The sequence below is a fragment of the Hibiscus syriacus genome, unplaced genomic scaffold, assembly GCF_006381635.1.
Source record: "Hibiscus syriacus cultivar Baekdansim isolate YM2019G1 unplaced genomic scaffold, ASM638163v2 tig00002841_pilon, whole genome shotgun sequence".
Classification (NCBI taxonomy): Eukaryota; Viridiplantae; Streptophyta; class Magnoliopsida; order Malvales; family Malvaceae; genus Hibiscus; species Hibiscus syriacus.
The window spans coordinates 1,042,207-1,096,597 of NW_024061948.1; the positions used below are offsets into that span (position 1 = coordinate 1,042,207).

The following is a 54,391-nucleotide window of genomic DNA, read 5'->3' on the forward strand; positions in this document are numbered from 1 at the left end:
AGAGATCCTATGATTAATTGCTTTCCCGAACCTTCTCTGATCTTGAAGTGATTCCTTAACAGACTTATAGTATCTTGCATAAACCCTCTTGGTGTTAAAAACCGGTTATCCATAATTTCCAAGTAAAACTAACATTTCCTTATGCACATGAATAGTTTTAGCAGATCAATAATTCTTTTCAGATTTATTAATCTACTTCCAGAGACAATTCTTGTCATTTTCCACCATAAGGGTAATTTCGTAATTTTACCTAATCGAAATATTCTCATAATTTATCATCTAAGTACCTTTAATGAGATAAATTATAATCTACAATCCATGATTGATTCTTTTATCACTTAATTTCAGAACTTGTAATTTAATTCCAACTGTCCTCCAATTTCTTATAATAGTCATCTGAGCCATATTCAGTTATCTATTTTCTACCGTATTCATATCTAGTGTAGATCTTCATTTATTACACATATAAGACCAAACATTTCCATTCATGCATTTACCAATACCAACATGTTCTATAAAGCATAAAGAGGTAGTAAAGTATTACCTCGATTTCCGTGCAATACTGATCGACCATAAAATTTCCATTCGAACGCCTTTGATCTTCAATTCAACTTCCAATAATTCCTCATATACATATCAACATAAATTATATCAGAAACGGAGCTTAATTACGATAAACGGATCGAATCGGGTGATAAATCAGTGAAATACGGCTTACCGAGTTCGAATTTGGCGAAACGGACTTCGGATTCGGATTCAGGACGTTGAAAGCATAAAATATGACTTTTCGGAAATTTGGAATTTTTGGTCAAAATCAAAGTCAACGGGTTTGACTGACAATTTCGAGGCCTTCGGGTTTGAATTTCAAAAAACGGACAGCGGAATCAGATTTGGAACGTCGAAAAATGTCAGGATAGGTATACTCGGTCGAAGTCAAAGGTCGTTTAATGCCCGATCAAAGCCATTCAAAGTTTTGGTCAACAGTGGTCAACTCCAGTCATCGGTCAACGGGTCAACGGTCAACGGGTCGGGTCAACGGGCCGGGTCGGGTCAACGGGTTGGTAAACGGGTCGGGTCGGGTCAATGGGTCGGGTCGGGTTGTGACCGGTCAAACCGGTCAAAACAGTTCCAAAACCGGTCAAACCGGTCACTTTTCCCTTCCCCACGCGCAGTGGCGGCGCGTGGAGGCGCGTGAACAGTGATAAAATCCCGGAAAAATTTCTAAAAATTATTTTGAGCGATTTCGAGATACTTACAAAGCTCGGTTCACAATTTTGAACGGCGGAGAGCTCGATTTCAACAAATCGGGAAGTTTGACCGGTTCACCTCCCAACGCGCCGCCTCCTCCGGAGAAAAAGGAGAACACCGGTGGACTCGGAACGACACAAGGAACACGATGGTGTGAGAGGTGTCGTAAACGGATGACCCGATCGTCGTGAATCGATGAAAAACCAACTAAAACCGAGTTATTACCGACGATACTTCCGACTGAAATTCACGACGAACGGCGATGATTCACGACGAAAGGTTTGAGGGGTTTTGTTCCTCGGTTGACAACGAACACGATGGTTATTTCGGCTTGTCGTTTGGAGGTCAGACGGCGAGTAGATCGGAGTTGGAAGTAGGGAGAACGGGAGAGGAAAACTGGAAAATTTTCCAGAAACATACGGGAGTCTGGGGGTTTATAACATCTCATAATTAAAAATGGCTAAACCAAGAGTTTAGCCACTGAACTTCCTGTACTTCTTAAAACGATCTATCAACTTTGAAATCTTACAATTTAATCCCTTATTTCTTTCAAAATACCAAATTAAATCCACCAATTTATATTTTCTTAAATTTAGCCCCTAAATTGGGGTGTTACAGGTCTTCACATTTCGATTCATTTATTCTCCATTATAAATAGGTTAGTTGAGGCACAAATTTTAGACATAACATGCAAGTTATGACTTAGAACTTTATAATAGGAAAAACACTTTAAAATTTCATTCCAAATTCATTCTTTTCAGTGATAGAAAAATGTAAGATTATGTTCGACTGATCATTACGATTGTGTTTATTGTTGTGAACGTTTGTTGTTGTATCTTGAGAGTTTTACGTCCAACATTACTCCATACAAAGAGGAGAGGACGAATCTATTTTATTGATACAACAATTATTCTATTTATCCGACTCTTGTCATATAATTTCATATCTAAAAACAAAACAATTTATTCCTCTATTTTAATTTTATGTTTATTTTATTTCCATAGATTATATAATAATATTTACTTATTATTATTATTTATTTCTCGGATTAACATTTCTCATAACATCATGAACTTATATTCAGTGAAACCTTTTGATTTCTCATGCAAGTACCTTGATGATCCCATATTCCCATTTATTAAACTTGACTCTACCGTGATGTTTGAAACACTGATTTTATGAGCAATTTAATGATAAAATTAATCTTTAACGTTTGTATAAATAATTATTTTATTCTTTTTTTTAATATTCAAACCTCTAACATTTAATTTTTTTATCAAAATAACTCTCATTGGATAGAAATCATTACAAGTGTTTTAATTAATGATGTGGCATGTACATCATCAAAGTGATGACATGACTTATTTTATTCTTTTTTTAAATATTTAAACCTCTAACATTTAATTTTTTTTATCAAAATAACTCTCATTGGATAGAAATCATTACAAGTGTTTTAATTAATGATGTGGCATGTACATCATCAAAGTGATGACATGACATGTATCACATTATCAATTAAACACATGTGAAAAGCCACATCATCAAAGTGATGGTGTGGCATATGCCACGTCATCAATTAAACACATATAAAAATGTCACATCAAGAACATGTATTAATCATTAGTCAACTAACGATTTTCATCAAACATGTACTATTTTGACCAAAAAAACAAAATGTTAAGGACTAATTTTGTCATTATACCATAATTATAATCTTTTTATCAGTATGAGGTGATTACAAGGTAGTATTCGTTCAAAATCTTTCTTAACCATTGACAACGCACACACACCTTACAGACTGCAAAAGAGAACAACATTATCTTTAACCGTTGAAGCCATTTGATAGGTCTCATAATTCAAATTTTAAAAACTACAAATCGCAACAAAACATATAATAATTAAAAGTTATTCTTACATACATATTAACATTCATATAATTAAGCAAATATATCTACTTAGGTAGTCAAGTTGTTCATCTTTATTCTCGCATATTCTCTTATGTCATAGATTTTAGACTCATTAAGAGCACTTCTCTTCCTTCTCCTATAATCTCTCTTCTCTTCCTTTCTAAATACGATTATAATTAATTTAAGATTTGTTAAAAAAAACATTCCTATAATCATTATAAAATTAGCTGACCCTATTATCATATATAATGGGGTGAGGGGGAGGTAAGATAGTATGCTGCTCCCAACGCCAGATTAAAAGCAGTTTCCGTGGAAGACCTCCGGCAGTCAGAAATTATGAATTGTCCACCGTGGTCTAATGGTCCTCTAACGAGGGCGTGGGTTCAAATCTCACTTCTGACAGTTACTTCTTAAGTATGTATTTTTCAACTTATATTTCTTCTGATTAGCTATTAGCTTTTTTTATATATAAATTGAATAAAAATTGAATTAATTGTTTCGACAACAATGTAAATATAAGATAGTAGTCTATAATTAATATAATTAAAACATTCTTTTACTAATTTATATTAGTAACAACTTTACAAGTCAACTTAATAAAATTAATATTTTATTTAAGTAAAACCATATATAATAGTTATTTTTTCCCAAATATAATACTTGATATTTTATATTTAATATATAAATTATTCGTATATCTTTTAATTTTTAAATTAAAAAAATATTCTATATATAAGTACACTCAAATACGTAACACGTAGAATGTTCAATGATACAATAGAAGTAATATCAAAGACATGGTAGTTAATTTATGATTACATTTATGTAAGAATAAATTGTTGTTTATATTTTGACAATAAGATAGTGAGACCTCGACTGTCATGATTTATTTTAGTTTAAATTTTATTAGGCGTGAGTGTTATTTATAATTATATATTATAATTATTTCTTATTTATAATTATATATAGAAATGATCAAAATATTTGAATTTAATTAATTTGATTTTATTTGATTTATAGAGTATTTTTTCATAATGAATATTGCATTCATGTATGCATGCTTAGTGGAGGTGTCATTTGCTTGCCTCGCCAAGCATTTTACCTTTTAAAAGGCTCACCATTTCCAATTCAATTTACTACAATTATCTTTGGCATAAAACAAATTCTAACGGTAGGAAATAAAGAATGAAAAACAAACTAGTGGTTTGATTTTGGTTACTGGACATTTAATAGGTAATTGAAATTGTAATAATAATAAGAATAAAGTACACAAATAATATACCAACTATAAGGGATTGCGTTAAGATGGTCACCTGACTATTGTTAAGATGGTCACCTGACTATTAATATGTTTTAAATTTGTCCGTTTCCGTTAAAAAATTAGAGGTCGCTGAGCTTAATATTAACCCGTTGACTAGATATGATAAATTTTGATCTCAAAACTATTTGAGCTGTATTTTGTGAACCGAACCGACTTTATGTTTACATTATATCGTCAAGTATATGCTTAAAATATTATGTCTTTGAGTCAATGCTTGAAAGTAACGATGGTACCAATAGACATAATAAAAATATGATTATCATATCCCAATCGGTATGTTAACGTGCAGCTCATATGACATCCCATTTTTTTAACGAAAAAGGACGAGTTTGTAATATATGAATAGTCAAGTAATTATTTTATAATTTTAATATTCGAGAGACTCAACAAAGTAATCATGGGCAGAACTTCATGGGAATCAAGAGAAGCCTTTACCACCACTATTTTTTTAAGTATTAATTAATATTGAAAAATATATATATTTTTAAAAAATGAATAAAGAAAAATTTAGCCGGCCCCTCAATTAAAAAAATCATATTTATGAAAAATAAAAAAATAGTTTAATCTCGCCTTACTAAATTTCTGGTTCCACTCCTGAAAGTAATACTCTATAATCGAAGACTATTTATGTACTTTACCCTAATAATAATATGTATATACATTATAATCAAACTATATATATTAGTTTAATTAATGTCTTCTTTCACCGAACACTTTCCCCTTTTCTTTAACCAATGACTCCATGAGGACATCAATTTGAAATTTATTTCTTGGGTAAACTATGTATTTAGTCCTCCATCTATTCTCTTGGTTTCATTTTAATCATCCAATATTTTTTAAATCATACCAAACATTATATTTGGTTCTATTTTGGTCACCCACCATTAAAAGATAAATAGAATTGATGATATGTCACCATAAGGTAATGTCGTGTCATTATTGAGAAAAATAAAAATTATCACATCATCAGTTATGTTCATGTTTTAACGGCAGGTGAACAAAACAGAACCAAAACTTAATATTAAGTATGATTTTAAAGAATAAAAGTTAGATGACCAAAATAAAATCACGAGAATAAATAAATGATTAAATACATAATTTAGATTTCAGAAATATCAATCAATTCAGGATCTAATGGTTAGTTTTTCGATTTATATAGACAAAGTTACAAATAGAAAAATTGTAAAGTCGAATCATCAAAATTTTAATTAATAAATTAATTTATTTCAATTACTTATGGAAAACAAATATTCAAACTCGAAACAACACGAAATCATTAAGTTGAACTTACATAATGTTATGAAAGTAGTATTGAACTTAATTACGCTTCTTTTGTTGACAAAAGAATGACACAAAACGCACGAGTGGTGTCTCACGCTCTAATATTCTAATTAAATTGTGTGGAAAGCATTGATAGACACATTAAAGTATTAATTGATGGCTTATGTGTTGATAATTAATGTTGTAAATAAATAAATTTGGTCTGTCATCCAGCCAGCATAGTATTTGGAATTTAATGACAAAAGGTAAGATAAGTTACTATAAATACAAGATAATATATGTTCAAAGATAACTTTTAACTATTTGAAATTGAACGCTTACACACCTAATGTTTATGATGTTCGAACCCGAAACCTTAAAAAATAATAACAGGTTTTTCACCACTAAAACTATTTGATTCATACATGTTACTATTATTTTACCACGGTTCGTATATTTAATGGATAAAATAATCAAATTTTGTAGTTCATGCATTGCAGCTAATAATGGCATAATGCTGGTCTTTAACCGACCCAGTGTCTGAAATGCAAACAAAAGTATGCTTCAGTCTTTGCTTTTCGATTTCTCGACCAAGTTTATAGTGTAATGATAAATAAGTGTTATTTTAGTGAGTAAACTATATAAATGATTATTGTTGTATGAATAATTTCTTTTTTGTATTGAAATTTTAGAGTAATAATTTGATCATTAATATCAGGGTAAATTATATGTCTAGTACCTAAACTATTATTTTTGTCCTATTTTAGTACTTAAACTTTCATTTGTTTTAAAATCATATATAAGGTTTATTTTTTATTTTCGTTTTGGTACATCACCGTTAAAAAATTAACGGAATTATTGCACTTGAGTAATAAATAATATAATTTATTCATAAAAAAGTTTCATGTTGTAACAGTTTTTTCAGCCATTTCTTTCAACGAAACAAATGAAGTTTACCCTTAATATTATTATTGGTCATTCAGCTCCATTCACCCATTTTTTTCAACCAAGTACTTAAATGGGAGACAAGGAAAAATTGTTTGATTAATTTAATGATAGAACTTGGAGCCGTGTGGTAATGCAGGCGTGCGTGGAATTAAAGGGGCGAGAAGAGACATTAATAATGAATTTGTGGTGCTTGTCATTTTCTTTGCTGCTTATCTTAATTACATTAATCAATCTCGAGATGAAAGCAAAGCATGAATCTTCATCACTTGAGAATTAGTTTATGGACTTGTTTCCATTGCTTTGGTTTAAACACGTTTCTTATGTGTTTTCCCACCACCACCAAACAATAACTTGTACTTCCTGACAATTAATTTAGATTGTTTTGTCTCTTATCTATTTGTATAGTGTAGTTTTTTTAGTTTTATACAGATTTATAATCGTTGAAGGTATAAAAATAAACAGCTTATATTAACTTCATAACTTTTTTTTAGTGAATATCTTTTCATTTTATACTATTAATCTCAGTAGTTTGTTTTTACTCATTCAACAATCATAAATCTGTGAAAAAACTAAAAAAATTACATTGTGTAATTGAATCTTATCTCATATATATATATAATATTTGATCTTATTCTAATTTTACTTGTACAAAAGTAATTTTTATATTAAAAAAATCTACTATAAAGAATTTGTAAATATTAAAAATTAACAATAAAAGTTTTTTAGTAAAAAGTAAGAAATGAGAAAAACATATAATATGTGTCATATGCCATGTGATCAATCTGTTTTAATTAATACGTGACATATAAAATATATAATAATTTAAAATTTTGAAGGGAACAACTATTCCAATCCGTTTCGTAATATTTACATAGCTAAGTGAATAAAAAACATATACAACTTATGACATAATCTGATTAAATATAAATCCATTCAGTAATCAATGAATTAAAATAAAAGTAGCTGCTATTGCGGCTAATTTGCATCCCATATTCAAACCAATCCCTTTCCACTTCTATAAAACCCTACTTCTCAATCTTTCCATCCATTATGAATCCAACTCTCTCTCCTTCATTTCTCTGTATAAAAAAACATCATCAGTATCTTCCAAATACTAATCAAACACAGCTCTCCATTAAAGGAAAAATAAAATGGATGTTAAAGCAAGTAGTAGTTGTGGTGCAAAGATGGAAAGTGAAGAGGAGCAGTTGGAGTTGAAAAGAGGTCCTTGGACTGTTGAAGAAGACTTTAAGCTCATCAATTACATTTCCATTCATGGAGAAGGTCGATGGAACTCTCTTGCTCATTCTGCAGGTAAATTCTAAGCCTTTCATCGTTATATTTAGACATAATATCAAAAAATACTCCTAACATTTGATTGTATAGTCATTTTGATCTCTATTTTTTTTTGAAACACTTTAGTCTAACGTTTTATTTTGGGGTAATATACCCCATGATCAAATTGAAACCGTTAGTTAACAAATGAATGATTAATGCTTGTTGCTAACGTGAGACTGCCACGTCACCTCTTTTGACGTGTATTATGTATCATTTCATCAATTTTTGACATATAAAAATATGTCATGTCACCATTTTCGACATATAACATGTTTCATGTCATCACTTTGGACACGTGACAGTCTCACGTCACCAACATACATTAACCATTAATAAATTAACAGTTTCTTTTCAATCAGACGACATTTTACCTCAAAATAAAACGGTTGAAACAATATACTTCAAAAAAGAAAAAAAAATAAAGATCAAAGTTTATATTTTATCAAACGTTATTACGAATGTATTATATTTATTACCACCTTCCCTTTATGTCGTACTACAAATTGGTATCTAAATAGAATTGAATGAATCAGGGCTGAAACGTACGGGGAAAAGCTGCAGATTGAGATGGTTGAACTATCTCAGCCCCGATATTCGACGTGGGAACATCACACAAGAGGAGCAGCTTCTGATTCTTCAACTCCACTCTAAATGGGGAAATCGGTGCATGTTTTTAACTCTTTACATAACTATTTTATTATCTCCTTTGAGTTTTACTCAATGGAGGAGTTTTAATTTTATATCAGATGGTCCAAAATCGCTCAACACTTGCCTGGAAGAACTGACAATGAGATCAAGAACTATTGGAGAACTCGGGTCCAAAAACATGCTAAACAACTTAAGTGCGACGTCAACAGCAAACAATTCCAGGACACACTGCGGTACCAATGGATGCCTAGGTTGGTTGAAAGGATTCAGGCTGATGCAACCGGCAATGCAGGCGCTGGGGTTATAGGTAATGATCCCAGTGGAGTCGGATGTACTCCACATAGTGTATCCAACTCCATTGAGACTCGAGTTTCATCGGTTTCGGATTTGACTGATTGTTACAGTGGCGGCGTCTCGGTTAATTATAACCCTAATCCCGATTATTTTCAAGCTGGGTTTGGTTACTCTGAGTCGTCCTTGATGAATCCCTCTGGAAGTTACTACAACCATGGAGATGGCACAGATTTTTGCTTCGACGATGAAGATTTTTGTTGCTTACAGAACCAGTTCAACTTCGACATGTGAAATGCAAATATGTACACCGCCAATTAATTTTGTATGACTATGTTTATATCATCGACATAACTATTATTTTTGGAGATATGTATATATTTATATATGGCTCAATTATGAGAAAACGAGTGTCGGAAAAAGAAAACAGATTTGAAGATGGTATCAGATTAATTAGGGAAATAAGAATATTCTATATTAATTGATAAAGTACGCGATAGATGAGCATGAATTTTACAAAGTTATCGACATATGAGGATGACTTTGACAAAGTCGTCGGCACATGAAGACGATTTTGATAAAGCCAACGGCAAATGAAGACGACTCTGACAAAGTCATCGACAAGTGAGAATAAATTTAGAAAATTCATGGGTAATTACCGACGATTTTGCATCAATTGTTTTGTATTTTGGTACTAAATTATAAAAAAATAAAAGTAAAAAATTAAAATAATAATTTTTCATAACTTATAATTATGTGAAATTTGACCGCCTTCCTTAGATTTATCATTTCATTTTATTGCAGTCATTTTTGTAAAATTTCATTTTAATTGTTATACTCTTAATTTCCTTTTAATTTAGTCTCAATTGAAGTAGAATTGTTAGATGTTGCTGATAATTTTATTAAAATCGATTTTAATTGCTAACGAATTAGTTTGTACTATAAAATATTTCTATTTTTTAATTAATTTAATACCATCTCAAATCTCTATTTTTTTACTCCCGACATCTGTTTTGCCCTAATTTTATTTTTATATATTAAAGGGATGTATATGCCAAGTTTGGTGGGAATTGTTAAAGTTGGCTATAAGTTTGTGCAGTATGTGAAACTACGTAATTCCTTGACTTATATAGAAGTTCTAATGAATATATATATATATATATATAGAAACATAAGCATCTTGTTTTATTAAATATGGAAATACTTAGGATAAAGTCGTTCAAGGTCTCCCGACATCAGGGAATTACTTTGTTGAGTCCCTCAACCATTAAAAGTTACAAAACGGCCACCTGACTATTCATTATGCTACAAATTCGTCTTTTTCCATTAAAAAATTAACGGTCGTTTGAGTTGGACGTTAACATTATGACTGAGATATGATAGTAATTTGAGATTATTAAATCAAATTCTATAATATCTCAGTCAACAGGTTAATGCCCAGCTCATATTGTCGTTAATTTTTTAACAAAAAAGGACGAGTTTGGAACATAATGAATAGTCGGTGTCCATTTTGTAACTTTTAAATGTTGAAAGACTTAACAAAGCAACTCTCTAGAATCGGGGGACTCAACAAAACAATATCCTATTGTCAGGGGATCATTTGTATATCATATCCAAACATTTAAAATAAGAATAGATATTTACAATTATAATAATAAATTAAATACATATTTAATACATTCTCCTATCATCATTGACATAAGAGATAATCGTTTGAGATCATATAAAGATCATACAAGGAAAATGTGAAAGATCCATCCACAAAATTCAAACAAAAGATAGATATGAACAGATTTGACTGCACCGACTAACCAACCACAATAAGAGATCAAATTACGGAAAGATCACAAAAAATGAACAGATTTGACTGCACCGACTAACCAACCACAATAAGAGATCAAATTACTGAAAGATCATCAAAAAAATGCAAATCAGAGTCAAACATCGTGAGAAAACTATATACGAATGTAAATTGTGTGTTCAAATCTAACTCGATGATCAAAACATGAAAAGTCAACATGATAACAAATCTAACCCTGAGAAAATAAACGAAATGAATAGTCAAACGACTAATAAAGAAGACCGAAAATGTACCAAAAGACGGAGGAAAATATATCAAAATGTAGAGAAAAGAATATCAAAAGAGAGAAAAATATGCAATAAAGACAAAATTATTAGAAACAAAGAAAAATAATAGTACAAAATAAAAATAAAGAATATCAATGAGAGATAATTAACATTATAACTAATATCGTGGTTTACCAACTAAAGATGAAAGAAAGGAGTAACCAGTGCCGAGGTTTATATTAATTGCGAAAGCTAGTCATGAATGAGTTATTATTTTTCCAAATAATCTCTATCTAAAGAGGAGGAATGAGAATTTTGCTCATAATGAATATTGAACTCATAATTTAGAGGAGATGAAAAATGTACACTAAGAACTTTAACCAACTACTCTAAAGATTATTAATATGATCGAAACATGTTTATTATTCATTGTGTCAATGGAGTTACTAAAATTTACTTATTATAAAATATTGTCGGTTTAATTCATAATTATGAGTTTAATGTATTTCAGTATATATTTAAAATGTGTTGAGAAATGGGTAGGCCGAACGAAAGAAGGGTCAGTCTACTATATTTCTTATACAAATAATTTGGGTTCAATGTGATGAAGAAATTTTGATTTATTTCAAAAAATTATTTAATTTAATTTAATTTAAATTTTTATTCAAATTTCAAATGTGATTTAAATTTAAAATATATATTTCAAATAAAATTAAAATTAAAATGGTATTATTTTCGACTTTAGTTAATAGAGAGCTTTAATCGATGATTAATCGATGATTTAATGAACCGAAAGAACAAGTGAACAATGGCGGGGTTGAGCTTAGGAGATAGACTATTTGTGAGAAAGGGGTTTGATTCCCTCATCCCGTCATGTTTAGTGATTTATATAGTGACCCTTAAGTCAAATACTAGACTGTAAATCATGTAAGTATTTTAAAGGTCACATCAAGAGTTCGTAACTGTTTGTAGGACATAAAATTTCAGAAGTTTTAAAGAACTCTAGAAGATATGAAGTTTTAAACGCTCGATAGACAAAGATCCAGAGGAGGTACGATAAATTTTAATATCGTTTATTATTAGAAGTTTAATGTTCATCAGGATAAAATTTTTAATATGATATTTATTTCTTATATATAAATAGAGAATTTAGAAAAAATGTTATACATAATTTATATTAAAAAATAATATATATTGCTTTAATAAATGTTGCTCGTCCTTTTTTAGCTTCATTTGTGTATATTTAGAGTGAAGCTTTGTAAGTGCATGAGAAAATTACTTGCTTATAAAGTTGTTTGCTTTTATTTATTTATTTGGATATTTCCCTATTTGAGTGTACGGACAAAAGAAAATTAAATACCGTTGTATTAGAATTAATTTCCTATTCATTGAGAGAGGGAAAGGGGGGGGGAACCCATTTTTAACTTTATTGTATTTATGGAGTTGATATTAATTAGTTAAGTGACAAGTTGAGGCATTTAGTTTACATCTGATTGTTGATAATTTATGTGCTTAGGTGAGGAGCAATACGGGTTTCTCTTTGGATTAGCAACAGCGCCAGCACATGTGGAAGACAGGCTCAATGATGCTTGGCTACAGTTTGCAGAAGAAAATCCTTGTCATAAATCAGAAACAAGTGATGATCCAGTGGAAGCTGATGCAGTGATGGGTGTTGCTGCTGATGGTGGTTCGCATCGTGCTCCGTTAGCTAGTGAAGAGTTTGGCAAGAAGAAGAAGCCCCTTAAGGTTGCCATGGAAGCCATGATAAGAGGGCTACAAAAGTTTGTAGAGGATGAGGTTGAAGAAGAAGGAAAAGAGACTGCTTCCTCAGAGGAATGCCATCATAATGTAGCAGCACGGCACAATGTTCCTTACCCGTAAGCCTTATTATCTGATAAACGATTCCTTTGTTTACAATAAAGTTTCTTCTTACTCCTCACTGGTTTTTTACAACGTGAGAAATGATTTGCTTTAATTGTTTCAGGGAGGAGAGATTAAAATTTTGGTCTGATCCTGACACGGAACTGAAGCTGGCTAAAGATACTGGCATCAGTATTTTTCGGATGGGAATAGACTGGAGCCGAGTCATGCCACAGGAGCCAGTTAATGGGGTTAAGGATGCTGTAAGTTTGATGCTGCTTTACTGTATGCAATAATGCTTTTCGTCTATTGTGTTTCCATTTTTCATGATATAGGCAGAAAATGATACAAATGGTAGGTGATTCATTCTGTCTGACTTTGGATCTAATTTTGGTTTGGTGTGCAACTGAAACACGTTTGTTTGTCCATGGGTGCGGCAAGAGAAAAAGTTATGGTGATAACTCAAATGCTTGACCATAGCTTAAATATCCCCTATTCCTCTCTTTCTCCCTCTTATGCACATTCTTAAAACACATAGGAGTGGCCTTTTTATTTGCAATGACTGTTAAGGGATCCTTGGATTTAAGTAAGTAAAAGAGAATCGAAAGGTTACGTAGTAGGCTTTCTCACTGGTGCTGAAAGGGAAAAAGAATCGTCCTGTCTATAGAAAGTAATTGTTTTTGTTTGGATAATTATTGCTCAAATTTAAGACACCAGCATAGCATCCAAGTTTCCTTGATTTGTTATATTCAACTCAAATGAGTCCACATTTAGGTAGGCCGTATGGTGTTCCTTTTTAGGTCAATTATGCAGCACTGGAGCGATATAAATGGATAATCAACAGAGTTCGGTCTAATGGAATGAAGGTGATGCTCACACTATTTCATCACTCACTGCCCCCATGGGCTGGTGATTATGGTGGATGAAAGCCGGAGAAAACTGTTGATTACTTCATTGAGTTTTCCAAGTAAGTATTCCCTCAAGTAGTATTTTCTCTTTTACATTTTTGTATCTCCGAAGTCCGAACATACTTTTCTTCCATGCAACTAAGGTAAACTGCTGGAGTTAACTTATAGTTTGAAAGTGGTAAGAATTCAACGGGTTGCAATTCTTGCCTGAACTTTAACTCAGACCATGAGACAGATATATTGGGCTTCTAATTCACATTTTATGAGAGCCACTTTATGCTAGTTTCAATTTAGGAACTTTGGGTTTTTGTATGTCCTACCAATTTTATTACTCATTTTTTCTGTGCATATCACGCAGGCTTGTTGTCGACAGTGTATCAGATATGGTTGACTATTGGGTAACATTTAACGAACCTCATGTCTTCTTTATGCTTACTTATTGTGCGGGTGCTTGGCCCGGTGGTCATCCTTATATGCTGGAGGTCGCTACTTCTGCTCTACCAACTGGTGTTTTTATGCGAGCCTTGCATTGGATGGCCGTTTCACATTCAAAGGCCTATGACTATATACATGAACAAAGGTTTTTCTTCCTTATGAAGACTTATGAAAAGGAAATTTTTATTCAAAAAAAGTTCATTAATTTCCAACAAGTTATATCTTTTTGGTGCTTGAGAAATCATGCATGCTCTTACCCATTTGACATATTTTCCCAATTGTATGACATTCCAATTACTATTTCATTTCAGCAGCACATCATCAAAAAAAGTGGTTGGAATAGCACATAATGTATCATTTACACGGCCATATGATCTCTTCGATGTTGCTGCTGTTACGTTGGCCAATTTGCTCACACTTTTTCCATTTGTGGATAGTATATGTGACAAGCTGGATTTTATAGGCATAAACTACTATGGGCAGGTTCCTTTTTCTCATTTGACTTTTATTGGAAGACAATAAAGTTCCTGTTAACGAAGCAATGTATTATTCTTCACATATAAATCTATCGACCTTATTCTTCTGCTGGCCAGGAAGTGATATCTGGTGCTGGACTGAAGCTATTAGAGACTGATGAGAACAGTGAATCAGGGCGAGGGGTTTATCCTGATGGTCTGTTTCGTCTGCTAATAGATTTTCACGAAAGATACAAAGCCCTTAAGGTCCCATTCATCATTACGGAGAACGGTGTTAGTGTTGAGAAATATATTATCCGTAGGCCTTATCTTTTAGAACATTTACTTGCTGTTTATGCAGCAATGCTCAAGGTTTGGCTTTAAATTTTATGGAATCTAGAATTTGGTTTTCTGCAATCAGCTAGTTACAGAACTGAGAACAGACCTTCTGCTTCATTACAGGGTGTCCCTGTACTCGGTTACCTGTTTTGGACTATTTCCGACAACTGGGAATGGGCTGATGGCTATGGTCCTAAGTTTGGACTTGTAGCTGTCGATCGTGCCAATGACCTTGCTCGAATCCCACGTCCTTCATATCACCTCTTTTCAAAGGTTATTAACCTTTCCACATAGGATATTCCATCATTGGCCTTCCCCATTCTATTCATGTATTTTTACTGAAACATCATAACCAAGTTGATTTTAGGTGGTAACCACTGGCAAAATTACACGTGAAGACAGGGAAAGAGCATGGAATGAACTTCAAAAAGCTGCTAAAGAAGCAAACAAGACCTTTCTATCGGGAAGTTAATAACCAAGGTTTGATGTATGCAGGTACGATAACAGCTCCTTATTTGCATGTTTATTGTAGTCTCTTATACTTGACATTTGTTCTCGGCATATACGACGTAAGATGATTGATACTGTTGAGTTTGCACCCCGGTTAAGGGTGATCTATGAAATCTATATCCCAGTTTGAGTATAAGTCGGACCGCACAGTTGAAAGACGGTAATAATAAGAATTTGACATTTTCTAGATGAGATCAAGCATAGAATGAAGTTGGTCTCGATTTTGATATCTAAAGTTTAATGATGAAAAAGCGTAGGAGGCCATTGGCATAATCTGACCTTTTGGAGGCAGAGGCTGAAATCTGATTTGATTCGTATTTTCTGTCAATGTTTTTCATTTGTACAAGATTCAAAAAGTAATATTTGTATTCTAATTTCTTTTTTGATCGTTTCGGTTTGATAGGAGGCCTTGATGAACCTACACAACGGCCTTTTATCGAAAGAGATTGGCGGTTTGGACACTACGAGATGGAAGGTCTGCAGGATCCGTTAAGCCGATTATCCCAATACCTTCTCCAACCTTTCTCCCTCAAAAGGAAGAGGAAATATAAGAAAGTTGATACCGAATTGGTTCTTCAGCCCCTTGAACTGAATGTCTAATTGGCCTGTCCATGCTTTTGTTTTATTTCCTTCAACATTGATATTAAAGTTAGGACTAGGACTATTACATTTTTAAATTAAGGTATATAAACTCTAGTATTAGTTGTGTCTCTTTGTCTCTTTTTAGTTCCATTGTTTGGAATACTTGGCATACAGCACCAAACAGTTGCCTTAAAGAGGCTAAGACTCAGGTTCTTGTAATAAAGCGATTTAAACATGTCCGGTTTAAATCTGTTATTGTAATAAAGCATGTATTACATCTCTGAAATATGTCTTTCCATGAGCAAATAGAACAGCTGCACCCTTTATCTGCTCAAGAAATAAATAAATAAATTTGAAAACTTTTGTTTATCTCCCAATACTGGAGGATAAAAGGATTTAAGATGATGCAAACGGAGATTTGTGGCTCTCCCCTCTTGTTCTAAGTTGAAATATATTGTACGAATTAAACTATTTCAGTGATTAAAATATAATTATTATTTCTAGAGATTCCGAATTTAAACACGTGCCTGTTCAATTCGGTGGTTTTACACAAACAATAGACATTGCATTAGAAAGTCAGAGCTAATGATTTAAATTAAATTTATAACTTTTAATTATTTAGACACGAGTAATTTTACCGTGCGATAGCCTAATTTAAAATTAGTATGAGATTATTCTCAATTTAAATACGAGTAGTTATACACATATTTAGGATATCGATACTTATTATAGGATATTGGTATTAGAGAATCATTAGAGATTCAATATGAATAAGAATCACTAAACAATCGAAAGTAAGTTAAGTTGCAATTTCAGCTTCAACTACATCATTAACCCTAGCTAAAAAGGGTTTAGTTCATAACTAAATCAAGTAAAATTAATTCAGCTTCAATAGTCATTTGCTACGAATCAAAGAAAGTAAGAAAGAGATTAAAGTTTAGAGTGAAGAAATCTTAATCTCAAAACCAACACGTAATCTCCTTTCTTCCTCGATTAGCATCATAGATGGACGTATAAAATTTTAGAAAGAGATTAATTATAAATTCTAGAAATGAAAATAAATTTTTAATAAAAATATATATAGAAAATATCTAAAATAGATGTTAATTTTAAATTTTCTCGGGCGACTTTTCCACCCACCCCGCCCTTAGTCCATCGTTGATTATGTGCACAAGTCGACTCAAACGGAGAAATTTGCAAAATGGCATCCCTTCATCAACAATTACACTATAAGATAATACAATTGGTTTAACGATTCAACACCTGTCGTCTCCATCAAGAACAAACAGTTCAATGAAAAAGTAAAACTTGAAAGTGCTCTTTATCTTGTTCTCAACTGAAAACATGGTTTCCAATGGATCTTAGCCATTTCAGTTTCTTGGTTTGATTGTTTTATGCCAAGTGCAACCCACCTTGTCCTTTGCTTGTGTATAAATAGATGTTGGAAAAAACTTGTAGGTGAAATTGCTTAACTTGAATCACAGATGGGCTCCAATACATCACCCACGAGAATTTCCATTTCTCATTCATTCGTATGTTTCTTCCTTAGTTTCTTAGTTCCATCGAGTGCAGCTCAGGAATCCGATAGAGTAATCAATCTACCAAACCAACCGCAGACGTTGTCGGTTTCTCAGTTCTCGGGGTAAATCACAGTAAATCAAGAGCATGGAAGGGCACTTTTTTACTGGTTTTTTTAAGCTCAATCCGAACCATCTCAGAAACCTCTCCTGCTATGGCTTAATGGAGGTTATATACAAAACATACACTTTTGTTACATGTAATCTATGATTATGTCTTTGTGATGAGTGTATGTATTGATTCTTTATCCGGTGGATGTTAAAGGACCTGGTTGTTCTTCAATAGCTTATGGTGCAGCTTCGGAGTTGGGTCCATTAAAAGTTGGTAAAAATGGTGTTGATCTTCAGTTCAACGAGTTTGCTTGGAATCAAGGTTTCATCAACTCTTCTTGCTCCCCTTTGCAGTTTAATTATACCATTAATGAATGAATTGTGAATATGAATGATGATTTTGTTTCCATGCAGAGGCCAATTTTCTGTTTGTAGAATCTCCAGTTGGAGTCGGATTCTCTTACACCAACACATCTTCGGATCTCACGAAATTGGATGATACCTTTGTTGGTAATTCATTACTTGTATTACAAGTAATCTTTGGTTTTAGATATAACTTGAACAGCAAAGTAATTTGAAACTGGTTTATCCTCACGTAGCCGGAGATGCCTATAATTTCTTGGTGAACTGGCTTCAACGATATCCGCAGTTCAAAACTAGTGATTTCTACATCGCGGGCGAGAGTTACGCCGGTAATACATCTCTCTCTCTCTCTGTATGCACACCATTTCAGCCTTAAACTCACTTTTTATGTGTTGCAGGGCATTATGTGCCTCAGCTAGCAGAGCTTGTGTATGATAGGAACAATGACACAACCCGATACCCATTCATCGATCTCAAAGGCTTTATGGTAAAGCATTGAATCAACATGATGCCCATTCATGCTATATGGATTATGAAATACCATAAACTCACGCTCGATGGATGCGTGTTGCAGGTAGGAAATCCATTGACAGATGACAACTATGACAACACTGGCATTATGGACTATGCTTGGAGCCACTCCGTCATACCAGATTACCTCTACCGTAAAACCAAACAAGTCTGTGATTTCAAGGATTCATCCTGGTCCACTCAATGCAACGATGTCGTTAACCAAGTCTTCGGAAAATACTCCGAGATCGATATTTATAATATCTATGCACCCAAATGTCTTCTTAACACCACATCATCAGTAACACCTAGTAAAGTGACCATCTATCTATCTATCTCTAAGAAACACGATCACGAACATGTAATACAGAAGTGTTCGTGCTTTATGTATCTATCTATGTAGCATGAATGAAAGATGATGCTAAACGTATAACCACGCCATTTCGCAGATTGAAAACCATGGCTTGAAGAGAATAAGGATCTTTGCAGAAGGTTATGATCCATGTTATTCTGAATATGCAGAAATGTATGTCAACAGACCAGATGTTCAACAATCTATTCATGCAGACACCAGAGGGGGGAAATGGGTGAGCTGCAGGTAAGCATATAAATTAATTGCTTTTTGATTTTAAATTGTTAAAAAATATTACTGCTGCAAAATAAGAATATCGTTAGCATTGACTAACAAGTAATAATAAAGTAATAAAAAAATAGAATGATCTATCGTGCCGTAGTAAAAGCCACTGTTTTAGAAGTAATTTTGATTAGATTGGTGAAATTTCGAAAATAAACATTGCCCTAAGGTTAACATAGCCTTCCAAACTCCGTAAACTCGAAGTGAAGAAATACTGAAACTCCAATTAGACGGGTAAAATTCTAAAACAACAACTACTTCTACCCACCCTAATCATTCCCTAAATATGATAACTCACCTCTAAAAATAGTCCCCACTATTTACATTACTAACAATATATATAGGATTCCATTATCATAAGCTTTAAGTTTTATATTTGATTCACTAACATGAACCTTCTTTTCTTCCCAGAGATTCCATCTTGAACACATATAATATGTCTGTTTTTTCTGTACTGCCTACCTACCAGAAGCTCATCAAAGCAAAGCTGAAGATATGGATATATAGGTGAAGATCATTTCTCATATTCCATTATCATAGTTACGTTTAAGATCAAACGATATGGTTAGTTGGGAAACTAGCATACTACAAAACGAGATATTAGCACTGAAATAAAGGAATAAATAAATAAATAAGGGTTATGGTTGGTGGGCGTGAACAGTGGGGACATGGATGGAAGAATACCAGTCATAAGTACAAGATACTGCGTTGAATCCCTTGGTCTGCCACTCAAATCATCCTGGCGTTCTTGGTTCCATAACCAGCAGGTTCCTTGTTCATTTTATGCAACTTGGTTTTCTTCATTTTATATTTTCCTGTAAAATAAAGCTGCTGAAAATTTACAGGTTGGAGGGAGGATGGTAGAATACGAGGGGCTGGCAATGTTGACGGTGAGAGGAGCTGGTCACCTGGTGCCTCTAAAGTCTAAACAAACCCAGTGAGGCTCTTGCCCTCATCCATTCTTTCTTGTCCGATGAACCACTACCCAATCACAGATAGATGATAAAACAGATAGCGATCGACACTCTCTTCATAATTTTAATAAATAAATTAATAAATTTATGTCGATTTGGATAGTGCTGAAAATTACCACCCAAACCAACATAAATCTTGTTGGTTCCATCAGCCAATTTTAGGAATGAAAGTATGTTGATTAGTTACTGTTGGTTATGTTAATTTTGAAATAAAAAGTGATAGTTTAAACCAAATACTCACCCTATAAATAAGTCGAACACAAGTTTTAAAAACTGACTTAAAAATAAATAAAGACATAATTTTATAAACATACCATTTAAAATAATATTGAAAATTGTAAAATTAAATTTAAAATGGAAAAATATACTCTGCCATGTGGCAAGCAACCATCCATTAGGGGATTATTTCTAATATAAGGTATATTTATATGAACTGTCACGATGGTTTTTATATGATGTTAATGGAAGTAGTCAATTAGAGGCATTTTCAACTTTACTAATCATTACTATAATTAGTAGGCTTAATAACCAAATAAGGGCCCCAACTATACCCGTTTTACCTAAATTAGCGCCTACAGTATTTTTTGGTTCATCCAGGTGTCTAACGTTACAAACATGACTATTTTAGGTACTCGAGATATAACAGTCGTTAGTTTTCTCCGTTAAGTGACATGTGTCACAATTTGATAATTTTGAAATTAATTTTTAAAAACATTAAAAATATTACTACATTTATAAAAAAAATCATAATTTCCTTTAAATTACAAAAAAGCTTCAAAATCTCTAAAATCACAAATCCTAACACTAACCCGCCGTCGTCGCCCTTTCTGGTCACAACCATCGCCGCCTACATAGTCTCTGTCATCATCCTAGTTATATGTCGCTGTAGTTGTCGCGGATTGACCGTCGGAATCGCGTGGGATCACGATTTTCATCCTAGGATTCGCGAGGTATAAAACATCAATTCGTCGTCATTCGATCATGGTTTCATAAGGGTATTAGTCGCCGAGGGGAGGTGAGGTCGAGTGGAGCTTCGTCGACGGCAAAGGGCGACGGTCGGCATGGGTTTAGGGGTTGAAATGAAGGTTTTCAAAGTTTTGGGTTATTTCAAAATTTATGTGTTTTCTATTTTAAATATATATATATATATATATATATATATATATAATTTTATATAAAAAAATTTAAAATTATCATATTGTAGCACGTGTCCCTTGAAGGAGGAAATTAACGTCGTTGACGGCCCGAACATCTAAACTGGTAATGTTTGTAATGTTAAGCACCTGGATGGGCCAAAAAATATTATAGGCACCTATTCGAGAAAAAGAGTATAGTTTGGGCACTTATTTGGGTATTAAGCCTTATTATTATTAGAGTTAATTGCATCATATGTAACCAAACTATAACCCTCGTTTTAAATTGAATTTTAAACTTTTGAATATTTTAATTTCATCCCAAATTATGACTCTCATTCTAAATTAGTCCTTAAACTTTTGAACATTCTAATTTCATCCTTAAACTATGACCCTCATTCTAAATTGGTCCCCAAGCGTTTGAATCTTCCAATTTCATCCCAAATTTCATCCAAATATGTAATTAGTTTCAACCATAGTTTAACCTAATTTTTTTCCAAATATATAATAATATGAATTGACCTAACGATTTTATTAACAAGTGATGTGATTAGTATATATGTATAGTTTGGAATGTTCAAAGAGTTCGGGGACTAATTTAGAATGAAGGCCATAATTTGAGGATGGAAATGAAATGTTCAAAAGTTTGATCACTAATTTAGAATAATAGTCATAGTCCAGGGATGAAATTAGAATATTTAAACATTCAGGGACTAATTTAAAATGAGTGTAATGCAATTAACTCTTATTATTATTATTATTATCCAGATTTTTATAATTATAATTAATAATTTAAGATTGCAAAACGGCACTTTATTATAGTATTGGACCCGGATTTTATTTCCAAAATCTATGTTTGATTTGAAACAAAAATTGAAGAATTATAACAAAAGATTTGTTAAAAATTTTGAAGTTATCAAAGTTGAAGTTATAAGATTGGAAATGAAAGTGACCATATCATTTTTATGTCATCTTCCAACCTTTTATCACTAAATGTATTTTTTTCATTTTCATTCGGTAAAATAAAGATTTAATTAAAAAAATAAAAATATATTACTATAATTACTCTTAAGTATATAAGAATAATTATACTATTATCTTAAATCGAGTTAAATATTTTTCATTCTAAACCTAATCCGACTCAATTTACATCTAAATATTAAAAAAAAAAGTGTAACCTTATAAAATCAATTCAAATCAGATTAGAATTCATCATACTGAGACACGTCTCTATTCAAAATTGTTTACTTATTATTATTAGATAAATAAAAGGGTACTACCGGCTCTCTCTATTCTTCAAATTCAAGAGTGAATATATCAAATAAATACTTTGATTTTTTTTAAATTTTTATTACACTTGAATAAATTATTAAGTTAATAACCAAACAAGCCTTTTATATTTGAATTGAATCCAAATAAATCTTAAGTTAATATCGAAAATGAACACAATAATATATTTACTTAATTTATTTAGTCTTGTTTTTAATTGAGTTATTATTTTTTTTTAAAAAGAAAAATATTCTATGAATATATAACCGGCCAAGAAAGAAAACAAAATGTTGCACCAAATTTACGTAAAATATATTGGTAGCAATGGTGATTGAAACAAAGACAAAACAGAAAGAAAATGACAAGAAAAATCCAACAGTCTGCTGCTCTCTCTTGCCTTTGTTTATGATGCCAATTGGGTCCGGCTGTTTTTTATTTGTTTCCATTTTGATTCATATATTTGAATTTATTCTTCTTAATTTTATTTCTTACTTTAACTTTTATTCTGAATTCAATTCTAAAATATATATATTTTTTAATTTCACTTCCACTTGTTTTTAGAATTTTATAAAACTAAACAAAACATATATCATAAAATTAATAAATTATAGAATTAAAACACATGTTACAAAATGGTCACACGATTATTTAGTATGTTCCAAACTCGTCATTTTTTGTTAAAAATTAACGGCAGTCGGAGCTGGATGGTAATTTGATGACTAAAATGTGATAAAATTTGATCCCATAATCTAAAAAAATTATCATATCTCAGTCAACAGGTTAACATCCAACTCAGACCATCGTCAATTTTTTAAAGAAAAAAGGACGAGTTTGAAACATGCTAAATAGTCGAGTGACCATTTTGTAACTTTTAATAGTTGAGGGACTCAACAAAGCAACACCCTATAGTCAAATGACCATTTTGTAACTTTTAATAGTCGAGGGACTCAACAAAGTATCACCCTATAGTTGAGAGATTATTTGTGTAATTTACCCTAAATTTTAATATCATTGAGAAGATGTACTAATTGATGATGGAGTAATAAGAGGTAATTATGTTGTCTCATCTTGTGTAAGTTCGAATTCTTATATTTATCTTGAAAATGTAATACATCTCTACTTAATCAAAAAATTTGATGGATCGAGAGATGACTCCGACCTCAAACTTGAGAGTGAGTTTGGAGCAACTGAAGATCATAACAACTCTGAGTATTGGTGCGACCAAAAATCTGACTCAACTTACATAGTGGCCATCTCTCTCTCTCCCTAGCTAGTAGCTACATTGGGTATGAAGTGGTTGAAACATGAAACGAATAACTCCAACCCAAATCCTTACAAAAGCAAAAGCACAAACAAGACAGGTCCAACAGGTTTCTTGCATGAATCAAGTTGCCATTAAATAAACTAAAATAAAATAAAATAAAAAGACAGGAAACCCATTGTTCAAATGCTACCATATATATATGATACAAAATGATGAAACAAAAACCAAACTAATCATTGCATAGGCAATTGCAAAGATTTTTTTTGAGATTTCGAGAGCAATGCCTCTAAGAGCAAGTAGGAGGAGGGATGTTGAAGTGAGGAAGAAAGGGTACAAGAGTTTGGTATTAGATGCAGATGAAGGAAGAAGGAAAAGAGAGGAAAATTTGGTGGGGATAAGGAAAACCAAAAGACAAGAGAGTCTCCTCAAGAAACGTAGAGAAGGCTTTTTTATTCTCTATCAGTATCACCACCACCACTTCACTCATGATATCTCCGTACCAAATGTAAGAAGATTCAATCAATTCTTTTTTTCATAACTAAAGTGTTGATTGATTATACTTGGTTGATAGGAACATTTAGGTTACCATGGTTATAGTCAGTTTATCTTTTTTTTTGGGCAGAGAATTACAGTCGTTGATTTTACGATGAATGGTTGGTTTTTGGTAATATATAATGTTATACCTCCTCCGCACGTCTCGCATGAAAATAATGTTATATATAATGATCTTAAGCCTGACACAAATATTAAGAATTATTATAAAATCCTCGTGTTCCTCATGTGAGACGGAAGGAAATTCTCTCTTTTCTTCACTTTCGATTTAAATAAAAAGTGTGAACGTCTAAGTGTGAATATCTATAATCATCGTAACTCAAATATTTTCATCGACATACTTCATTTAGGAGTAAATGTCCATCTTTTGCATTGGATTACAACTTATATTGTATGACAGTTGATGGTGAAAGGAGTATCATCCGATGATCCAGCACTGCAGTTAGAAGCTACTACTCTACTTCGAAAGCTATTATCAATGGGTTTGTTTGATCATCTCTACCCATCTTTCTTGTAGAAATTGGTTCCTACACTACAAACTCACAGTACATGTAACTGCAGAGAGCTGCCCCCCAATCCAGCAGGTAATCGAAGCAGGCATTGTTCCTCGATTAGTCCACTTTCTTGACAATCATCATCACCATCAATTACAGGTACACTTATTCAGTTCAATCCAGTTCAGTTCTGTTAATTCACTGAATCATTGGAGTTTGATTTTGATTTTGATTTTTCGTTTTCCAGTTTGAGGCTTCGTGGGCATTGACTAATATTGCTTCTGGTACATCTGAGCAGACACACGTTGTTATTCAACAAGGTGCTGTGCCCAAATTTGTGCACCTTCTTGGCTCTTCTATTACCGATGTTCGAGAGCAGGTCGGTTTTGTTGAAAGTCTTTATTATTTTCCTGTTCACATTCTGTCAAAAAAATAGAATGTTTGATTAAATAGTCATTTTGATTCATTTTTTTTGGGTAAACGACATATTTAGTAACCTATTTCCACAGCTCCGTTTTGATCACTCAACTCAATTAGTTTTTCAAAATTATATATAAAGTTACATTTTAATTCCGTTTTGGTTATCCACCATTAAAAAATTAACGGCAACACTGACGTGCAAGGCCGGGTGCACTAAGCCCCTTAGGGGAGCAAGTGCATCCCATTATTTTAGGAAAATTGTAAAATCTAGTTTAATGTGTTAAGAGAAGGAGAGAAAAAAGAAGAAATTTGCATACCTATTTTTTTTTTTGAAAAAAATGAGTATTAAAATTTGGTCACTGCTAACGTGTCACCATAAGACAATGCTATACTGTCATTGGAAAAAAATTGTTACACCAACGTTTCTGTTTTTTTTAACAGTGGATGATTGAAAAATAACCAAAACATAACTTTACGTATGATTTAAAAAAATAGTTGAGTGACTAAAACGGAACCGTGATAATAATTGGGTGACTAAATATGTAGTTTACCCTTCCCTTTCTAGAACATTTAACCGAGTTTTATTTTAAGACAAAAAAAACTTTTAACGTTTGGCTAAATAGTTATTTTAATTTTTATTCTTTTTTATTAATATTTTTACTTTTTAACATTTCATTTTATAAGAAACAAACTCATATTTTAGAGCGTTGATTTTTTATGGACTAACAATTTCTATCAATAGAGAGGAATTTTATTTTAAAATGGAACATTAAAAATCAAAATTCTAAAAAGAAAATAAAACCAAAATAATTATTTAATCAAATGTTTCTAATTTACCCCTCTAACATGCCTGGTGAATCCCAGGCCGTTTGGGCATTGGGTAACATTGCAGGTGATTCACCAAAGTCTAGAGATATAGTTCTGAATCATGGTGGACTGCTTCCATTACTGGCACAATTGAATGATCATTCAAAATTATCTCCACTAAGGAATGCTACTTGGGCTTTATTAAACTTCTGCCGAGGCAAGCCACCACCACCCTTCCACCAGGTTAAGCCTGCTTTGCAACCCTTGCACCACCTCATCCAATTAAACGATGACGAAATTCTCACCGATGCTTGCTGGACGCTTTCATATCTCTCCGACGGCACCAACGAAAAGATTCAGGCGGTGATCGAGGCCGGCATTTGTGCACGACTTGTGGAGCTTCTTCAGTAAGATGTGTCGTTCATGTATGATGTTTATGTTCCCATGCATCTCTTGATGTAATAACATTTCTGGTTACTGCAGTCATCCCTCGGAAGCCGTGATCGTCCCCGCGCTTCGGACTGTAGGGAACATCGTCACCGGTGACGATTCTCAGACTCAGGTTGTAATTGACAACCAAGTTCTCCCTTGTCTCCACAAATTTGTGTCCCATAACTACAAAAGGTGTATAAAGAAAGAGGCTTGTTGGACAATGTCAAACATCACTGCTGGGAATACAAGTCAACTACAGGTTAAATGCTGAATGTATTCAACAAACCATAGTTTCTCAAGTCCTAATGAGTTGAACAATTCATTTGCAACAGGCAGTCATTGAAGCAAACATAATCAGTCCTCTGCTTCACCTTCTTCAACATGCCGAATTCGATATCAAGAAAGAAGCTGCCTGGGCCATTTCCAATGCTACCTCCACCGGATCCCATCAACAGATTCAGTACGTTCTTTATCGTCGATTCATATCGTATCGGTTTGATTTCAACCGTCGTTTATTTTTGACAGATACATGGTGAAACAAGGTTGTTTGAAGCCACTTTGTGATCTTCTAGTGTGCCCTGATACAAGGATTGTGACAATATGCCTCGAGGGTCTTGAAAATATTCTAAAGATCGGTGAGGCGGATAACAGTGGTGGTGGGAGAAACATGTACACTGAAATGATTGAAGAATGTGATGGATTGGAGAAAATAGAGAACCTGCAGAACCATAACAACAATGACATCTACAACAAGGCTGTGAAGATGTTAGAGAGGTATTGGTTGGAGGAGGAAGAAGAAGGTCAATATGGCCATTCACACTTTTCTTTTGGGGTTGACCCTCCCTCCCTTTGGAGGTTTTGAATTCTAGTTGAAACCCTTCTTGTGCATAAACACAGTTTTCCAAGGTCATGTATAGAACAAATCAACAGTCGAGGCATGTGAATCTTTAAGAAAAAGGAATGGTTTTAAAAAATAATCCAAATATTTCAATACTTTATTACATATATTGAAACGCGTGTACATAAATATACGAAAGTAAATGATGAAAAAAAATACATTTTAAAAATTAATTCTCCAAATACTTCCAAGTAAAATGAATTAAAAAAAAGAAAAGAAATGGCAATGGCAGAGGCCACCAGGAATTTACAAGGTAACTTAAACTCTCCCCCAAACATTCAAATACTAGCTTTAAAGGGATAATTACCAAGAACAACATATATTTGAATGCTGTGAATAAAATAAATAAATTACTTGTCCACCCAATCCTTATATCCATAAAAATCTTTCCAGCCTTTCCCCACCATCTAAACCTGCAACTCCTTCCATCGTACTATACAAGTGAAAGCAAATAATACATTGTTAGCGAGTTTTAATTTAAAATGTTATTTTATCTACTCTATAAAGTTATATAATTAACAATATTTTCATTTATAGTTAAGAATGCTATGTTACAGTGAATTTAAACCTAAAATATTATCTTGTATATTCTAAGAAGTTACACAATAGATAATAACTTTAATTACAACTAAGAATATTACATGAGTTTATTGACGGTAACATTTTAAATTACAACTAAAATAATTATGTAATTTACATGATTTATATTGAAGAACCTAATATTTCGATTTTAACTTAAAATATTATCGAATTTATTTTACAAAATTATAATCAATTATGATTTTTTTTAATATTATATTAATCGATTGTATTTTTATACTTCTCATTATTTATCTTTCAACTTTATTATTTTATTTGTATGGAAACCAACGCATTGAAATGCAACACTGAATACTTACAAGGAAGATCCAGAATCTGGTGTGCTTGAAGTATTTCCAAGTAACTTAATTGGTATTAGACCTTCCTCCGTTGCTCCTACGGGTACTTCAGTCCCTTCCGAAGTTGTCGGTGGATCTCGAGATGGCATTCCTGTTGGATTAAAATTCGTAATTGCTAACATATTTGTATAATGTATAATGTTATTATAAAATATTATACAAATTTAAGTGATAATTATGTTACATATATTATAGATATTAAAGTATGATAAAAATAAAATATAGATACCATAAATTGTATTTATAATTTGATGAGGAGCGTAATTATAAATACTTAAAAGGCTGACTTAATATTAAGGATGGCACGAGATCCTAACCCGAAGAATTTCTACTTGGCCTGACCCGACCTTATTGGGTCATTTTTAAAAAAAAATCTGAGTCCAAGTCGGTCAAATTTTTTTAGAGTATAAGTTTGGATTAGATTGGATTCAAATTTAGGGTGAAAAAATATCCAACTCGACTCAAAAAATAATATAATTATATATTATATATTTATGGATAATTACAAAAATACCTTCTCTATATTATTATTTTCATTTAGATCCCTATTTTATCAAATTTTTATTTAGAATAATATATATATATATATATATAATTGTGTTGGGTCATGTCGAATTGGGTGGATTTTATCTCAAATGGCGGGTTGGGTGAAGTCACCTAAACCCGGGCCAGGTCAAATTTCAGATTAAAGGTATATTTTTATTCGGTAGGGTTGGTCGAAATCTGACACATGTCCATACTTACCTAATATTTAGTTTTATATAAGAGATAATGTCCCAAGAAACAAGTAAATTTATATTTTTTTTTCTTATCCCGTCAAAAAGTTTGAGAAACCAAATTAAAATTGATGAAGCAATTTAGTATTGGGAATTAATCTGGAAGATAAGGATATGTTACCTTGATAGATGATGATGACACAAAAAATGATGGTGAAGAGCATGAGAAATATGGTGGTGTTATAAGATGTTCCCTTGGCACCTTTCATCTTCTTCAAGGCTCTCATCCTCTCAATTTTAGCCCGTTTCGACCTAGCCAACTCGGTTAACTCCCTAATTAATTTATGGTCAGCAGCATCCAACGTAGGACCCTTTGGTGGCCTTGGAGGCTTTGGAGCCTTTTTATTACGTTTCTCTTTCCGTGCTCCTTTATTATTATTCTTGTTCTGCTCTTTACCATCTTTACTCTCTTGTTCTTCCTTTGTCGTCACTGCCTCCGCATTGACGACGCTACCAGAATTCGAGGGATCGATGGGTAAAGATGCTACGTCATCTGGATTATCCGAAAAGCTGCCTCTAAACATGGAAAGCAACGATTGTGCCTTGTTTTTAAGGCCTGGAAATGGGTTGTTAATTTGATGTTGTTCATCATTAGTTGTTAAGCCTTTTTCAAGGTCAAGTTGTACGTTTTTGTCTGTCGGAGCCATGCAATCCACTCACGGGCACAACTGAGGATTTCTTCAACCTCAAGAAAGGCAGCTATCAAGCTTTAACTTCAATCTTCAATGAATGAAATCTAAGTTTGAGCCAAAACCCATCAATATCAAAACCCCTCCTGCATCAACAACAAAGAGTTCAATAAGAAAACCCTAAAACACCATAGGAACCATAGTATTAAATTGAGACCACAACACATTGTAACAACCACGCCATAATGTTTTTCAAGGTCACCACGACACCGTAAATCAGATCCACATCATAAAAATATTGTTAGTTTTAGGAAATAGATCACGTCATAACGTCTGCAACATCCGCATCCGAAGAAACATAAAAATGAAAAAGAAATACCTTGGAAAGAAAGGAGGAGGAGGAGAGAAGGAATGTTCAAAGATGCAATGTGAGAAACTGGAACTCCTTCGTTCGTATGTTGAAATATAAATGGTGAACGCACATGTAACGGAAAGAAGCTTGGCTTACCCAAAATGGTGGCCGCACCCTTTGTTTTCCTCTATTTTCTCCTTTGTTACCATTGATGACAATTGTTAATGCTTTCATTTGTTTTTTTTCTTTCTATTTTTGGCCTTTTTTATTCATCTTTCATTATAGTATCACCTGGATTTTCACTTGACAACTTATGTATTTAACAACTCAAAACATAATATACACTTAACCGGTCGATTTAACAACGAGATCTAAACAATTAAAGAGGAAAAAAAGCAAATTAGATAAATATTTCTTTCTATAACACATACTAATTTAGACATTGCTGACTTAACAACTCAAGTACATAAACACTGAACTTTAGTTTTTTTTTAAACAATTTCTACCTATGAGAGGGGAAAAGGAAATTGTGTTCCTAATAGATATTGAACTCATAATCTAAGGGAGAGAAGAAATATACGCTAAGAGCTTTTAACCACTTGCTCTCTATATGTTGTTGACACTGAACATTGATTTGAATTTCAATTGTATTATTAAATTTTATTTTGATTAAAATATTAACATGATCCTAAGTTGATTCAGTGGTTGGGAAAAAAAATAGAACTCCGAAAAGACCAAAAACGTTATTTCATCATATTTTAGTGACTGTTTTTGTACTTTACCCTACAATTTCTATATATTTTGTATTCTGACCTTTGGAAAAATCAAACTTCCCCCTTATGTTTCAACTTATTCTTTCTAAATCAATTTTCTTAGCTATCTGTTTTAAAAGGAAATTGTAAGATTTTATATTAACAATGTATAGTTTACACTAGTAAGATTCATCACTGATTTTAATAAGCTAAACTTGTAAAACAAAAATCAAAGATCCCACAAGTTTGATCTCCGACAGTATGAATCGAGAGATTATATTTTAATACAAATATCCAAATTCGAAAATATTATGTACAAAGTTCCCTAATCAATGTTCCTGACTGCTACGGAACCACCGGTAGGTTTTCGAATATTACACAAAAGATTTCGGATAATATAGCAAATATCTCCCATGTCCCAACCAACCTATGAGCATCCTGCAGCTCACACATGTTGCCAACCACAGCCCACTTTTTTAGTCCTTCTGTCTTTGCTCCCACTTTTTTATGCTATTGGCAATGGCACAACTTTATGTGGTAACCAGCTACACAACGAACATCAATGGACGTACACACGCTTGGAAAAACATGCCAATGCTCATACAGCTTTACCCTCACTCTTTATTGAATCCGTCGACTATTAAAGTTATAAAATAATCATTTAATTATTTATATATTTTAAATTCGTTCTTTTACGATAAAAAGAATTAATGATCATCTAAACTGGACATTAACATAATAAATGAGATATAATAGTCATTTTAAATTCTAAAATCACATTTTAATATATCTCAATCATCAAGTTAACGTTCAGTTCAAATTGTCGTCAATTTTTTAATTAAAAAAATAAATTTAGAACATATAAATAGTCGAATGACTATTTTATAACTTTTAATAGTCGGAGAACTCAACAAAACGACGTCCTATAATAGAATAATTATTTTATAGCGTTTAATAGTCGAAAAACTCAATAAAATAATATCATATAATAGGGAATCATTTGTGTATTTTACCTTAAAAAATAATGACACCATAAAATACAAAATTTGGCAGGTTCATGATCCCTTTCGAGAGCCATCTCCACCCAAGTTACTGGCTTGCTGAAATTGGAGTGTATATTGTTTCTGAAGATCCCTAAGCTTGTCGAGTAGTTCCTGGAACGTCGGCCGGCACTGCGGATCACTGCTTTTCCGAATTGTTTAGATTGATGTATCAGACCACATTAACATAAAAAAAATCATGTATGTGTAAAGAGATGAGCACCTGTGCCAGCAACTCGATTATAAAGCCCATCGTGGATCTACTTCCTTCGAATCTCCAGCCGATGGTTCATGAACCCGACGGCTCCAATCACCTACATATATAGGACCTTCTGTTTAGCAGAGCAGTCGGTTCCATGATTTTCGCTTCCGAACTTAAATCTTTCTAATAAAAACTATACCTGCATCGGTTGATTTTCCCAAGGTATCTTCTCCGTGGCCAAGCTCCCATAATAGGACTCCAAAACTATAAATATCAGACCTAAGTGTTTCCAGAAACACAAGGTCAGGAGTGATAGAACAGGTGAATGTGATCGGACAAGGGACTTGTATGTGAGTGAAAAGGAGAAACACTACTTTTCGTCCGAGAGTTCATTACGAAGAACTTCGGTGCCATCCATGAGGCTACAGAAAGCATGGTACTTATAAGCCAACCAAGAAACCAGAAAGCTATGCATCTCAAAAAATAATTAAGACTCATTAGATTAGATATTCATTGATGGAGGAGGAAATACAGGTTTCAGTAAATACCGTTCCTTTCCCAGTCTTTGTCGTGAGATATGTTTCATGCTTGAGACGTGACAAACCAAAATCGCAAACCTGTTCAAAATAGAATTTGATTAACCTTTAAGCACACAAATTATCCTCAAATCTGAATCAAGAAAAACAAATTTGGTTTTCAAAATGTAGTGGCAACCTTCACCATCCAATTCTTATCAACTAGGAGATTTTAAGACTTCAAATCACGATGAATTATAGGCGGATTGCAATGGTGAAGATAATTCATGCCTCGTGCCTGAAAATGTTTAAGACTCCAGTGAAACAAAAAAGCGAAATTGAAACAAATGCAGAACAAAGGATTGCAAGCACATCCATCATAACCAGAGAAACATCATGAACTTGGGGAAAATGTTTCTGAACTAACTGATGCTTACAACATCCAAAGCCATTTGAATTCGCCGTCTCCAATCTAATTTGGTGGTATTTCTCTGTAGCAGCGAACAGACTCCCACTGCATCAATAATACATAAATATAAGCATTCATCAAGCCAAGTATCTCTACTTCAATTAAATCAACAAAACTACTGTCCCTCAGAGAAAAGACATGCTGTGTGAAAGTCAAATGTGTGCCAGGATAAAGGAAGTTGAGATTGAACCGTGGAAGGAACTCAGTGACAATGCAGAGACGTGAGGTGACGTCACGGCTCCATGAACAGCAGAACTTAGGATGCCGAAGTCTTTTCATAAGAGACACCTTCAAATAAAAAGGCAAGATAGTGAGAGCAGGCGCTTTGAAAATACCTTGACGGCAACATCCTGCAATAAACGAATATGGTTGGCTTACACAAATAATGAGATGATTGCAGTTTTTATTTTTTAAGATCCCTACCATTCTCCATTTAATCCATGCAACATCTTCCATTTCATGCAAAATTCTAATTACATGACTGTGTAAATTGTTTAGATTGAAAAAGACGAATCATATGCATCTTTTTTCTCCAAAAGTTTAGCTTAATTTCATCAACATCGTGTTTGTACTTCCTCCAAAAAGTGAAGGAACAAAAAGGAGGAGACATACTGATCCATACCACAGTGCATGATACACAGTTCCACAAGAACCTGGAAAAAAAAAAGTCATCATAAAAGTAAATACTAAAACAAGATTACATAAAAAAACATCATAACTAAAATAAAAGAATAGAAAAAAGAAAACACGGACACAGAGAGCTTTCGGTCAACAACCAAGTTCTCAGCTATTCATGTGTCTGATGGACATTTGGGTTTCAGTTAATCTGCTTTGTTATTAGTCATAAAAATGAATAAAGATAATAGAACTGGTGTAAAGTTTTATGCATATTGGCTCCAATTATTAACAAGTTCATAATTCTATCATGCCCCCCGGTTGCTGTTCCGGCGAAAGAATTACCTTGCCCAATTTGCTCTCCAATTGTCAAGTCTTCCCACAAGATTTCATAATCTAAACAATCAGTGTCCATGTCAACTCTATTAACAGCACTACTGCTGGCACTACTCGTGCTGTTAACATTAACAGATGACCAGGAACCTGGTGCTTCATTATTAACAGGTCTATTACCATTACCATGGCCTTCAGGTTTTACAGTAATATGGGCACTTTGGTTGAAATGTTTCATTCTCTTGATCATTACCCAACCAAGGCCAAGCGAAACGTGCAGTCCTTGCCTCGGGACCTTCTCTATCGTTCCCTTTCCAAGGCCATGATATCCCTTTCTTACCCATCAAGGTCATAATCTTTTGGATCGCTGGTTTTCCTTCACTCTCGTCCCCAGATCTCTAGAGGTTTAACTGGAGGCTTTCCTCGAAAGCAGAAAATAAACCAAAGGCAGATGGGTGTATATCTCCCCCGGGTGTGCTGGCTGCACTAAAAGTTGCGTCTTCTTTGTGATCGAAATGAGCTGCGTCAGATAACCATGATCAGAATGGCAACTATCTCCACTTCCCCTTCGAGATCGACACAGTTATCTCCAGTCCTCATTTTGGACTTCACTTTGTTGCTCACCTTTGATGCCTGCATTAGCAACTCTTAACAACCAACCGAACCCAAACTACAATAACAATAAAAACCAACGATAAACATGTACAGAAAATTAACTAATACCAAATTCGTTATTTTTGACGCAATTGCAGCTTGCAAAGGCTGCTGAGGATCAATACCGAGTTTAGCAGAAACAGCGCTTTTGGACCAGCTGATGGATGAACCAACTTCCGGCGGCCTTTCAGCTGAAAATGCAACTTGAAATGGCCGAGAATCACTGGATACACAAATGATTCCAACCAAAGAACCATCTTCATCATAAAAAGGATTATTAGTTACAAGAGCCGAGAACCTCTCCCCCATTTTATTCTTAACAGGGAATTGCCCAGTCCAACTCTCACCCATCATAACACGATGAAACCATATTATTCGCCATCGCAAAGTCACTAGGATCGACTAGAAGTTCAATGGCAACTTGCCCTAATGCCTCTGCAGCTGAATAACCATAAAGTTTTTCAGCAGTTCGGTTCCTGAAAAAAAAAAATAACTCCCAATTGTACAACCAATGCTTGTTGAGAATGCTACTTCTTATATTTACTAATTAGCAAATGTTAAGCCACGCCGTTAATCGCTAACTAGAAAATAAAAAACGTGAACTTTAGAACTGAAATTAATCTAATAAAAGAAACCCTCTTACCAATAAATTATACGACCACCAAGGTCAAATATATGAACAGATTGCCCCATAGACTGCAATATATTTAAATACTGGCTGTTAGTGAAATTAACGGCTGCTGGTCCCATATTCCCGGTATTGCCAGCACCTCCGCCGCCGCCGTACTTTCGGTTATCATAACTTCTGCTCTCTCTTTGCAACGGAGACGAGTGCCGAAACGAACCAGAACCTGTCTTCCAAGCGACGGCCGTCGCCGCCGCCGAGTTCCCCGGGAATCGACGGCGTTGAGGGGAAGTATAATGAGATCTTTGACAAAATGTGGTCGGGCTTAGACTGTCCGGCGCCGGATTGTTTTAATAGACATTTCTTGCTCGAGATGCGCTTGCCCGACTTCCAGTTCTTGGATCTTCCTCAAAAGCTCCTCCGCTGGAGGCGTTTCCATTTTTATTTTTTTGTTCACAAATAAAATCAAGTCAAACCATGGGATGGGGGCTTCAAAGCCTTTGATAAGATATAAAGATGTCTCTTTCTCTATAAACTCTCCTCTCTCTTCGAGTGGTCAAGACTCCAACTTTTTCCCATTATGTTCGGACAAGTTTCTCTCTGTTTTTGTTTATTTTTTCTTGGTCAATTTCACTTTATGCCCTGAAATTATCCACCAAATTTTGAATCGGTCCTATAATTCAATTTTTTTAATAGTCAGATTTGATTTTAGGATATATGTTCATAATAAGGGACGGATTCAGTATTGAACTACGAGGCGATAATTTTTTAACTTTGAAATAAATAAGCTCTTTGAAATTGATAAACCAAAAAATTAAAGGAGTTGTAGTTTAATTTCACTAATTTTAATTAAAGAGTCTTAAAGAATAATTAAACCAGAAAAATCAGAAGTCAAAATTTAATTTTAAAATTGAAAGATATTAAAATATAATTAAATTAATAAATTTTGAGAGAGACAATAATTTAATTGTAATGTTTTCAAAAATATTAATAGCCTAAAATTAATTAAACCAACAACTCCAACTTCAAAGATAGGTTGTCACTGTTCATATTTTTTTAATCAATTGACTACCAACATAATTACTTAAAGCTATAATCTTTAAAAAATAATATTTATTTTAACCATTAAGTCCGTTCAATTAATAGTTTAAGCATAAAATGTTAGCTGGAATCTAATGTAAAAAAAATATAAATACACGGAATATAGGGGCAAAACCAAGGGGACAAGGATGTGACATTAGCCCATTAAACTAGGATTATAATAATCGAAATTCAAACTAAATTAATAGGAATATGAACCAAGCAATCTCGGTTAAGAAATTTATTCTTATCTAACTCTTAAAGTTTTGAGTTTGATCGTCGCGTATATTAAAAGTATAAGTGTTCATTAACAAATTGTTAAGAGTCTTTTAAAATATATTATATTGTATTCACTCTAGAATTATTAAAGAAAATTACACTTTTACACTTTAAAATTTTATAATTTTATTTTATAATTTTATTATATCCTTAAATTATCGTATATTTACTTTGATGGAGCACATTTGTAAACATGTCCAACTTTAATATGGTGTGTAAAATAAAAAATGGGAAAAAATCAAATAGGTTTAAGAAAAGAATACATTACATGGATGATCATTTAATTTCGATGTTGACTAGTAGCCCCTGTGTATGATTGTGCTTTGCACCTTTGAGCTACTATGATAAGGATTAGTAAATGGGTAATTCAATTTCACTTCAGAAACAACTATTTGTGGCATAGGACTATTCAATATCTCACACTATTTAAACACACGTGTAACCCTATTTATTTATCGTTCATTCGATCTGTGCATGTTTAATAAGCACCCCATGTGATAAATTTGAGTATGGAGACTATGGTACCATTTGTCTTCTATGTTTGTATGCGAAGCGTTATGCGGGAGCAAGTCCTTGAAGTAAACCCTTAATGAGCAAGACCAGGTGCTTATGTCATGTCTTTATACCTTTTTTTATGATTGTATGAACTATAGAAGAGTGGGTGTATAGCATTGAGCTAGTAAAGTTCATGTTTAGGTTGTTTATTCGTATGTTACAAAATTTTTGATCGAGTTCAAGAATACCGTCGACGATAAATCTCCAACGTCATCTAGTTAGAGTACAATACATGACTTTTTTTAATAAACATATGTACTCATACTAGCATTTCAGATTATAAATCTATTAGTATTATTCTTTTGACTTAATTTGATTTACACTTAAAAGCTCTGATTTTGTATTATCGATGTTACTCTATTTATGAATGATTTCTCAATATGAATATTCTGAAAAGTATGGTGCATAGCCGACGAAAGTTTTAAAGATTTTGGGGTAAAGTATAAATATGTCCCTTGACTATAAGTCACTGCTTAGTTGAGTCATTAATTATTGAAAGTTACAAAATAATCCTTCAACTATAGAGTATTACTTTGTTAAGTCCCCGACTATTAAAAGTTACAAATTGGTCACCCAACTATTCATATGTTCCAAACTCATCCTTAGTCTAAACCGGACGTTAACCTGCTGACTGAAATATGATAAAACTTGATCCCCGAATCTCAATAACTATACAATTAAAACTGTTTTAGAACCACATTTTATCATATCCTGTTAACAGATTAACTCCAACTCATACAACTATCAATTTTTAATAAAGAGAAGACAAGTTTGAACATATGACACCTGAGTGACCATTTTATAACTTTTAATGGTCAAGGGACTCAACAAAGCAACGTCCTATAGTCGATGAATCATTTTGTAACTTTTAATAGTCAAGAGACTCAACAAAGTAGTACCCATTAATCGAAGGACCATTTATGTACTTTACCATAATTTTGAGTTTTAACAATTGATTTATAAACATTTAAGCCACCTAGTAATGTTGATGGGTTTAAGGTGTTACATGAAAGCTTGTAGGTAGCCATGAACATTTTGACTCTAATCTATTACTTGATGCAAACGCAAAGAGATAAGAGACGAAGAAATGAAAAGGATGATCATAAAAGACCTTATCATGTATGGCTTTGAAATTCGAAATACTTAAATGCAATCATTTATTCCATTTTATTTTTACGAAATGCAAAAAAAACATCTCGAAGCCATGAATATGTGATTTTTGTGCATTAATAGTTCAACATTTCAGTAGAGGCCATAATTGCAGGCTGATTTGAACCATGGCATTGCCAAGACCGAACTTTTGGGGGTTCAACAATTTGATCGCCAAAGCTTCTTCCAGTCTGATTCACCAAATTGAATTGCAGTAATTCCAGCTTCCTTAAATATTGAGCCAATTCCATTTGTTGAACCTTCAAAGCTTTGTTTTCACAGCCCAAAGCAACAGTTTCTGCATCAAAACTTCACATTTGTAAGCGTTGTTATGAATTCCAGCCTTCAATGACGCAATCTCAGTGACCAAATCTTCCAAAAGCTTTTGCTTCTTCCGTGATCGCCGAGCCGATTCTCGATTCGATATCATCCGTTTTCTTCTTTTCGTCTATGTTCATGCCTCGAGCATCGGCATCCCTCCCGGAACTCATCATCGGCGGAACGTTTGACGGTTTTTGCAGATACTAGAAGTAGTTGTAAAATAAAAGAACAGAATGATGAATCCTAATTTTACTAGCAAATGACAAATCTGTTGAGAAAAGCAAATCAACCCAAGATGGAAGAGAAGACATAAACCAATGAAGAATGACAACAGAAACTGAATGAAAGAAAAGAGTTTGTGAGAATGAGGAAAGGCAGTTCATAGCATAAATCTCTCAAGCTCGGAAGTTTTAACAAAGGGCTATATCTTAAAAATAGATAAATCCAAAAAAGAAAAATAACAAAGTTTATCCTATTCGATCAATCAAAAGAATATAAAAAAGAAAAGGAATCTTCCATGTAGCAACAGTGATTGGACTAGAAACGCATGTCATTCAATTACAGTGTCTCCAAAAAGAAATTCAATTACGGTTTCATTTAATTTTAGGATAAAATATACGTTTACTATCCAATTATCATTTTTGTTCTGTTTAATCACTAACTGTTATTTTTTTCAAAATACATAACTTTACGTTTTGATTTCATTTTAGTTACTCATCGTTGAAAGATTAATATAACTATTGACGTGATATATTTTAATCTTTTCAATGATGACATGTCATTATCTTATGGTGACATGTTAGCGTTACTATTAATTTTGTAAGGATGGGTAACCAAATGAAACCAAAATATAAATTTGGTAAGGTTTGAAACAAAAAATAAGTCATGATCAAAATTGATTAAAAGTGACAGTTAGGATATAAATATGTAGTTTACCCTAATTTTTATTCGGTCAGTTATTTTTAATAGTTGGAGTGCTTATAAATAATATTCGTTCAAAATATTTCTTAATTATTAACTATGCACAAAATCTAAAGATATAAATTCCCAAATTTAAGATTTTTTAAAAAAAATATATGAAAGTTTTCTTATTGGAAAACCTAGTTTTCTCTCATTGGTGCGTCGTTGATCCATTTTCTTTTTGACTTTGTTGATTGACGGCGGTACAAACTTATATTGGTTGATAACCATTGATATTCTTTATTGTCATTCATTTTCTTATATTGTGTCTTTATTATCTTTTGTTTGTTTTTTCAATAAGTATGCTTGTATAGCACGTTTTCATCTGTCTTTATTACGCGTTTTTTCTGTCTTTTGACAAATTTTTTAGTCGTCTGGTTATTATTTCATTACCTTTTTTAAGGGTTGATTTGAAATCGTCAAAACTGATCAAGATGACATTTATATGTTTTCTTGTTCATCTTTCCTACTTTGGACCCTTGAATTGGTTTTGGATATCCGATTTGCGTTTATGGATAGCTTTTCACGTCGCTCGAGTCTGATGTGTGGTTTATCGATGGTCTTTCAGTAGTTTGATCCATTTTGGTTCGTTTGTCTATGCGATCGGATATGTTTGTATATATCTTTGTTCAAATTTATTGGTTAGGTTTTTAATATTTTCTTATATAATCCTTATGTGATCTTAAGTGACTAGTTTTCTTTCCATGACTATAGAAAATTATCATAATTATATGCTTAACTTATGATTATGATCGTAAGTCTTCATTATAATTCAGAGTAAATCTTTAATAAATGAGATAGTTGATTAATTCTTTGGTCGTCAAATCTAATATATACTGCAAAGTTGTTAATCAAATTTCAGTGACAGAGATAATTTGAAGGCGAATAATTTATTAAGAAAATAAAATGTTGGTGCAACTATCAATTGAAGATACATTGTACTATCGGACAAGGCAATTAACATTTGTTTTTTATCGTTGAAAAATTGTTTTAATTTTTATTCAGCTAAGTGATAGACATAATAAAATAAAATAATAATAGCAAAGTCAAATACGAACCAACTAAAACAGCTCATTTTCCTTACGTTTCTTTATCATTATCCACTCAGTTTCCAGTGTTTTCTTCTTTTTCATGCGACTGTTTATCAGATAAGGCAATTGTTATTTTTTTAACACGTTTTAATTAAATAGGACAAATTATCGAAATGGTCACTTTTATTTCATAAGTACTCACTTTTAGTCATTGGGACATTAAGTGTTATCCGTTTGATGACGTGACATATTAGTAAAACTAGTTCATTTTTAATTTGACTCGTGAACTTGAATAAAATTATTATTTAATTCCTAAAACTTAAATAAAACATCAATTTGATCATTAAATTTTAGATAAAATATCAATATAATTATTGAATCTGATCAAAATTCCTCGTGTATTATTCAGAAATGTAAATATAAATATTCGAAACGTGTATCGTGGAGATCACTTCATAAATTCAGAAACGTGTATTGTTTGAAGTGCTTCCAAATGGGTGCTTTCCCTATTTTCCTTAATGACTCCCCATTTTGTCATAGATTTTATTGGCCACCATCATGTCAATTTATTATCTTATAAAGAATAAGAATGATCCAATTCAGAATGATAATATATTTTCGTCTCCTTAGCCAAATTAGGTGCATCTGTACGTCCATTTTAGATAAACTTGTCTGAGATGAGAACAAAAGTGTGATCGCAATCCCAAAAAAAAAAAAAAAGCAAAGACAAATAGCATATAAAACGTCAATGCTCTTGCAGATATTATTAACAACTTAATCTTCATGGCCCTACATGCACACAAGAGCCCACATTTTTTGCACATATATGTCAATAATCACGAATTAAGTTGCCTCGATCGTTAAAGGGATTGTTGCTATCTCTAGAAGTCTGGGTTCAAGCACGTCGTATGGGGGTGTTTGAATGTCATTGTCAAATGAGTTTAAAGTTTTTCAAATATGTATTACCTTATAATCACCCTTAGATTAATGATATCTACTAGGGATGGACACAGACTTTTATATTAAGGGGTGAACTTATAAAATTTTAAGAGTAAAAAATAAATTATTAATAGAAAATTCAAATAAAATTATCTAAAATATATAATAATTTAAAATTTTTAAGAGTACGTCTACCATCATCAACTTCTCGTTGTTCCATCCATGATACTTGCATATCAATTTTGATTAATTAATTGTTAAGAAAATTAATCATTTGTTTTTGCTTGGAAGGTTCTTTTTTACAAGGCCCTACTATCTTAAAACTAAATGTGTATCGGCCACGAGATGTCTTTAGATTGTTTCACAATAATGCAACGCCGATTAAGAATCTACACAATATTTATTAAACAACACAAGTAATACATGAATTTATCAATATGCTCAATATTATTCACCTAATCCAAACTTATAATATATTTAAATTTATCAATTATCGATGTAATTAGATTTTTTTCTTCTTTGAGATTTCTACATTATCAGCAAAGATATATGGGAAAATAAAGACAGAATCTTTTAGATGAAACTGAATTGAGGTCGACACCAGAACCGAAAGCTCTAAATATAGTTGCTTAGGACAAGATCTTAATCACCATTCCATTGTCGTCCAGTGGTTAGGATATCTGGCTTTCACCCAGGAGACCCGGGTTCAATTCCCGGCAATGGAAGGAACTTTCGAAATCTTAAACACTGCACTATCCCGGCAACCTTTTTTAAACGTGTTTAGGGTTTAGAAATATGGTAAACAAGCTTATACTTCTAATATAAGAATCTGATAGTATTAATGTGTTTGGAGGGACAATAAACGGATAGAATCTTATTGGAGAAATAAGATTATATTAGGCGAGTGTAATCAAAATGGAGTTTATATATATTTATTATTAAATTTTGATATGTGCGGTTATTGTTATGTGAAGCAATGAATTATATGTTCGGTTCAATTTGAGCTTCTGAGTCACTAAGGTATGTTTAATTATATATCGGATGTTATTTCGATGTTTGATCGTATCCGATATATGATCATTTGAGTTTTTTTCCCCATGAAATCCAACTATTTGTCATGTTTCAAAATTTAAATTCATGCTAAAAATATGTTCGAAAATTTATTGATAGCTATAATTGTTATTACGAATCATATTTTTTTTTTTTATAAATGAAACTATGTTATATCAAACCTTGATTATTAGTGAGTTACGAAAACAATTGATTTGTTAAGGGTCCATAGCTCTTTTGTAAGGGAATTTGAGGCTTAAGTCTCGGTGAAGTAAAGGAATGTTGTAATGTTTAGACTACAGTCCCAACGAGGCAAAAGGAAGACTATTTTGATAATCTTAGACATAAATTTTATAATACTTGAAAGTTATTTTGATAATGAAATTACATCAAATTAACACCATGAGATTTCTCTTATTTAAGATGAAGGAAAATTCCCAGGGTTTGCAGTTTTACATATCAGCCTTGAGAGAGAATGTAGCATTATCCCCCACTCTTCCTCCACCAAACGTAGTGGATATTTGGGCTGCTTGTTCGGTGAAAATAACCCAAAGTGTTTCTCAATCTCCGGCCCTGGCTTCTGATTTTCATCGAACAAAGCAAACAAATAAGTCTCTATTGCTTTCCCCGGCCTCTTTGGGGTACCCCCTCCCACATGTCTGATTAAGTTGGATAGGTAAGTGGCTGCATTATCGACCGATGTCCCGAACCCCCCAGCCGACGGCCATCCACTTTCTGATACCACAACTTCGAGGCCGCCTTGTCCGGCTTTCTCGAGAGCCGAATATAACGAGTCTAACATTGCATCGAACAGGTTTGGTATCCACGTCCTTGATCCCATACAACGGGCGAAGGGGAAGTGAAGGTAGCATATTGAAGTGAGATATCCCTTGGATTGCTTGCGTAGCTGAAATAAGTGTATATTGGCAAGTAATGGTGTTCTTGCCATGCTAAGTGGCCGATGATGGGGTCCAAATACGACCTAATGTCCCCACGGAATGCACCGGCCGATGGAGGGAACGAGACACGATCAAGGTCATATCTATCGCGATCGAGACCTTGATTTGGTTCTCCAAACCGGCTGATCGAACAGCGTTGAATACGTTAACTAAAGCGGGCAAGACGTATTGAGCTAACCAAGATGTTTCGTCATTAACGGTCTGACCTCGTTCCGACAGCGATATATCGGATTCGAACACTCGGCCAGTACGGTACGACGTTTCTTTGAACCCATGATTGTGCTCCGGATGGGTTAGCGAGGTTCGGAAGTTCGGAATTCGGAACACCTAATATGACTTCAATGTTTGAGCCTCTTAGAGCTTGTAATGCTTGTGAGTTTGGATCGTAAAGTCTCATTCGCCTGATGTTGTTTGATCTATAAAGATCGATGACTTCCCGTGCATTCGGGAGATTGTTGCCCATCATCCCATAGCAAACACCAACCTGCGCAGCTGCATTAATTCATAACTCTAATTATTTATTGATATTTGATTATAAACAAGACGGACACAAAAATTTATATTTAACGACAAATTTTCAAAATTTTAAGGGATATAAACTTATAAATTCCAAGGATAAAAACAAATTATCAATAAAATATGATATTTATTTTTTAGAGAACGACGGCCCTGCCCGCCACTCTCGCCTCAGTCTATCCATATATATATATATATATATATGTATGCATATAAAGAAGGAAAGAGAGAAATGAACCAGTTGGATTGAAGTTTGCAGCGAAAATCCCTATAAGAAGAAGGAGAATAGAAGCCATGGCCATGGATGTGGATGTGGATGTGGATGGAGAATATTAGACCAAAGTATCTCGATTTCGATTTCCCTCTTACAAACTGAGCTCTTTATATAGATACATATATACATATGATGATTTTTGTGTATGAAATAAATAATTAATTAATTTAAAGAGGTGTTTCTCTTGACGAATTTAGTTCATGTATTATCTCTCGTCCTTTTCATTTCTTGGGAAAAAATAGTGTATGAAAGATCAAAGTTATTGTTATCAGTGATGGACCAACTAGTTGCACCGTTAAAATTTAAAATTATCATATATTTTAAATTTTTTATATTTTTTTATTAAAAATCTATTTTCGTACTCTTGAAAATTTATATATAAAATGTTTTTAAAATTTTAAAATTTCTTTCTCCCTAATATAAAATCCAAAGTCATATAACAAAGTCTTTAACTCTATCCATCCCACCACCCACCATTTCACCTATATTATATTTCCTACACGCTTCTTCTTTAAATTAAAGACACCATTTTCTACTTCTTTTTATAAGAAAAAAGAAAAATAAATTATTTTGAATTTAATGTTGACCGAAATTAAAGTAATGTTATGTGTCATTACATCTAAGGGTTAATTAACATTTTTTTTTATCTTTCCAGACTTTAAAAATAAATTTCAAACAATATATTGATTTAGTAGGATGAGACACTGAATCTTTTAAGTAAACTTAATAGTTTAAATCTCAACGTTTACGAATGGAGCAAATGGGGTTAGAAGACTACATACCCTAATAGTAGACCTTTACAAAACTCGATCTAAAATAATCGATCAATAATTCAGATACACTGATAATTAAAAAAAGAGTTTCTAGTATCTATATTTTTTTCTTAGACTGTTGTAGTATATTATTTAATTCCTTTTATCATTATTGTGAAATAAATATGAGAAACTTGTAAACATTTTTGTTAGAAATAATGTGTTATGATTCGACAACTTGCTTGTAAGATAGCCAAGTCCACTAGTCTTGTCTGAATAACTTTCTTTGTTTCTTAAATCATTAACTGTTAAGGGCTGAATTTTCTTTTGCTTGAGTTGTCTGCTACTGGAATGGAAATCTCACCACCTATATAATCTATTGGACTGACTATTATCACTTTTTATAATTGTAGAGTTAGGGTTCCAAATTTAGATAATAGATATTAATGTCACTCACTATTATAATAATATTATTATAATATAATTTATATATCACAAGCATATACATATATATATTTTAAATAATATCACAAATTAATTAAATATTTTTTAATTTAAAAACAAAATCTTATTGTTTTTCGTTCAATTTAATAAATTTTTTAACTCTTTAAATATGCTGCCCTCTTACACTTAAATAAATTCTTAACTTAAATCAACGTTATATTTCAAAAAACTTATTCAAATCAAGGATAATATTTTGATAGAAAAAATAAATTCAGATAAGATTTAAAAAGTAAAAATAAAAAATCCAAACTCAATCTATGGACAATTGACCATTCAATAGAAAAAAGAAGACTTAAACCGATGGCTTTACTGTAGCATCATTGCACATGTCGAAAAGATTATAGGATTTAGGAATATTCGGGGGACTTTATTTATATAAATTAATATATATAATTTTATTTTATGTATTGATTATGAAAAGGGTTTTGATAAATCGGTAAATCGGGCGGGCAAAGTAAACGAAATAACACAAGAATTTTAACGAGGTTCGGCAATGTGCTTACGTCCTCGGTGCCTAGGCGGCGCTAGAAAATTTTTATTCAATTCATCTAGGTTTAGGTTACATCTCTATTTATAATAGAAAACCCTGGTACATAATTACAAAATTAACCCTGTACCGTACCGCGAGGGCACAACCCCCGCACCTCTAACCCACATAATCGTAACCCCCTCTACGAGACTTTCTTTGTAAGGACAGTTGATGTTCGCTTCGCTCACTCCGCTCCATCCCCTGTCCTCTTTACCGGTATATTTATGAGCCATACCTTACAAATCTCCACCTTGGCGAATATCCTGCCCCTTAGGAAACATTCAATGTGAGTTGGGTTACCTTAGTTCTTTAACAACTTGAAACATTCAACAAGTCCAAGCAATGCTTGAACTTGTCTGTCGTAACTGGCTTGGTGAACATATCAGCGGCATTCTCATTAGTGTGTACCTTCTGAAACAAAATCTCTTCAGATACAACCAACTCTCTGATCTTGTGAAAACGTACATCAATGTGCTTAGTTCTAGCACGATATACCTGATTCTTAGCTAAGTGAATAGCACTTTGATTGTCGCAGAGCAGCTGAACTCCACCTTGCTGAACACCCAACTCCTTCACTAAACCAGTGAGCCATAAAGCTTCTTTTGCAGCTTCAGTCGCTGCCATGTACTCAGCTTCAGTTGTAGATAGTGCCACAACAGATTGAACAGTAGACTTCCAACAAATAGGTCCTCCACCAAGAGTAAAAAACATACCCTGTCGTAGATATTCTATTATCCAAGTCACCTGCATAGTCTGAATCCACATATCCTACAACCAAAGGATTATCTCGTTGACTACAAAAAACAATTCCATGTCCCACAGTACCCTTTAAGTACCGAAAGATCCACTTGACTGCTTCCCAATGTTGCTTACCAGGTTTAGACATGTACTTACAAACTTGACTAACAGCATGAGCTAAAATCAGGACGAGTACATACCATTGCATACATCAAGCAGCCAACAACATTAGAATACGGAACCTTTGCCATATCTTCAGCTTCCTTATCTGTCTTAGGGCACTGTTCTGATGAGAGCTTAAAGTGGTTCGCCAATGGAGTGCTAACTGGTTTTGCGTTGCTCATCGCAAACATTTCTAGCATTTTTTCAACATAACCCCGTTGAGATAGCCACAGTCTCCTTGAGTCTCTGTCCCTGCAAATTTCCATTCCAATAATTTTCTTTGCAGCACCTAAATCTTTCATATCAAATTCCTGACTCAATAAAGTTTTCAAACCGATAACATCATCCATGTTCTTCGCAGCAATCAACATATCATCAACATACAGTAATAGAAAAATAAAAGAACCATCATCAAGGCTCTTAACATAGACACAACAATCATACTCACATCGGTTGTAGCCAATCTTGATCATATAGGAGTCAAACCGTTTATACCACTGTCTCGGAGACTGTTTCAACCCATACAAAGATTTCTTCAATCTGCAAACTAAAATGCTCGTTTCCAGGTTGAGTGAAACCTTCAGGTTGCCGCATGTAGATCTGCTCCTCTAAATCACCATGCAAAAAAGCAGTTTTAACATCCATCTGCTCTAAATGCAAATCCCAACTGGCCACCAATGCAAGTACTGCTCGGATTGAAGTGTGCCTGACCACAGGAGAAAAGATTTCATCATAATCAACTCCTTTCTGTTGTGAAAAACCCTTTGCTACCAAACGAGCCTTGAACTTCTCCCATTCTTTTTCTGTTACTGCTGGTTTCTCCTTATACACCCATTTACAACCAATCGGCTTTTTACCCTCAGGAAGGGAAACCAACTCCCATGTACGATTTATGATTCAAAGACTCCATCTCCTCAACCATGGCTGCCATCCACTTGTCGTTTTCCTGACTAGTAACAGCATCATGAAAAGTAATCGGATCATCACTGCTAACAATAAGTGCAAAAGAGACCAAGTCTTCAAAACCCAATCTACTCGGAGGCTTTATATTCGTCCATCTCACCCTGTCTCTGGCGAGACTATAATCCTGCAAATCATCCGTAGTGGAACCACCAGAAGTCGGTTGAGACGTTTCTGGTTTCTCAACTGGAAACTGCTCGAAATCCACCATTGTCGTGTCTTTCTTCTGTTGCAACATGGATTGTTCATCAAAAACAACATCTCTACTGATCACAATTTTCTTCGCAACTGGATCCCAGAACTTGAATCCTTTGACACCTTTCTTGTAACCCAGAAAAATGCACTCCTTCGATTTTGCATCAAGTTTGGATCTCTCATCAGCAGGTACATGTACATAAGCAGGACAACCAAAAATCCATAAGTTTATCAAAACTAACATCATGACCAGTCCATACCTCTTCTGCAACTTTCCCATCCAATGATGCCCTTGGCGATCTGTTGATAAGATAGCACGCCATGTTAACAGCCTCGGCCCAGAAGTGTTTGGGAAGCCCCGCATTCAACCGCAAACATCTGGCTCTTTCATTCAACGACATGTTCATCCGTTCCGCAACACCATTCTGTTGTGGTGTCTTGCGCACTATAAAATGTCTCTTAATCCCGTGCTCCTTACAGAAGTGTAAGAACTGTGAATCTGTGTACTCCGTACCATTGTCAGACCGCAAACACTTGATTTTTCGTCCTGTTTGGTTTTCTACCTCAGCTTTCCACAGCTTGAACTTCTCAAAAAACTTCAGATTTCTGTTTCAAAAAATACACCCAAACTTTCCGTGAAAAATCATCAATAAAAGTAACATAATACCTAGATCCACCCAAAGACGATGTCGTGGAAGGCCCCCATACATCAGAATGCACATAATCAAGAATCCCTTGAGTTGTGTGCCTCACAGTCTTGAAACGGACTTTAGTCTGTTTACCAAGAACACAATACTTGCAAAAATCGAGCTTACAGCTTTTGACACCATGCAACAGATTTCTTTTGTGTAATTCTGTCATACCACGTTCACTAAGATGAGCAAGACGCATATGCCACAGTTTTGTAGTATCATCACAGGACTCAACAGAATGAACTCCACCTGCAACGGTACTCCCTAACAATCTATAAATATTTCTTGCAGTCATCTTTCCTTTCATCACAGTCAAAGAACCTTTAACAATCCGAATGGTTTCCCTATCCTCATCAGCCTTAGGGATAAAACCATTCTTGTGCAAAGTGCCCAAAGAAATCAAATTCTTCTTCAAATCTGGGATATGTCAAACACCACTCAACGTCCGAACAGAGCCATCATACATCTTAATTCTGACATCACCAATACCAACAATATTGCAACATCGATCATCACCCAAATAAACAGAACCAGAATTAATCGACCTGTATGTCGAAAACCATTCCCTATTTGGCGTGATGTGATAAGAACATCCAGAATCAAGAATCCACGCATCCGTCAATTGAGTCGTTGAAATAGAAAGCATATCACCCTCACTGCAATCAGAATTGTCATCCTCGACCACGTTCACAGACTTGGATGAAACATCACGCTTCTCATCAGTCTGCTTTTTCAACTTTGGATAGTCTCGCTTCATATGTCCCGCCTCCTTGCACTTGTAACAGTGAATTGTCTTCTTATCCCTAGATTTGGATCTGGAATTCCGCTTGCAATACCCTGCATTCTCTGGCTTCCGTCCACGGTCTCAATTACCCTTGACATATAAGCTATCGACTTTAGAGTTTTCCCCTGCATTCTGCTTCCGCTGGTTGTGAACCAACAAGGTTGCAGTAATCTCCCTCAACGTTGATAGTCTCTTTCCCATATGTAAGAGTAGTCACCATGTGTTCGTAAGAGGGAGGCAACGAACACAACAAAATCATCGCTCTGTCTTCATCCTCAATTTTTACATCAAGCCGAGCCAAATCAGAAATGATTTGATTGAAGATATTCACGTGTTGCGCCAAATCATGATCGTCTTGCATCTTCAGCCCATACAGCCGCTGCTTTAGATACAGTTTTGTCGTTAAGGATTTGGACATAAACTGACTTTCCAACTTCCTCCAAATTTCGTCTAGAGACGATAGATGCATGACGTGATACATAATCTCGTCCGCCAAGCATAATCGTATGGTTCCTGCCGATCGTTGTTGCAATTCTTCCCAATCTTCCTCCTCCATCGACGCCGGCTTTATAGGTCGCAAAGCCTTCAGGATCCCCTGCTGCGCCAACAGATCCTTCACCCTCGTTTGCCATAATCCGAAGTTACCCAGACCATCGAATTTTGCAACTTCGAATTTTGCTCCTGACATCTGATACCAATTGTTGATAAATCGGGCAAAGTAAACGAAAGAACACAAGAATTTTAATGAGGTTCGGCAATGTGCTTACGTCCTCGGTGCCTAGGCGGCGCTAGAAAATTTTTATTCAACTCATCTAGGTTTAGGTTACATCTCTATTTATAATAGAAAACCCTGGTACATAATTACAAAATTAACCCTGTACCGTACCACGGGGCACAACCCCCGCACCCCCAACCCACATAATCGTAACCCCCTCTACGAGACTTTCTTTGTAAGGATAGTTGATGTTCGCTTCGCTCACTCCGCTCCATCCCCTGTCCTCTTTACCGGTATATTTATGAGCCATACCTTACAAAGGGTAATTATAAAATGGTAATAAGTGTTTCATTTGATTATAATTTAAATTTTTAAATATATAGAAATATATTATCGGTATTAAAAATTTAAAAGGTTTGTTGTAAAATTTAATCAATTAAATATATATAAGAAACTTTGATTATTATTTAAATTAAAGTAACATAAATATAACACGAACCAAATAACTTTAATGATTAAATGAATAGTTGTTATTCTTAAAGATTCTGATTTCAAGCACCAAAGACGACGTAATATTTGATTATTCATTTTCAATTGGTTGAAAATTTTTAAAAAATATAATACTAGATTAATACAAAAACATGAATATATTAATTTACAAAATACATAAGAAAAGATAACTTATTTATTTGGTTAGTTACCTATTATTTAGTTTTTGGTTCCATACCCATTTGAGGGCCCCATATTTTGAGAAAAATCTACTAATTCGAAAATTTTATTTTTACTACTGTATGCACCATGAAGAGAATTAAGTGAAAAAAAAACTTAATTTCATATGTTTGGAATGTTTTTATTTTGCATAAAACAATTATGATAAGTTTTGATATTTTACGATATCGTTTTGCTATAAAATATTTTAAGGACCTCATTTTAAAAAAACCACAATAGGCCTCCACATCTCTTGAGACGAGTATGCGTCTAAGAATTTATTTAAGTAGAAATTAAATTCAACTATACAAGGAGTTTACTTGGAGTAATAAAAAAAGTATGAACATTTATCTAAATAAAATAATACTAACGGTTAAAGGACCTTTTTGTTATTATTTCAACCATTTTTATACATTAAATATATGGTTTCTGAAATGGAAATGTAAGTAACAGTTACACCCACCATTACGATTTATAAACAAACCAGAGGCTTAGCCGCCGCCATCTTTATCGTACTGCAATTTCATAAAGCGTAAACTACACCCAAGATCACTTAATTATGAGTGATAATAAATAGGTCACTTTTTCTCTCTAAAAGTTACAAATATGTCACTATAAAATATTGGTATAAGTAGATCATTAATTGTTGGATAAGTGATGTGTCCTATCATAATAATAATTTTAGTCCTTAAAATTTATATAATCTATTAATGTGGTTCAATTGCAATAGATTTAACCTTTCATATTTAAAAGTTTTATAATTTGTCTTTATTTTTCTCTTGGATTGTTTATTCTTCTCTCATAAATATTATACTACTTTCATGTTACTTTCTTGATATAATAACAGTTAAAGAGTAATTTGTCGTTGCTTTATGGTAGAATTTAATTAGCCAACTACTACAATTCAATGGGCTCGCTTGGTTTAATAATATCGTAAAAAAATTAAATTTATGAAATTTGTAAATACGAAAGGTTGAACTTGTAAATTGTTTCGAAGTATAAAAAAACTGAAACGTATAAGTTTTAGAGACTAAAAATGTTAGTATTATATCAGGCAACATTGCATGTCCATATCAATTTTAATTATGGAATGACATGTTTGTAACAGTATTTTAATTAAGTGATATATTTGCAACTTTTACGAGAAAAGTGATTTGTTTGTTACTAAACCCATAATCAAATGGCTTTGTGGTGTAGTTTACCCTTTGATGAATTGTCACGGGACTTACAAGCACGTTTTTGAAACGACTTCCATGGCTTCCGTTGTCTTTATTTTATTAATAGCTATTGCAGCCGGCGGCTTTTTCTTTGAATACGTTCGCACAAAATGATGTTCCGTCTTTACAAACTACACGCCAAATAATAAAAAAGAGTAAACCTAATTATGGAGGCAAAATGATACGTGTATTGTATAAGAGGGACAAAATCAATCATGTACCAATAATATTGATTCAAGTGGTAAATAATTTGATGTCATTTAAGTAAGTCTTGAATTTCGAGGTATTGTAAATACATAAAATTCACGTCGAGAGACTCATTCACTAAAGTCATGTGTGTGATACGGGTCGATCCAGATTAGTCAGGATAAAATCATGACAAAACAGAGAGGACAACCAAAAATAATAATAAAATAATTAAAGTTTGATGAATTAATTGATTTGTGATGGATTTTCAAATAAAATTAATGATTGTTAGTTAATTTTTAACGTATTTTGAAATATTTCAATTGGATGTTGAGAACTCAAGTTATATCGATTTTAATTAAGACAAATAAAGTTGAATTGTAACATCCTCAATACCGGGTTAGTGATTAAAGTGTAAGATTTTAAAATTTCAGTGATCAAATTAAATAAATTGAAAAGTGAAGGAATTAATTAAAAGATGTTGGTGTATGATGAATTAATAAGTGAATGAGAATTAAAAGGGTAAAAGGGTTATTGAGCAAATGTAATAATTAAATATTAGATATTAGGTATTATAATACCCAAGGGAAAGAATCAAGAGTTTCCAGATAACTCTTGATTCTTCTTTCTTCTTCATTTTCTTCTTCAACGTGAAGCACCTAAACCTAAGGTAAGTTTGATTTCTTTTGGTTTATCCTTCAAATTAAAGTATGGGTTTGATTTATGAAGCTTTAGGAAATATTATGGAGATGAAAAATATTATAGAAACTCAACGATTGGTGAGTTATGAAGGATTAAAGATAAGAAGTGGATAAGTGAAATCTTGAATAAGGATGTATAAATGGATTTAGAAGTTAAATTTGACTTGTCATGAGTGGAAGTAAATGATATGAAGTGTTAGAACTAAATTTAGAACATGTTGAAATTTGAGTAAGATTCTTGAATTCAGTATTAATGATTGGATTTGTAAGGTTAAGAGGTATTAAATGGGTATTAATCAGTTTAAGTAGGTGTATAAGAGTTAGAAATATTAAAGGATGTGAAAGATGAAGAGTTGAGATGAAAAGAGTGAATTTCGTGCTTGCAATGGATTTCTAGGTTGTGTGCATCGATGCATCTTCAATGTGCATCGATGTACTCTCAAATAAACAAACATCGAATGCAATTAATGCATCGATGCATAAGGAGTGCATCGATGCATCCCCTTAACATGCAAACATAGAATGTCATTTATGCACCGATGCACAGGTAGTGCATCGATGCACCGATAGGGAATGCATCGATGCACTCTATAGTGCATCGATGCATACCTTCATTAAAAGATAGAAATAGCTTTTCTTTTAGCCTAAGAAATGATAGTTTAGAATATATTAATTTGTACACTAATAAGTATCAACGAATTACTATGTAGATACAGAGCTTAATCAAGTTCACGAACAATTTCCCAATAAGATCGATCGAGGAAAAAGCAAGGAAATATAGGTGAGTGCATATGTATAGTATGATTATAGAAATATACTCAATTCTAGACTTGTGATAAGTCTAGATTTTATATCTTGATACATGATCATATTTGTATTATGAGACATGACATGAATTCATATAAAATGCATTATGTGACATGAATGTGCAGGAAAAGTTATATGAGCTATGTGAAAATGTAAGAATTTACATGTCTACGCGATATAAACTACGTGAAATGTAAAAGCCCATGTTATGTAGATGAGAACTATAGGTATAG

The 54,391-nt window shown here is 33.2% G+C and overlaps 2 protein-coding genes, 1 non-coding gene and 6 pseudogenes across 3 annotated transcripts; 5 read left to right on the forward strand and 4 right to left on the reverse strand.

Moving 5' to 3' along the window:
* Window positions 1-7,764: 7,764 nt before the first annotated feature.
* LOC120159558 (transcription factor MYB108-like) lies at window positions 7,765-9,255 on the forward strand. The gene is made up of 3 exons (XM_039170131.1): window positions 7,765-7,998; window positions 8,556-8,685; window positions 8,769-9,255. Exons 1-3 carry the CDS (start codon window positions 7,836-7,838, stop codon window positions 9,253-9,255), a joined length of 780 nt encoding a protein of 259 aa, XP_039026062.1. The 5' UTR covers window positions 7,765-7,835.
* A 2,581-nt stretch (window positions 9,256-11,836) lies between these two features.
* LOC120159568 lies at window positions 11,837-16,250 on the forward strand (annotated as a pseudogene).
* A 1,351-nt stretch (window positions 16,251-17,601) lies between these two features.
* LOC120159577 lies at window positions 17,602-20,251 on the forward strand (annotated as a pseudogene).
* Window positions 20,252-24,091: 3,840 nt separating this feature from the next.
* Window positions 24,092-27,550, forward strand: LOC120159093 (annotated as a pseudogene).
* An 840-nt stretch (window positions 27,551-28,390) lies between these two features.
* On the reverse strand, window positions 28,391-29,856 carry LOC120159585. The gene is made up of 2 exons (XM_039170159.1): window positions 29,331-29,856; window positions 28,391-28,524 (listed from the first exon to the last, which is right to left on the reverse strand). The coding sequence occupies exons 1-2, from the start codon at window positions 29,854-29,856 to the stop codon at window positions 28,391-28,393; spliced, it is 660 nt and encodes a 219-aa protein (XP_039026090.1).
* A 2,096-nt stretch (window positions 29,857-31,952) lies between these two features.
* LOC120159105 lies at window positions 31,953-35,957 on the reverse strand (annotated as a pseudogene).
* Window positions 35,958-38,449: 2,492 nt separating this feature from the next.
* On the reverse strand, window positions 38,450-53,250 carry LOC120159139 (annotated as a pseudogene).
* TRNAE-UUC lies at window positions 42,363-42,434 on the forward strand. The gene has a single exon. It is a non-coding gene; the product is annotated as a tRNA-Glu (tRNA).
* Window positions 43,163-44,596, reverse strand: LOC120159127 (annotated as a pseudogene).
* Window positions 53,251-54,391: the final 1,141 nt, after the last annotated feature.

Excerpts from the sequence above, each read along its gene's own strand:
- LOC120159585 (XM_039170159.1), bottom strand. The coding sequence starts at position 29,856 with ATGGCTCCGACAGACAAAAACGTACAACTTGACCTTGAAAAAGGCTTA. Across the intron at positions 28,525-29,330 it reads TGTCATCATCATCTATCAAG|GAATGCCATCTCGAGATCCA; the intron begins GTAACATATCCT and ends TTAATCCAACAG.
- LOC120159558 (XM_039170131.1), top strand. The coding sequence starts at position 7,836 with ATGGATGTTAAAGCAAGTAGTAGTTGTGGTGCAAAGATGGAAAGTGAA. Across the intron at positions 7,999-8,555 it reads CTCTCTTGCTCATTCTGCAG|GGCTGAAACGTACGGGGAAA; the intron begins GTAAATTCTAAG and ends TGAATGAATCAG. Across the intron at positions 8,686-8,768 it reads CACTCTAAATGGGGAAATCG|ATGGTCCAAAATCGCTCAAC; the intron begins GTGCATGTTTTT and ends ATTTTATATCAG.